At 47.6% G+C, this 72,089-nt stretch overlaps 2 protein-coding genes across 6 annotated transcripts; both read right to left on the reverse strand.

The window, feature by feature from the left end:
• Positions 1-1,732: 1,732 nt before the first annotated feature.
• fbxo30a (F-box protein 30a) lies at positions 1,733-35,284 on the reverse strand. Of its 5 annotated transcripts, none has more exons than XM_068020170.1 (3): positions 35,218-35,284; positions 12,747-14,883; positions 1,733-5,833 (listed from the first exon to the last, which is right to left on the reverse strand). In XM_068020170.1, exons 2-3 carry the CDS (start codon positions 14,865-14,867, stop codon positions 5,630-5,632), a joined length of 2,325 nt encoding a protein of 774 aa, XP_067876271.1. In that variant the 5' UTR covers positions 14,868-14,883; positions 35,218-35,284; the 3' UTR covers positions 1,733-5,629. The 5 variants fall into 5 exon arrangements, with proteins under 5 accessions (XP_067876271.1, XP_067876274.1, XP_067876273.1 ...); XM_068020173.1 differs by lacking the exon at positions 35,218-35,284 and adding an exon at positions 35,125-35,144; XM_068020172.1 differs by lacking the exon at positions 35,218-35,284 and adding an exon at positions 34,866-35,093.
• An 8,069-nt stretch (positions 35,285-43,353) lies between these two features.
• On the reverse strand, positions 43,354-54,790 carry si:dkeyp-110a12.4 (pancreatic secretory granule membrane major glycoprotein GP2). The gene is made up of 5 exons (XM_068028369.1): positions 54,636-54,790; positions 53,944-53,994; positions 53,248-53,416; positions 44,955-45,069; positions 43,354-43,700 (listed from the first exon to the last, which is right to left on the reverse strand). Exons 1-5 carry the CDS (start codon positions 54,788-54,790, stop codon positions 43,528-43,530), a joined length of 663 nt encoding a protein of 220 aa, XP_067884470.1. The 3' UTR covers positions 43,354-43,527.
• Between the last annotated feature and the right edge of the window lie 17,299 nt (positions 54,791-72,089).

Consider the following 72,089-nt stretch of genomic DNA (forward strand, 5'->3'; position numbering starts at 1 on the left):
GGAAGGGTCTTTTGAAAGTCAAGGCTATCCCCTCAAGCTGTTCAGACATACTTGGTGCAGTGGGGGGGGTGGGAAATTGGTTCTTGCAAAGTTAATGGGTGTCGATGGCTTTTGACGACCACGTTGATAAGGTTATCCCAAATAAGTGAATCAGAGAGCACCCCATTGTTCTGGCTAGGCTGAGATAATCACATCTGTCTCCAGCCTGATCCGTTGGGTTTTTCATATGCAAATTGTGTGTGACTGTCTTGGCCGCTAGCTGTTCTGTTCTAAAAGTTATTTGTAACAATTTCCAGGAAAAATCTCAGGCAAAGTTCCACACGATTAAATTAATATTTCCATTTGGCATGGTGAGGTTTTCGTCACTGTTTAATATCCTTATAAATGATCTGGAATCGCAAGCACAATAGCTAAATTTGCAGATGATATAAAGCTAGCATGATCTATTCACCTTTGGAATCTGATAAGCTATGGGAGGATTTAAATATACTTTGGAATTCTGCAGATAGGTGGCAGATGAAGTTCAATGCAGACAAATGCAAAGTCACATGGAGTCAAAAATCCAGGAATCAACTATTAGTTAAATGGAAGGAAAATATTGTACATGAAAATGAAAGAGATCTGGAAGTCATGACTGAGGCAGTGTGTAAAGCAACACAGACGCTGGGATGTTTTAAGAGCAATATTGAGTCAAAATAGGTAGCACACTTAGAATACTGGTTCTGGTTCTGGTCACTGTGGTACAAAAAGGATATTGCATCAATTGGAAAGATATAGAAGAAAGCAACCAGAATGATTGAAGGGATGGAAGAATTGGATTATGAAGAGCAACTATGTCAATTAGGCATGTTCTTACTGGAAAACAGAAGGTTAAGAAGTGATATGATTACTGTTTAGGATTCTAAAGCGACTGGATAATGTCGATCATGACAAACTATCTTCACTTTGTCCAGAGGTAGATAGATTCTTGGTAAGGGGGTAGGTGGTTATTGGGGGTAGACGGGAATGTGGAGTTCAGGTTACAATCAGATCAGCCATGATCTTATTGAAAGACGGAGTAGGCTCGAGGGGCCAAGTGGCCTACTCCTGCTCCTAATTCGTATGTTTGTATGCATGCACTTCAAGACGGGGGGGGGGGGGGAAAGGGAAGTATAAATTCAAACTAGTCTGTAGAAACAATATTTCTGTGAGCAAGTGGTCAATCTAAGGAACAGCCTCCCTAGAGAGCACTTAGTATTGATTCATTCATGTGCAAATTTAATAAGATTTCTTTCAGAAAGTAACATTTTGGGGTACAGTAATTTGAGACCTGAAATGTGGTAAACATACTGCAAATGGGAAGAACTTAGACCTTTGGTTTCCATACTCTCCACCACTGGGGGTTTCCCTCCCCTCATATCTGGGTCTGCTGTCGACAAATTGATGAGATTGGTAGAGATTATTTAGTCAACAAGTCCATTATTGCTGTATCAAGCGACTATGCCAGAGAAGAGAAACTAGATGAACCTTAATACTTTTTCATCCAGCAATTCCCATGTTTCTAAAGTATTCAATTGGAGAAAGGTGAATGTTGTGGGTAGATGAGCATATTTACATTGGAGGGATGGAAGTGGGGTGGAAGTAAAGAAAGGTTCAATTTATCAACATGCCCAAAAACCTGTAACCATCCAAATCTCATGTAATCTTTCTGTGGTACAAATATGCAGTCTTTCAATAGTTAATAAAAATGACAATTTTTTTTTATTAGAATTCTTGCAGTTTAAAATGAAATCAAACATTTAGTACAAAAGCTCAATATCGTGCATCATTGAAAGACCAGCAGACTGGGGAGAAGTCCTCTCAATGCAAACTCCTGCCTAACTAAACCTCAATGTAGAAAACAGAAGTCTACTTTGTACATTCATTTAGAGACTTCTTTCAATCTTCATCTTGGTTTCATCAGAGAATGTGACCCTTCATCATCTTTTATGTGAAAGCAGAAAAATACACGTTTTGGACAAGTGCGAGAATAAAAAGGTACAAAATATTAATGTGAATACATTACATATGAGCAGACCAGTGTAATATTTAACTGGATAATAATGGATACAAATACAGCATTAGTGAACTAAATGTTTCTGTTCCTGGAGGATGAATAAAAAGTCATGCTGCCAAAATTATAGAACTACTGGTGATTGAAGCAACTGCAGAAAAGGGTCAGAGATCAAATGATCTTCGATAAAAATGTGGTGTATGCTCCAAATTGCAACAAAACTTATTCACACACTGAATGGGGAAACTGAAGTAGAAATGAATGCAACAATTCATAAACTTGTAGATATCTTTACACAAAAATTAAAACACGCACGTGCACAACTTCAAACGCTGCATTCCTTTCCACTGCTTCTTAAATTTAATTTTTTTTTGCATGCTTAGGCTTTTTTTTTTTAAATATTCTTTAACTGGCAGGTTTTAGACACCCAGAACCAAGGACACCCGGCGGTAGACCCCCAGAATAGAGGACTGTCATCGGGTTTTGGACCCCCGGAACAGAGGACGCCCGGCGATTACAAACACCCGGAACCGAGGACACTCGTCGGGTTTTAGACCCCCGGAACAGAGGACACCCGTCGGGTTTTAGACACCCGGAATCGAGGACACCCGGAACTGAGAATGCCCTGCGATTACAGACAAGCGGAACCGAGGACGCCCGGAACTGAGAATGCCCTGCGATTAGAGACACGCGGAACCGAGGACGCCCGGAACTGAGAATGCCCTGCGATTACAACACGCGGAACCGAGGACGCCCGGAACTGAGAATGCCCTGCGATTACAACACGCGGAACCGAGGACGCCCTCCAGTTACAGACACTCAGAACCAAGGACGCCCTCTGGTTAAAGATCCCAGAACACCCATCCAGTTTTAGACATCCGGAACCGAGGACACCCGTCCGGTTTTAGACACCCGGAACCGAGGACACGCGTCGGGTTCTAGGCACCCGAAACCGAGGACACGCGTCGGGATTTAGGCACCCGAAACCGAGGACACACGTCGGGATTTAGGCACCCGGAACAGAGGACACGCGTCGGGATTTAGGCACCCGGAACAGAGGACAGGCGTCGGGTTTTAGGCACCCGGAACAGAGGGCACGCGTCGGGTTTTAGGCACCCGGAACAGAGGACACGCGTCGGGTTCTAGGCACCCTGAACCGAGGACACGCGTCAGGTTCTAGGCACCCTGAACCGAGGACACCCTCCTGTTATAGACACCCAGTACCAAGGACACCCTCCAGTTATAGACATCCAGAACCAAGGACACCCTCCTGTTATAGACACCCGGAACCAAGGACACCCTCCTGTTATAGACACCCGGAACCAAGGACACCCTCCTGTTATAGACATCCAGAACCAAGGACACCCTCCTGTTATAGACACCCGGAACCAAGGACACCCTCCTGTTATAGACACCCGGAACCAAGGACACCCTCCTGTTATAGACACCCGGAACTAAGGACGCCCTCCAGTTATAGACACTCAGAACCAAGCATGCTCTCCAGTTTTAGACATCCGGAACCAAAGACACCCATCAAGTTTAGACACCCAGAGCCAAGGGCACTCTCCAGTTATAGACACCCAGAACCAAGAACACTCTCCAGTTATAGACACCCAGAACACTCTCCAGTTATAGACACCCAAAACCAAGGACACTCTCCAGTTATAGACACCCAGAACCAAGGACACTCTCCAGTTATAGACACCCAGAACCAAGGACACCTGTCAGGATTTAGATACCCAGAACCAGTAACCGTCAGACTGACCCTGCCTCCTTACTGCTGGATTCCATGAGACTCCTGAAACACCTCTGTTCCACACTTTGCCATGGCTCAGATAACTAGGCTTCAAGCCTTTACCTGCCACACTGCATGTACTTCAGCAACAGTGAGTGCCACCATTTTGAAAATAATTTTCATTGGCTCTATTTTGCTGTGAAATATCTGTCTTGGCTCCTGCTGCAACAACATACTTCAGAATTCTACTCTTCGATCTCATACTACAAGCCAATTTAGTACCGGGTGTGTTTCAACAACGCTCAACAGGCTATTCAAAAGAAAATGGTAACGGTGTTCAGGCAACAGATGCTAATATTCAAAAGTTTCCTGTTTCTCCTCAGCCTACACACAAATTCAAAAAAAATAAAATATATTAAATAATTTTTTTTAAAGACCAGCTCAGAGTTTTCCCATCTGGTTGCCTTAAGATGTGTGAACTTGCGTTTTGGAACACAAATTCCATACAGTCCTGTAAACACGTTCGCACTGAGCTACACAGCATTTTCCTCAGAAAGTCTGTTTTGTTACAAGCTTTAAAACAGCAACATGTTAATGGGGACATAGTTAGACTCTGGTTTCTACACTTAGCAGCAGTATCCTGTGTACAGCACAAATGGAATCAATGAATACTCTGATGTACAAAGTCATTAAATCAATCAGATGAATTACCTTTCAACTCTTCATATCATTCCCTCAAGTGTTTTAAACTCAATAAAGTGCGGTGAAAAGGCATTACATTCGGTCATGAGGTCATCTCAACACATTACAGGATCAGAGTTTCAAATGCCAAGGCTGATGGGGAGGATATTCAAATCTATTTTTGGCGATATACGTGTAGACAAAAATGCACACACTCACTTCTTTAATAAAAAATTCCAACAGTGGAGGTACAAACTGTATTATAAAGTAAAACCATGTTGCTTTGGTAGCCGAGTGCTAGAGCTCCAAACTGACACTTGCTCCTCGAGTCATGGGATGAACTTAGGTTCAGTCACATAAGTGGATTCACAAAGCACAGCCTTTCATCTGGCAGACTGAAAACAGCCCTCATAGATTTAGTTTTGAAGCAAGCTGCTCATTTCCCCACTAACCACCAAGCATCACAGGTAACACTTAAAGGCAGAGAGTTAGGAAAGAGGACAGGGTAGAAATAATGAACAATGATGAATATCAAAGCATTAACCACTTGGTGATCTAGTTAATAAAATGAGACTGTAAAACTAAAGTGCTAAAAGTGGTAAATTGTAGTGTGAATCTACTGCACTGTGGCATTTTTGCTTTTGATCAGCGTGAGGTATAGTATTGCTTTGCAGCAGCTAGCTTACGGACGTAACTTAGAAGGATAATCCTTCTAACCTCAATGTGCTCGAGTTGTGACTCGAAAAGACACTAAGCATCGAGTTGTTAATTATTCCACATGGGTTGAGCATCTTTCTGATTTACCAAACGACGACAAGACATTGCCGTGTTTTGGTCAGGATTTAGTCACGACAATCAATATCCCCTTCACATGTACGACATTCACTATATGATTGCTCTGGGGGAAGGGGCAAAAAAAGCAAGACTTTTTTTTTTAAAGAGGGCAAGATCCATGCAAGAAAACCATATGTACAAATGGAAGACTCCAATAAGGGGAAGGTTTCACCCACAAAAATGTCCATCAGTTCAACGTTCCATTCATCAAGGCGCTTTTCATTGCCTTGAGCACATCTGCACTACAAAAATAAATCTCACATCAAAGCAAAATATATCATATACAAAGTGACGGACCACATTTAAGATTAGAATGTTTTGCAGCACGTTGTCAGCACCCAAAGATATTAAAGAACTGGTTTGAGGACGGAACGCAAAGGGCGGCCTCCTTTAGTAAGCTCCCGCGTCACACACATGCAGGGCAATGGGACAGCCTCCCCGGTCCTCTCCACTGTGTTGTACCGACAGTCCTTCAAGTGGTCAGCCATGCTGGCAATTTCCGCAAACTTCCACTCATTAACTGTGCCGAAGGCAGTGCTGAATCGCCAGGCCTGCATGAGAGAAACATCATATTGGTCACAAAGTGCTGCACATTTAACATGCCCAGTGGGGGGGTTTGTGTGAAGTTGCTGCACTTACCCACTTGTTACCCACCAGCAGCACGGGAAGTAGTCGTTAGGGCCAGTCTGGCAGCTGGATTGGCGGTGGGGGGAGTGCAGGCATTACAAAACGTTGTCCTTAATGTCCTTGTGCTCCCTGGAATATGTGCTGAGAGCCAGGCCTGCTCCCAGACTGGTTGGAAAGTTACAAAAATCAGGCAAGGCAGCAGCTTTTAAAGGAGTTGCTGCTCTTCCTTAAAGGGGAGTGGGCTGTTTTTGCTCACTGCAGAAGGATTTTGTAACTGTGAGGATGGGCAGATATTGTTAGGTTAGGAGATATGAGAACAATGAAGTGCGAGGCAATATATTTTGAAGGGAAAAGCAAGAAATGGGGGAATATGCACAAAGGAACGATGCTGAAAGGTGTGAATGAACAAAGAGGCCTAGAGGTTCAAATATATTGGCCGCAATCTTGCCAGAGTGGGCCATCGCGCAGCATGCCCTATTAGACTTTTTCCCTCACCCTTCAGATTGAAAATTTTCTTTGCACTGTAACTTGCTGGAAGTGTGAACTGATAACACTGCGACGAGGGCAACAGGGCATCTGGAACCTTACTGAACAGTGGGACTAACAGTCTATCTCCTAACCAATCAGATTTAAAGATTAAGAAAGAAACAGAGGAGTGACAGAGACGGAAACGGAATGAACTAAAGTCAAATCAGGTACAGAAAGAGGAATAGAGAGGGAAAGAAAGATTGGATTGAGAGGAAGAGAGAAAAAAAAGACAAAAGAAAATAATTAAGACATTTAATATTTCAAATTTTAAATCTCCACTTGCAGGAATGAGACTACAGCTTAAATTGTTCCCTTTCTGAGCTGGAAAGGTTGATGGAAGGCATTAACAACCATCACATTGTTATAAGGGTGCTTCGGCTATTAATTGTTAGTCCTTACTTGATGAGAATGGGCAATTAATGAGAAAATTCAGTTAGTTCTTAAAAATAACAACAGGGAGGCTAAGGACAAGATGCTATTTATGCAAAGCAAATTTGCTGGTAAATTTCAAAGGTATGCAACAAAAACAAGAGTAGCAATATTAGAAGACTTTAATTACCCTACTGTAGACTGGGAAAAGCATAATGCTCAGGGTAGGGAGAGAGAGGAATTTCTAATGTGTACAGGAAAACTCTCTCAACCAATATGTGTCTATTTCAACAAAAAAGGAAGCAGTGTTAGATCTGGTTTTGGGAAATGAAGTAGGGTGAGTGGAGTGTGTTACTGGTGATCATCATCTAGCTAATAGTGACCACAACATAACATATTTTACAGTAATTATGGAAAAGAACAGAAAATATCAAAAGCAAAAATGCTCGACTGGGGAAGAGCTAATTTCAGTGATTCAAGAAGGAGCCTAACACAGATAGATTGGAAAAGGCGATTGAAGGGTAAAGAAGTTACAAAGCAATGGAGGGCAATCGGGGAAGAGAAATTTCAGGTGCAAACTAAACAAATTACTTTGAAGAGAAAAAGTAGATCATTCAAAGCTAATGCACTCTGGATGACAAAGAAAATAACAGTTAAAATAAAACAGAAAAAGGCAGCTTACAACAAATGTCGAGAGCAAGATTCAGTCAACAACCAGGAAGATAATAGAAAGTACAGGAGGGAACTGAAAAAGTTAATGTGGGAAGTAAGCAGAGGTTATGAGAAAAGATTAGCAGACATTAAATTGAACCCTAAAACATTTTATAAACATATAAAGTGTAAGCAGTTAGCTCAAGTAAAAATTGGGCCTATTAAGGACCCAAAGGGAAATCTTCACATTCAGGCAGAGAACATGACAAAAAATGGCAACTGTCTTCACAAAGGATGCAGATGATGTGAAGGCTACACTAAAATAGAGGGAGGTTATGGACAGAATAGAGATGTACAAAAAAGATTAGCATTACTAAAAGTCAGTAAGTCACCTGCTGCAGATGGAATGCATCTTAGGTTGCTGAAAGAAGCAAAGACAGAAATAGCAGAGGCATTGGCTGCAATCTTTCAATCCTCACTGGATACAGGAGAAGTGCAAAAGGACTGGAAGGTTGATAATATTACACCACTATTAAAGAAAGAGGAGATGAATAAACCAGGAAATGACAGCCAAGTCAGCCTAACAGCGGTGGTAAGAAAACTATTGGAAACCATTATCAGGAACAAAAACTTTCATTTGGAAAGGCATGGGTTATTCAAGCATGGATTTGTTATGGGTAAATTGTGTCTGACTAACTTGACTGAATTCTTTGATGAGGTAACAGGGAAGTTTGATCAAATGCCTCTTTCTTTCGATCAGTTGGCTGATTTGCATATTAATAATGGCATGCATCATTAATACATGGTTACTTTTCCAGCAAGATCCAGCCCAATATTCCTTGACAGTGCAAGTGCAGTTGGATAAAGCCATAAAGGTGGCCAGTGGCATTTTGGTTTGAGAAAAGGAGCAGAGTGCAAAAAGTGAGCTGATAAAATGTATACAACAGTTAGGTTGACAGTGGTTCTGTTTTTGGGCATTCCATTACAGATAGGATATTAAAGCCATAGAAAGTACACATCATAGATTTAACAGGAAGATACCAAGTACAGGAAACCAGATTTAAAAGGAGAGACTGAAGGTACAGGGAATATTTGCACTGCAACAGATTAAGTGAAGGCGTAATAGACTTAAAATTCTAAAGGGTTTTAATATGAACAAAAAACAGCTAGCTATTTCCTCTGACTGAGGGAGTGAGTGTCCAGAATCATCAATTTAAAATGGTCAGAGTGAGGAGAGATGAGGACAATTTCTTTAAGTTAGAGCATGAAATGCTTTGCCACAGTGAGTGCTTGAGGCAAAGACCATTAGATTTTTTAAGGACAAATTGGATATATGTTGAAAGGAGAAAAAGACACAGAGCTTTAGACAGAGCGGGGCAGTGGGATTAGTTTTGGACTGCTCTAGTAAAGAGCCTGTAAAGACACAGTAGGCTGAATGGCCTCTTTCTTTCTATCAAACTTCTATTTAAACTGGATCTATTGAGAACGGTCCTGATATTCAATTTAAAAGCCAAATGCAACCATTTAAAAATAATGGGGCGGGTACAAACATTCACAAACAAACAGTCTGGCCATTTAACGAATAGGCCACATATAAACAGTTAACAAATAGAGGTCATGTATAAATAATTAATAGCCTAGCTAGAACATATTTTTGAACTGAGAGTCTTCTTTAAAAAAAAACACAGGGAATAAAACAATTGTGTTCTGATTTTAGTTTAGTCTCGATATAACATCCTCACACCAGTGGTTAGCACCGCAGCCTCACAGCTCCAGCGACCCGGGGTCAGTTCTGGGTACTGCCTGTGCAGAGTTTGCAAGTTCTCCCTGTGACCGCGTGGGTTTCCGCCAGGTGTTCTGGTTTCCTCCCACAGCCAAAGACTTGCAGGTTGATAGGTAAATTGGCCATTGTAAACTGCCCCTAGTGTAGGTAGGTGGTAGGAGAATTGAGGGAAGGTGGGGATGTGGTAGGGAATATGGGATTAATGTAGGATTAGTATAAATGGGTGGTTGATGGTCAGCACAGACTCAGTGGGCCGAAGGGCCTGTTTCAGTGCTGCATCACTCTGACTCTATGACCAATAGTCCTGGTATAAAGTCTACTGGAGACATATAACTGAAAACAGACCAGAATGAAAAAGTAATTAAAATATTCTTCACATAAGAATGATAGAAATCAATAAACTTAGAATATAAAATTAGGCAATTCAGCCCATTGTGCATGTGCTAGCCCACATCCCTACCTTTTGCCTATAATCCTGTTCCTTAAGTTCCTTATCCACAAGTACCTGTCCAACTCCTTTAAAAATTATTTATGGAATGAGCAACTACAGCAGATGGACCACCACGAAGACTAGTCAAACACAGACTATACTCGCAAGCCTGGGACCTCCCTTGGGTTATTCGTTTGAGTTGAATTTCTTGGCCATTTAACCATATTATCAAGGCACCTGCTATTTGTAGCCTCGTCACTTGTGGACCCTGTGCTTCATGTGGGGATTAGCAGGGGATTATTTCTTGAATTGAACATGGTGTTAACACCAAGAAACCATTGCAAAAGGAACAATCCCTAAAGTACAACTTGCCAATAATCTTCATTTTTGTCACACCACATTGTGAACTATAGCTTACTTGGGCTTCACTTCATTTACTCTTTAGCAAGAAATGCTATACGTTTTTTTCTGATGAGGCAACAGAGAGGGTTGATGATGGTAATGCAGTTGATGTGTACATGGACTTCCAAAAGGCACTTGATAAAATGCCACATAACAGGCTAGTCAACAAACCTAGAGCCCAAGGAATAAAACAGTAGCAACATGGATACGAAATTAACTGAGTGGCAGGAAACAGAGAGTAATGGTGAATGTTTTCTTTTTCAGACTGGACTAAGATATATTGTGGGGTTCCTCAGGGGTCAGTGTTAGGACCCCTACTTTTCTTGATATATATTGACATAGACCTGGGTGCACAGGGCACAATTTCAAAATTTGTGGATGACACAAAACTTGTAAGTATTGTGAACTGAGAGGAGGAGAGTGATAAACTTCAAGAGGACATAGACAGGCTGGTGGAACGGGCAGACAGGTGGCAGATGAAATTTAATGCAGAGAAGTATGAAGAGATTCATTCTGGTTGGAAGAATAAGGAGAGGCAAAATAAATTCAAGGATACAATTCTAAAGGGAGTGCAAGAGGAGAGGGACTTTGGGGCATATATGTATAAATCACTGAAAGTGACAGGGCAGGTTGAGAAAATGGTTAATAAAGCATACAGGATCCTGGACTTTATAAATAGGGACACAGCATACCAAAACAAGGAAGTTATAGTAAACCTGTATAAAACACTGGTTTGGCCTCAACTGGAACATTGTGAGCAGTTCCCGTCACCGCACTTTAGGAAGAAGGTTAAGGCATTAGAGAGGGTGCAAAATAAATTCACAAGGATGATTTTAGGGATGAGGAACTTCAGTTACGTGGATAGGTTGGGGAAGCTGGGTCTGTTCTCCTTGGAGAAGAGAAGATTCAAAGATTTGATGGAAATGTTCAAAATCGGGGTCTGAACAGAATAGATAAGGAGAAACTCTTCCCATGAGCGGAAGGATCCAGAACCAGAGAACACCGATTTAAGGTGACTGGCAAAAGAAGGCCATAAGGGGCCATAAGGAAAAACTTTTTATGCAGTGAGTGGTTCGGATCTGGAATACACTGCCTGTGAGTGTGATGGAGGCAGATTCAACCGAGGCTTTCTAAAGAGAATTGGATAATTATCTGAAGAGAAAGAATTCGTAGGGCTACGGGGAAAAGGCGGGATGAGTGGGTCTAGGTGAATCGTTCTTGCAGACAGCCAGCATCAACACGACTGGTCGAATGGCCTCTTTCTGTGCTAGAACCATTCTATGATTATTTGTTGTGTCACTGCTCCCTATTTATGTACCTCCTCCAAACCTCCAAGATCTTTATGCTCCTCAAATTTTGGGCTCTTGAGCATCCCCAATTTCTATTGCGCCGCCACTGACATTTGTGCCTTCAGTTGCCTAGACCCCAAGCTCTGGAATTCCCTCCCTAAACTTCACCGCCTCTCTCACCTCCTTTAAGTCACTTCTTAAAACCTAGCTCTTTATCCAAGCATTTGGTCACCTGCCCTAATATCTCCTTATGTGGCTCGGTGTCAAATGTTGTCTAATTCCAATCTCGTGAGGTGCCGCAGGCTGTTTTTACTACATTAGTGGCGCTATAGAAATACAAGTTACTGTAGGTGAAAAAAGTCACCAACACCAACGAGCATTGATAGGTGAACTTAATTACAGCTGGGTCAGTTTTGTACTGTCAGATCCTGATGAACAGATTGTTTCTTAACACTTCACTTATATAGGCATATAGATAGGTTAAGTGAGTGGGTAAAGATCTGGCAAATGGAATATAATGTGGGAAAATGTGAAATTGTCCATTTTGGCAGGAAGAATAAAAAAGCATACTATCTAAATGGTAAGAGATTGCAGAGCTCGGAGATGCAGAGGGATCTGGGTGTCCTAGCATATGAATTGCAAAAGGTTAGTATGCAGGTACAGCAAGTAATGAGGAAAGCTAATAGAATGTTATCATTTATTGCGAGGAAAATTGAATACAAAAGTAGGGAGGTTATGCTTCAGTTATACAGGGCATTGGTGAGACCACATCTGGAGTACAGTACTGGTTTCCTTATTTAAGGAAGGATGTAAATGCATTGGAAGCAGTTCAGAGAAGGTTTACTAGACTAATACCTGGAATGGGCAGGTTGTCTAATGAGGAAAGGTTGGACAGGCTAGGCTTGAATCTGCCGGAGTTTAGAAGAGTAAGAGGAGACTTGATTGAAACGAGGGGTTTTGACAGGGTGGATGTGGAAAGGATGCTAGCTCGAGAGAATCTGGAACTAGGGGTCACTGTTTAATAATAAGGGGTCACCCTTTTAAGACAGAGATGAGGATAAACTTTTTCTCTTCAAGGGTGATGAGTCTTTGGAACTCTCTTCCTCAAAACGCAGTGGAAGCAGAGTCTTTAAATATTTTTAAGGCAAAGGTTAATTGATATAATAAAAGATTCTTGATAAGTAAGGGGGGGGGGGGGGGGGGGTGAAAGGTTATTGGAAGTAGGTGGGAATATGGAGCTGAGGTTACAATCAGACCAGCCATGATCCTGTTGAATGGCGGAGCAGGCTCGAGGGGCCGAGCGGCCTACTCCTGTTCCTAATTCATATGTTCTTGTTATGTTCGTATAGACAGCAAATTGATTTTTTAAAAAACAAATTACAAACCTTGCCTTTTGTTTTCCAAGAGGTCTTTCCATGAAGGTCCTGCCTTTTTTCCCAAAGTAGGATAACCATTCCCCGAACTTGCAGCAGACTACTGCATACGTCCCTCATTAAGTGCGACACTTCTGAGAGCTGAGACAAACTGAACCCATCTAGAAATCCAGCAATATGTTGCAAAATCTCAAAAGGCAGCTTGCTCAGTTGGTCAACTGCCACTCCTATGCCAGGTATCCGACTCTCAAGGGTTCCCAGCAAAACAGACGGTATGCACGGTTGGATTCCAAAGGACTTCAGATGTCGATCGTGAATGACTTTTGAACCCTGAGTAGAAGGACAGAACCGTCTCTGGGAATAGGTACAGCCATAATAGGCCAAAGGGCATCGATGTTCCAACCAGCCATTGAGGCCAGCGTGAATGTCCCCATGCACATTCTTAAAGTGAGAAGCAAATTCATCTCTCCTGAAGAACTGGCCGCATACAAAAGTGAACATTGAGCGTTGCTTTGTTTGGTATCTGGTCACACACTCGAGGACTAGATCCAACCCAAGTGTGTGGAAAGGGCTCGGGTTTGAAAGCTGAGGGTTTGCATGGTCACAAGCGGATGCAGAAGCAATCTCTCCAACTGTGGTATTGGTAGCTAATATGGCTGCCGGGAACGAGAAAGTCTGCGTGCCCAAATCGACACGGCTTCCATCAACACTGCGGCTGTCTGAAATCCCTCTGCCACTGGGAGAGTCTCCTAAACAGAACAATAAAGCAGCTGTGATCAGATCGATTCCCTGTAATTCCAAAGGGTCATCATCTACCTCCAGGTCAGACGTATCAACTGCTTTGCTTTCCATTTTTTTCCGATACCAATTCAAATCCCCAAGATAGGGCCTACGCCCATTGTGCCCTTCCAGCAATTTGAAAGTGGCAAAGTTCTTAAGTGCTTGCCGCTCTGTGGGTTTATTGGCTAACTTTCTCACTCCACAAGGATCAGATGGCAAGGAGCCCTCCTGAAAACGGTCTGGGTGTAACAAACTTTCCACAGTGAGTAGCTGTGCAAACACGGGTAAGAAGTGACCAGGCTCTGACAAACTCCCATCGCAATCCATGTCATTTTCATGGCATGAGCCATTCATTGTCTCTTCTGCTTGCTGATCACAATGGTACGAATCCATGCCCTCCTGATCCAAAGTGTAAGTGTTCACATCCGCTTTGTGAAAACCATTACATAAGGCACTTGCCTTTAGCTGAATGCATCCATCAGTGCTTTCACTTGCTTCCGTCACCATTCCTGACAATCCATGAAACCCATTCTCCTCCACAAACAAGTTCCAATCCCTCCAAGGTTGATCATAGACGACAGAATCGCAATCTGCACCACCAACTGCTCCTCCCTCTGTCGTGCTTTTGCAAGGATCGTCGCTGACCTCTGTGAAGTATGGTCCTTTAGATGGATCCTCATCAACCTGGACACCTCCATTCTTTTCAGGTTGCTCATCAGGCATGCTTCCATTCACTAGCTCTGCATCTTTTGTGGCGTTATTCAAAAGGTCAAGGGCCACCGCTAAAGTTCTGGTCGTTTCAACTGTTGCTCTGTACAGTTCACTGTAGGCCTCTTCATTCACAGACAACAAACCGCTGGAAGAGGATTCATCAGATGCTTCCAAAGTCCCAGGAATTTGCTCTGCATTTCTGAACTGCTTGGGAGCCGTATTTGAAGCAGTGGTTACAACTTTGAGAGATTCAAGCAGCATCCGCTGGTCTTGAAGAGCTAAAGCCAAGTCCAACTGCTCCACCCCATCACCATCTTTGCTTAAGCTTTCATAGGATTTACGGTCCGCGTAGCTCACAGGCCAGCGATTCCATTCCATTGTGCAGCATACCACACTGGCAGGGCAAAGCTCCAGGTGTTCACCGATCTTGTTCCGCGCAATGATAAACGGGCACCCAAACTCGCTGTTGAGGCACGCCACTCTCTCGAGGGGGCATAGTAGGCGATGCTCACCCGCTTTACATGAGTGGAAGACAGCTCCACACACCAAGGGGCAGCCAATCAGGTCGCACGAGACATTCGGCTCCGGCCTGACCATGCAACGCCGGCTCACACAGTTTAAACAGTGCAGATGGTGATCCATTATGGCCTGTCCAGTCCTGTGTGTAGAAGTTCAATTAAACAAACATTAATAACATTACAGATCAATATTAGCATTATTAAAACTATTTTGACAGAAACAGACACTGCCCCTTGAGCCTATTACACAAGAACAGGAGACCTTTCAGTTCCCTTGAGCTTATTACACAGGAAGGAGGCCATTCTGCCCCTCGAGCCTATTACACAGGAACACAAGGAGGCCATTAAGCTCCTTCAGTCTGTTTTACAGGAACGTTCAGATGCTTGGGCCCCAAGCTCTGGAATTCACTCCCTAAACCTCTCTGCCTCGCCACCCTCCTTTAAGACACTCCTTAAAACCTACCTCTGAACAAGCATTTGGTCACCTGTGCTAATATCTCATGTGGCTCAGTGTCAAACTTTGTCTATGTTGTGACATTACCATACTAAAGGCGCTCTTATAAATGCAGACATTGCAACAGAAGACTGACCTGGAAAAAACTATTACTGATCCCAATAATGGAGCCTCAGCTCTAATGTTTAATGATTATCCGATCACATTTTCAACATGACTACTTCTACCACATAAACATCGGAAGGAAAATATCCTCACACATTGTAGTCGAGGCCAACGAGCTGCGTAGATGGTTTTGGGAGGGGAGAGGAGGAATTGGCAACATTTCACATTCAGTCAATATAAGTGTTGGCGGCTGCTCTGTAAAAATTCTGCCGGAATTTGTGTTGTTCCTCAACAGAAGGTTTCATTTCCCTTTTTCGCCAATGTATCATCTGTCACTCCGATTACGGTGAAATACGGACAGAAGCTTTCTCATTCTCCTCTGAAAAGAGGGTACAATTAAAAACTTTATCCTTCCAAATTTAGGTTGTGCCAAAAGGGAAGTATTTTGAGCAATATGAGGGTGAAGTACTCACACCCCCATATGATTATCATGTGTTACGACCAGGTGAGAAAGAGGTCTAGGGTTCCTTCTCAGCCTTCACCTGGTCTTACCGTAACAGGATTTAATTTTTAACACATTGTGTTTTTAGCTCCCCTTGGGTAAAGAGACAAGGAGAATTTTTTTCCCTCAGAGGGTTGAGAGACTTTGGAATTCTCTGCCTCAGAAGATGGTGGAGGGGGGGGTCATTGAATATTTTTAAGGCGGAGGTAGATTGATTCTTGTTAGGCAAGAGAATCAAAGAATATCGGGGATAGATGGGAGTGTGGAATTCGAGACAGAAACAGATCAGCCATGACCTTATTAAATGGCAGAGTAGGCTCAACAGGCTGAATGGCCTACTTCTGCTCCTAATTCGTATGGTCGTATTTATGGTCCATCCCTAATTGCCCCGAGAAGATGGTGGTGAGCGGTGTCCTGGGCCTGACCATCTTCAGCTGCTTCATCAATCAACTTTCCTCCATCATAAGGTCAGAAGTGGAGATATTCACTGATGATTGCACAACGTTCAGCACCATTTGCGACTCCTCACGTACTGAAGCAGTCTGTGCCCACATGCAGCAACACCAGGACAATATTGTGCTGATAAGTGGCAAGTAACATTTGCGCCACACAAGTGGCGGGCAAAGAACAACATCAGTGAGAGAGATTAACCACCTCCCTTGACATTCAACAGCATTACCATCATTGAATCCCCCACCACTAACATCCTGGGAGCCACCATTGACTGGAAATTTAATTGGACCAGCCACATAAATACTGAGGCAACAAGAGCAGTTCATAGGCTGGGTATTCTGCAGCAAGTAACTCACCTCCTGACTCCCCAAAGCACAAGTCAGGACTGTGATGGAATACTCTCCACTTGCCTGTATGAGAGAAGCTCCAACACTCAAGAAGCTCGACACCATCCAGGACAAAGGAGCCTACAGCACCTTAAACATTCACTCCCTCCACCACCAGCACAAGGTGGCAGCAGTGTGTACCAGCTACAAAATGCACTACAGCAAATGCCCCAAGGTTTCTCCTAAACCTGTAACCTTTACCACCCAGAAGGACAAGGGCAACCGACGCATGGGAATACCACCACCTGCAAGTTCCTCACATCATCCTGACTTGGAACTATATCATCACTCCTTCAATGTCTCTGCGTGAAAATCTGGAACTCCTTTCCTAACTGCACTGCACCGGTTCAAAGTGGCAGTGGCTCACCATCATCTTCTCAAGGACCATTTGGGATAAACATTAAATGTTGGTCTTATCAGTTACGCCCACATCCTGGGAATAATATAAAAACCATGCATCCACCATATAATACTCAAAACCTCATGTACCACTCACCTTCAAATAAGGCTCACAAAAGTTATACACACCCATATATAATACTCAGTCCTGTATAATATTCACTCACATATATTCACTTCCATATAGCCTTCATACAATGCTCACCTCTATAATAGTCACATCCTCATAATAATCAAGACACAACGTTCATTCCTCATAATATTCACTACCATATGCCCCTACCAGGTAACATCCCTATATAACCCTCCATACAATAATGACACCCACTATTTTGTATTTCAAGACAATAAATATACCCATTTAAAATTCTCTCCCAACTAACCCCTCAGAAAATACTCACATATATAATGCTCACTGCGGTACAGTATTCAAACTACATAGTACTCGGAGTCTCCATTGCATGTTCAACTGCCACATGATATTCACCTGCTAGATAATACTCCCCTTTCCTACCAGAGCCACCATCATAAACATACTCAATCTCAAAATGTTAGGAGTTATGTTTTAGGACAAAGTGAACTTGTACAAGTTTAGAAAGAAAAGTCACAGTTTGCATACACTGACTGTTGGAGGAGGCAGCATGGGGAATTTCATAACTCTTAGTCTATTTCAAACTGATATAAAGAGGCCCCATTCCTTCAGTCCAGGCCATTAAGGAGGGTGACCCAGGGACATTAAGCAATTCTTCACCTTGCGACCAATAAATATTCACACCTATTGTAGTGAGAATAATCCAATTCGTGGGAGATGTCTACAAAGAATATAATCCTGGCAAGTGGGTAGTCAACTGGTGAATCCAGCACGGAAAGGTGTCAGAGACATCACCATTTGCTTTTGGGGGCTCAGAATTAACAGCAAAGATAAAATTCCCTGGTATTGGGCAATCGAGTCGGGAACAAAGGATTAAAAGGCAGAGAGGTTAGGGCCTGAGCTGGAAGACAAACATTCATTTCGGGGAATCTAGTCAGAAGTTGCTTAGAAAGATTAGACCAAAAACAAGTAAACTAGCCCACAATAAAGAACATGACACTGGTTTATTATCTTTTCCTATGTTTCCAGGAAAGGAATGAGATTGAGTTAAGTGGAATTTGCTTTAAGTGCTACTCTGTATGTTCACTTGTTGGCTGTGTGAAATAAAGCAGCTTAATGCTTCACTTCTGGCCTTATCTTGCCAAGTGTTTCAATCCAGCTTCAAAAAGATTGGAGAAGTGAAAGACAAGTGCCAGTTACATCCAGAAGGTTCCTCTCAATCTCCCCCAACACTTTGGTGGATGCCTCAGAGATGCTAGAGCAGGACATCAGGAAGTTCTTACCCACAGCAGCCAGTTCAGATCACAAAGGAGCTGGTTTTACAACCCCCGGGTTATGCGACCATACGATTTAGTTATTGGGCAATCAGGGGCACACTCCCGAACACCAGACATTCAGACCACTTACGGGAATCACCACTGTACCAAGAGAATATCTAAGTAGACTGAAAGCTTGTAACACTCCCATATAACTCACTTCCCCACCCTCCTGCCACCTCAGCCCTCCTGTAATACTTACAGGCCCCTATACTTTTTCTGTTTGTTCTTGGGATATGAATGATACTGGCATTAGTACATTTATTGTCCATCCTTAAAGGTGGTGGTGATAAACCTTTCCCTTGAACCACTGCAATTGTAGCGATTGTGCACCAGGATTCCAGGATATTGACGGAATGACAATAAATGAGGAGTGATAATTGACCATGCCAGGATGAATCTCATAGGGAATGGTGTTCAAATATATCATGCATCTTGTTTTATACTCACACCACGTAAAATGGTACACCCTCATATAATTGGCTACATAATTTCATTCTTCTGTGCCACCCAAACCATATAACCTTTATAATACTTAACCTCAAATAATAATCCTCACAAAACCCCCAATATAATACACAATCTACAAAACGCTCATAACACCCATACCATACAAAAACAGAAATAGCAGGAGGCGATACGGCCCCTCTGAGTCTCATCCGCCAGTCAATAAGGTCATGGCTGACCTTCTACATCAAGTCCATTTTCCTGACGCATTCCCCACACCCACATAAACAACCACAACACAATTCCCCCACACACAATCCCCACCCCATCCAGAACCCCAACACACACAATCCGCACCCCATCCAAAAACCCCCACACACACACACAATCCCCACCCCATCCAAAAAAAAACTCCCACACACAAACCCCACCCATCCAAAAAACACCCCCACACAAAAAATCCCCCACACACAATCCCTACCCCATCCAAAAACACCCCCTCACACACAATCCCCACCCCATCCAAAAATAAACCCCACACACAATCCCCACCCCATCCAAAAACCCCTCCACACACACAATCCCCACCCCATCCAAAAACCCCTCCACACACACAATCCCCACCCCATCCAAAAAACCCCCACACACACAATCGCCACCACACCCAAAAAAAAACCCCACACACAATCCCCACCCCATCCAAAAAAAAACGCCACACACAATCCCCACCCCATCCAAACCCCCCCCCACACACAATCCCCACCCCATCCAAAAAACCCCCACACACACAATCCCCACCCCATCCAAAACCCCCCCCCACACACAATTCCCACCCCATCCAAAAACCCCTCCACACACACAATCCCCACCCCATCCAAAAACCCCTCCACACACACAATCCCCACCCCATCCAAAAAACCCCCACACACACAATCGCCACCACACCCAAAAAAAAACCCCACACACAATCCCCACCCCATCCAAAAAAAAACGCCACACACAATCCCCACCCCATCCAACCCCCCCCCCACACACAATCCCCACCCCATCCAAAAAACCCCCACACACACAATCCCCACCCCATCCAAAACCCCCCCCCACACACAATTCCCACCCCATCCAAAAAACCCCCACACACACAATCCTCACCCCATCCAAAAAAGAACCCCACACACAATCCCCACCCCATCCAAAAAAGAACCCCACACACAATCCCCACCCCATCCAAAAAAGAACCCCACACACAATCCCCACCCCATCCAAAAAAGAACCCCACACACAATCCCCACCCCATCCAAAAAACCCCCACACACACAATCCTCACCCCATCCAAAAAAGAACCCCACACACAATCCTCACCCCATCCAAAAAAGAACCCCACACACAATCCCCACCCCATCCAAAAAACCCCCACACACACAATCCCCACCCCATCCAAAAAAAAACGCCACACACAATCCCCACCCCATCCAAACCCCCCCCCACACACAATCCCCACCCCATCCAAAAAACCCCCACACACACAATCCTCACCCCATCCAAAAAAGAACCCCACACACAATCCCCACCCCATCCAAAAAAAAACGCCACACACACAATCCCCACCCCATCCAAAAAAAAACGCCACACACACAATCCCCACCCCATCCAAAAAAAACCCACACACAATCCCCACCCCATCCAAAAAAACCCACACACACAATCCCCACCCCATCCAAAAAACCCCCACACACACAATCGTCACCCCATCCAAAACAAAACGCCACACACACAATCCCCACCCCATCCAAAAAAAAAACCCACACAATCCCCACCCCATCCAAAAAAGAACCCCACACACAATCCCCACCCCATCCAAAAAAAACCCCACACACAATCCCCACCCCATCCAAAAAACCCCCACACACACAATCCCCACCCCATCCAAAAAAGAACCCCACACACAAACCCCACCCCATCCAAAAAAGAACCCCACACACAAACCCCACCCCATCCAAAAAAAAACCCACACACACAATCCCCACCCCATCCAAAAAAAAACCCCACACACAATCCCCACCCATCCAAAAAAAAACCCCACACACAATCCCCACCCCATCCAAAAAAAACCCCACACACAATCCCCACCCCATCCAAAAAACCCCCACACACACAAACCCCACCCCATCCAAAAAAAACCCACACACAATCCCCACCTCATCCAAAAAACCCCCCCACACCCAATCCTCACCCCATCCAATAAAAACCCACACACACAAATCCCACCCCATCCAAAAAAACCCACACACAAACCCCACCCCATCCAAAAAACCCCCGCACTTACAATCCCCACCCCATCCAAAAACCCCCACACAAACAATCCGCACCTCATCCAAAAAACCCACACACCCAATCCCCACCCCATCCAAAAACCAACACACACACAATCCCCACCCCATCCAAAAAACCCCCACACACACAATCCCCACCCCATCCAAAAAAAACCACCACACATACAATCCCCACCTCATCCAAAAAAACCCACACACAATCCCCACCCCATCCAAAAAACCCTCCCACACACAATCCCCACCCCATCCAAAAAAAACCCCCACACATACAATCCCCACCTCATCCAAAAAACCCCACACATACAATCCCCACCTCATCCAAAAACCCCCACACATACAATCCCCACCCCATCCAAAAAAAACCCCCACACACACAATCCCCACCCCATCCAAAAAAACCCCCACACACACAATCCCCACCCCATCCAAAAAAAAACCCCACACACAATCCCCACCCCATCCAAAAAAAAACCCCACACACACAATCCCCTCCCCATCCAAAAACCCCTCCACACACACAATCCCCACGCCATCCAAAAATCCCCCACACACACAATCGCCACCCCACCCAAACGAAACCCCACACACAATCCCCACCCCACCCAAAAAAAACCCCACACACAATCCCCACCCCATCCAAAAAAAACCCCACACACAATCCCCACCCCATCCAAAAAAAACCCCACACACAATCCCCACCCCATCCAAAAAAAACCCCACACACAATCCCCACCCCATCCAAAAAAAAACCCCACACACAATCCCCACCCCATCCAAAAAAAAACCCCACACACAATCCCCACCCCATCCAAAACACCCCCACACACAATCCCCACCCCATCCAAAAAAAACCCACACACACAATCCTCACCCCATCCAAAAAAAACCCACACACACAATCCCCACCCCATCCAAAAAACCCCCACACACACAATCGCCACCCCACCCAAAAGAAACCCCACACACAATCCCCACCCCACCCAAAAAAAACCCACACACAATCCCCACCCCATCCAAAAAAAAACGCCACACACAATCCCCACCTCATCCAAAAAAAACCCACACACACAATCCCCACCCCATCCAAAAAAACCCCATACACACAAACCCCACCCCATCCAAAAAAAACCCCACACACAATCCCCACCCCATCCGAAAAAAAACCCCACACACAATCCCCACCCCATCCGAAAAAGAACCCCACACACAAACCCCACCCCATCCAAAAAAAAACCCACACACACAATCCCCACCCCATCCAAAAAAAACCCACACACAATCCCCACCCCATCCAAAAAAAACCCCACACACAATCCCCACCCCATCCAAAAAACCCCCACACACACAAACCCCACCCCATCCAAATAAAACCCACACACAATCCCCACCCCATCCAAAAAACCCCCACACACACAATCCCCACCTCATCCAAAACCACCCCCCCCCACACAACCCTCACCCCATCCAATAAAAACCCACACACACAAACCCCACCCCATCCAAAAAAAACCCACACACACAATCCCCACCCCATCCAAAAAACCCCCGCTCTTACAATCCCCACCCCATCCAAAAACCCCCACACAAACAATCCGGACCTCATCCAAAAAACCCACACACACAATCCCCACCCCATCCAAAAACCAACACACACACAATCGCCACCCCACCCAAAAGAAACCCCACACACAATCCCCACCCCACCCAAAAAAAAAACCCCACACACAATCCCCACCCCATCTAAAACACCCCCACACACACAATCCCCACCCCATCCAAAAAACCCCCACACACACAATCGCCACCCCACCCAAAAAAAACCCCACACACACAATCCCCACCCCATCCAAAAAAAAAACCCACACACACAATCCCCACCCCATCCAAAAAAAAACCCCACACACACAATCCCCACCCCATCCAAAACACCCCCACACACACAATCCCCACCCCATCCAAAACACCCCCACACACACAATCCCCACCCCATCCAAAACACCCCCACACACACAATCCCCACCCCATCCAAAACACCCCCACACACACAATCCCCACCCCATCCAAAACACCCCCACACACACAATCCCCACCCCATCCAAAACACCCCCACACACACAATCCCCACCCCATCCAAAACACCCCCACACACACAATCTCCACCCCATCCAAAACACCCCCACACACACAATCCCCACCCCATCCAAAACACCCCCACACACACAATCCCCACCTCATCCAAAAACTCACACGCGCACAAACCAAACACTCACACGCGCACAAACCAAACACTCACACGCGCACAAACCAAACACTCACACGCGCACAAACCAAACACTCACACGCGCACAAACCAAACACTCACACGCGCACAAACCAAACACTCACACGCGCACAAACCAAACACTCACACGCGCACAAACCAAACACTCACACGCGCACAAACCAAACACTCACACGCGCACAAACCAAACACTCACACGCGCACAAACCAAACACTCACACGCGCACAAACCAAACACTCACACGCGCACAAACCAAACACTCACACGCGCACAAACCAAACACTCACACGCGCACAAACCAAACACTCACACACGCACAAACCAAACACTGACACACGCACAAACCAAACACTCACACACGCACAAACCAAACACTCACACACACACAATCCCCACCTCATCCAAAAACTCACACACAAACCAAAAACTCTCACACACAAAATCCCCACCCCATCCAAAAAATTCACACACACACACACACACAATTCCCACCCCATCCAAAAAATTCACTCACAAAATCCCCACCACATCCAAAAACTCCCACAAACACACAAGCCCCACCCCATCCAAAAACCCCCAAACACACACAATCCCCACCCCATCCAAAAAACACCCACACACACAATCCCCACCCCATCGAAAAAAACCAACACACACACAATCCCCACCCCATCCAAAAACACACACACAACCCCCACCCCATCCCAATAAACCCGACACACACAATCCCCACCTCATCCAAAAAATAGCCACACAAACCCCACCCCATCCAAAAAATAGCCACACACAATCCCCACCCCATCCAAAAACGCCCCACACACAATCCCCACCCCATCCAAAAAAGCCCCACACACAATCCCCACCCCATCCAAACCCCTCAGACACAAAATCCCCACCCCCTCCAAACCCCCCACACACAAAATCCCCAGCCCCCAAACCCCTCACACACAAAATCCCCACCCCTCCAAACCCCTCACACACAAAATCTCCAGCCCCCAAACCCCTCACACACAAAATCCCCACCCCTCCAAACCCCTCACACACAAAATCCCCAACCCTCCAAACCCCACCAAAATCCCAATCCCCTTCCAAACCCCCCGAAAATTAAATCCCCACCCCCTCCAAGCCCGCCGCACACTAAATCCCCACCCCCTCCAAACCCGCCGCACACTAAATCCCCACCCCCCCAAACCCGCCGCACACTAAATCCCCACCCCCTCCAAACCCGCCGCACACTAAATCCCCACCCCCCCAAACCTGCCGCACACAAAATCCCCACCCCCTCCAAACCCGCCGCACACAAAATCCCCACCCCTTCCAAACCCGCTGCACACAAAATCCCCACCCCCTCCAAACACGCCGCACACAAAATCCCCACCCCCTCCAAACCCGCCCCCACACACACACAAAATTCCCATCCCCTCCAAACCCCCGGCACACAAAATCCCCACCCCCTCCAAAACCCCCGCACACAAAATCCCCACCCTCTCCAAACCCCCCGCACACAAAATCCCCACCCCCTCCAAACCCCCCCCAAACAAAGTCCCCACCCCCTCCACACAAAATGCGCACCCCCTCCAAACCCCCCACACACAAAATCCCCACCCCCTCCAAAACCCCCCGCACACAAAATCCCCACCCCATCCAAACCCCCCGCACACAAAATCCCCACCCCCTCCAAACCCCCCACGCACAAAATCTCAAACCCCTTCCAAACCCACCGCACACAAAATCCCCAACCCCTCCAAACCTACCGCACACAAAATCCCTAACCCCTTCCAAACCCGCCTCACACCAAATCCCTAACCCCTTCCAAACCCGCCGCACAACCAAATCCCCACCGCCACTGAAGCCCCCGCGCACAAAATCCCCAACCCCTCCAAACACCCTGCACACAAAATCCCTAACCCCTTACAAACCCACTGCACACAAAATCCCCACCCCCTCCAAACCCCCCACACACAAAATCCCCACCCCCTCCAAACCCCCCACACACAAAATCCCCACCCCCTCCAAACCCCCCACACACAAAATCCCCATCCCCTCCAAACCCCCCACACACAAAATCCCCACCCCCACCAAACCCCCCGCACACAAAATCCCTAACCCCTTCCAAACCCCCACATACCAGATCCCAAACCCCTTCCAAACCCACCGCACACAAAATCCCAACCCCTTCCAAACCCACCGCACACAAAATCCCTAACCCCTCCAAACCCCCCCCACACACAAAATCCCTAACCCCCTCCAAACCCACCCAAACACACAAAATCCCTAACCCCTTCCAAACCCACCGCACACAAAATATTCAGCCCCCAAACCCCTCACACACAAAATCCCCACCCCTCCAAACCCCCCACACACAAAATCCCCACCACCCTCACAAAATCCACACCCCCTCCAAACCCCCCGCTCACAAAATCCCCCCCCTCCAAACCCCCCCGCACACAAAATCTCTAACCCCTTCCAAACCCGCTGCACACCAGATCCCCACCCCCTCCAAACCCCCCACACACAAAATCCCCAACCCCTTCCAAACCCACCGCACACAAAATCCCCCCCCTCCAAACCCCCCTGCACACAAAATCTCTAACCCTTTCCAAACCCGCCGCACACCAAATCCCCCACACACAAAATCCCCACCCCCTCCAAACCTCCCCACACACAAAATCCCTAACCCCTTCCAAACCCACCGCACACAAAATCCCTAACCCCTTCCAAACCCACCGCACACAAAATCCCTTACCCCTTCCAAACCCGCCGCACACAAAATCCCTAACCCCTTCCAAACCCGCCGCACACAAAATCCCCACCCCCTCCAAACCCGCCGCACACAAAATCCCCACCCCCTCCAAAACCCCCCCGCACACAAAATCCCCACCCCGTCCAAACCCCCCACACACAAAATCCCCCACTCACAAAATCCGCACCCCCTCCAAACCCCCCGCACACAAAATCCCCAACCCCTCCAAACACCCTGCACACAAAATCCCTAACCCCTTTCAAACCCACTGCACACAAAATCCCCACCCCCTCCAAACCCCCCACACACAAAATCCCCACCCCCTCCAAACCCCCCACACACAAAATCCCCACCCCCTCCAAACCCCCCGCACACAAAATCCCTAACCCCTTCCAAACCCCCACACACAAAATCCCTAACCCCTTCCAAACCCCCACACACAAAATCCCAAACCCCTTCCAAACCCACCGCACACAAAATCCCTAACCCCTCCAAACCCCCCCCACAACACACAAAATCCCTAACCCCCTCCAAACCCACCCAAACACACAAAATCCCCACCCCTTCCAAACCCACCGCACACAAAATCCCTAACCCCTTCCAAACCCACCGCACACAAAATCCCCACCCCTCCAAACCCACCCAAACACACAAAATCCCCACCCCTTCGAAACCCACCGCACACAAAATCCCTAACCCCTTCCAAACCCACCGCACACAAAATCCCCAGCCCCCAAACCCCTCACACACAAAATCCCCACCCCTCCAAACCCCTCACACACAAAATCCCCACCCCTCCAAACCCCACCAAAATCCCAATCCCCTTCCAAACCCCCCGAAAACTAAATCCCCACCCCCTCCAAACCTGCCGCACACAAAATCCCCACCCCCTCCAAACCCGCCGCACACTAAATCCCCACCCCCTCCAAACCCGCCGCACACTAAATCCCCACCCCATCCAAACCCGCCCCCACACACACACAAAATCCCCACCCTCTCCAAACCCCTCGCACACAAAATTCCCATCCCCTCCAAACCCCCGGCACACAAAATCCCCACCCCCTCCAAAACCGCCGCACACAAAATCCCCACCCTCTCCAAACCCCCCGCACACAAAATCCCCACCCCCTCCAAACCCCCCCCACACAAAGTCCCCACCCCCTCCACACAAAATGCGCACCCCCTCCAAACCCCCCACACACAAAATCCCCACCCCCTCCAAAACCCCCCGCACACAAAATCCCCACCCCATCCAAACCCCCCGCACACAAAATCCCCACCCCCTCCAAACCCCCCACGCACAAAATCTCAAACCCCTTCCAAACCCACCGCACACAAAATCCCCAACCCCTCCAAACCTACCGCACACAAAATCCCCAACCCCTTCCAAACCCGCCTCACACCAAATCCCTAACCCCTTCCAAACCCGCCGCACAACCAAATCCCCACCGCCACTGAAGCCCCCGCGCACAAAATCCCCAACCCCTCCAAACACCCTGCACACAAAATCCCTAACCCCTTCCAAACCCACTGCACACAAAATCCCCACCCCCTCCAAACCCCCCACACACAAAATCCCCACCCCCTCCAAACCCCCCACACACAAAATCCCCACCCCCTCCAAACCCCCCACACACAAAATCCCCATCCCCTCCAAACCCCCCACACACAAAATCCCCACCCCCACCAAACCCCCCGCACACAAAATCCCTAACCCCTTCCAAACCCCCACATACCAGATCCCAAACCCCTTCCAAACCCACCGCACACAAAATCCCAACCCCTTCCAAACCCACCGCACACAAAATCCCTAACCCCTCCAAACCCCCCCCACACACAAAATCCCTAACCCCCTCCAAACCCACCCAAACACACAAAATCCCTAACCCCTTCCAAACCCACCGCACACAAAATATTCAGCCCCCAAACCCCTCACACACAAAATCCCCACCCCTCCAAACCCCCCACACACAAAATCCCCACCACCCTCACAAAATCCACACCCCCTCCAAACCCCCCGCTCACAAAATCCCCCCCCTCCAAACCCCCCCGCACACAAAATCTCTAACCCCTTCCAAACCCGCTGCACACCAGATCCCCACCCCCTCCAAACCCCCCACACACAAAATCCCCAACCCCTTCCAAACCCACCGCACACAAAATCCCCCCCCTCCAAACCCCCCCGCACACAAAATCTCTAACCCTTTCCAAACCCGCCGCACACCAAATCCCCCACACACAAAATCCCCACCCCCTCCAAACCTCCCCACACACAAAATCCCTAACCCCTTCCAAACCCACCGCACACAAAATCCCTAACCCCTTCCAAACCCACCGCACACAAAATCCCTAACCCCTTCCAAACCCGCCGCACACAAAATCCCCACCCCCTCCAAACCCGCCGCACACAAAATCCCCACCCCCTCCAAAACCCCCCGCACACAAAATCCCCACCCCGTCCAAACCCCCCACACACAAAATCCCCCACTCACAAAATCCGCACCCCCTCCAAACCCCCCGCACACAAAATCCCCAACCCCTCCAAACACCCTGCACACAAAATCCCTAACCCCATCCAAACCCACTGCACACAAAATCCCCACCCCCTCCAAACCCCCCACACACAAAATCCCCACCCCCTCCAAACCCCCCGCACACAAAATCCCTAACCCCTTCCAAACCCCCACACACAAAATCCCTAACCCCTTCCAAACCCCCACACACAAAATCCCAAACCCCTTCCAAACCCACCGCACACAAAATCCCTAACCCCTCCAAACCCCCCCCCACAACACACAAAATCCCTAACCCCCTCCAAACCCACCCAAACACACAAAATCCCCACCCCTTCCAAACCCACCGCACACAAAATCCCTAACCCCTTCCAAACCCACCGCACACAAAATCCCCACCCCTCCAAACCCACCCAAACACACAAAATCCCCACCCCTTCGAAACCCACCGCACACAAAATCCCTAACCCCTTCCAAACCCACCGCACACAAAATCCCCAGCCCCCAAACCCCTCACACACAAAATCCCCACCCCTCCAAACCCCTCACACACAAAATCCCCACCCCTCCAAACCCCACCAAAATCCCAATCCCCTTCCAAACCCCCCGAAAACTAAATCCCCACCCCCTCCAAACCTGCCGCACACAAAATCCCCACCCCCTCCAAACCCGCCGCACACTAAATCCCCACCCCCTCCAAACCCGCCGCACACTAAATCCCCACCCCATCCAAACCCCCCCCACTCACAGAATCCCCACCCCCCTCACAAAATCCGCACCCTCTCCAAACCCCCCGCACACAAAATCCCCAACCCCTCCAAACACCCTGCACACCAAATCCCTAACCCCTTCCAAACCCACTGCACACAAAATCCCCACCCCCTCCAAACCCCCCCACACACAAGAATCCCCACCCTCTCCAAACCCCCCACATACAAAATCCCCACCCCCTCCAAACCCCCCGCACACAAAATCCCTAACCCCTTCCAAACCCCCACACACCAGATCCCAAACCCCTTCCAAACCCACCGCACACAAAATCCCAACCCCTTCCAAACCCACCGCACACAAAATTCCTAACCCCTCCAAACCCCCCCACACACAAAATCCCTAACCCCCTCCAAACCCACCCAAACACACAAAATCCCCACCCCTTCCAAACCCACCGCACACAAAATCCCCAGCCCCCAAACCCCTCACACACAAAATCCCCACCCCTCCAAACCCCTCACACACAAAATCCCCACCCCTCCAAACCCCTCACACACAAAATCCCCACCCCTCCAAACCCCTCACACACAAAATCCCCAGCCCTCCAAACCCCACCAAAATCCCAATCCCCTTCCAAACCCCCCGAAAACTAAATCCCCACCCCCTCCAAACCCGCCGCACACAAAATCCCCACCCCCTCCAAACCCGCCGCACACAAAATCCCCACCCCCTCCAAACCCGCCGCACACAAAATCCCCACCCCCTCCAAACCCGCCGCACACAAAATCCCCACCCCCTCCAAACCCGCCGCACACAAAATCCCCACCCCCTCCAAACCCGCCGCACACAAAATCCCCACCCCCTCCAAAACCCCGCACACAAAATCCCCAACCCCTCCAAACCCCCCCGCACACAAAGTCCCCACCCCCTCCAAACCCCCCCCCACACAAAATGCGCACCCCCTCCAAACCCCCCACACACAAAATCCCCACCCCGTCCAAACCCCCCGCACACAAAATCCCCACCCCTCCAAACCCCCCACATAAAATCCCTAAACCCTTCCAAACCCGCCGCACACCAAACCCCCCACTCACAAAATCCCCACCCCCTCCAAACCCCCCACACACAAAATCCCAAACCCCTTCCAAACCCACCGCACACAAAATGCCCAAGCCCTCCAAACCCACCGCACACAAAATCCGCACCCCCTCCAAACCCCCAGCACACAAAATCCCCAACCCCTCCAAACACCCTGCACACAAAATCCCTAACCCCTTCCAAACCCACTGCACACAAAATCCCCACCCCCTCCAAACCCCCCACACACAAAATCCCCACCCCCTCCAAACCCCCCACACACAAAATCCCCACCCCCTCCAAACCCCCCACACAAAAAATCCCCACCCCCTCCAAACCCCCCACACAAAAAATCCCCACCCCCTCCAAACCCCCCACACACAAAATCCCCACCCCCACCAAACCCCCCGCACACAAAATCCCCACCCCCACCAAACCCCCCGCACACAAAATCCCTAACCCCTTCCAAACCCCCACACACCAGATCCCAAACCCCTTCCAAACCCACCGCACACAAAATCCCAACCCCTTCCAAACCCACCGCACACAAAATCCCTAACCCCTCCAAACCCCGCCCACACACAAAATCCCTAACCCCCTCCAAACCCACCCAAACACACAAAATCCCTAACCCCTTCCAAACCCACCGCACACAAAATCCCCAGCCCCCAAACCCCCCACACACAAAATCCCCACCCCCCTCACAAAATCCACACCCCCTCCAAACCCCCCGCACACAAAATCCCCCCCCTCCAAACCCCCCGCACACAAAATCTCTAACCCCTTCCAAACCCGCCGCACACCAGATCCCCACCCCCTCCAAACCCCCACACACCAGATCCCAAACCCCTTCCAAACCCACCGCACACAAAATCCCCAACCCCTTCCAAACCCACCGCACACAAAATCCCTAACCCCTTCCAAACCCACCGCACACAAAATCCCTTACCCCTTCCAAAACCACCGCACACAAAATCCCTAACCCCTTCCAAACCCACCGCACACAAAATCCCTAACCCCTTCCAAACCCGCCGCACACAAAATCCCTAACCCCTTCCAAACCTGCCGCACACAAAATCCCCACCCCCTCCAAACCCGCCGCACACAAAATCCCCACCCCCTCCAAAACCCCCCGCACACAAAATCCCCACCCCCTCCAAAACCCCCACACACAAAATCCCCCACTCACAAAATCCGCACCCCCTCCAAACCCCCCGCACACAAAATCCCCAACCCCTCCAAACACCCTGCACACAAAATCCCTAACCCCTTCCAAACCCACTGCACACAAAATCCCCACCCCCTCCAAACCCCCCACACACAAAATCCCCTCCCCCTCCAAACCCCCCACACACAAAATCCCCACCCTCTCCAAACCCCCCACACACAAAATCCCCACCCCCTCCAAACCCCCCGCACACAAAATCCCTAACTCCTTCCAAACCCACCGCACACAAAATCCCAACCCCTTCCAAACCCACCGCACACAAAATCCCTAACCCCTCCAAACCCCCCCCCAACACACAAAATCCCCACCCCTCCAAACCCCACCAAAATCCCAATCCCCTTCCAAACCCCCCGAAAACTAAATCCCCACCCCCTCCAAACCTGCCGCACACAAAATCCCCACCCCCTCCAAACCTGCCACACACAAAATCCCCACCCCATCCAAACCCCCCCACACACAGAATCCCCACCCCCCTCACAAAATCCACACCCTCTCCAAACCCCCCGCACACAAAATCCCCAACCCCTCCAAACACCCTGCACACAAAATCCCTAACCCCTTCCAAACCCACTGCACACAAAATCCCCACCCCCTCCAAACCCCCCGCACACAAAATCCCCACCCCCTCCAAACCCCCCACACACAAAATCCCAAACACCTTCCAAACCCACCGCACACAAAATACCTAACCCCTTCCAAACCCACCGCACACAAAATCGCTAACCCCTCCAAACCCCCCCACACACAAAATCCCTAACCCCCTCCAAACCCACCCAAACACACAAAATCCCCACCCCTTCCAAACTCACCGCACACAAAATCCCTAACCCCCTCCAAACCCACCCAAACACACAAAATCCCCACCCCTTCCAAACCCACCGCACACAAAATCCCTAACCCCTTCCAAACCCACCGCACACAAAATCCCCAGCTCCCAAACCCCTCACACACAAAATCCCCACCCCTCCAAACCCCTCACACACAAAATCCCCACTCCTCCAAACCCCACCAAAATCCCAATCCCCTTCCAAACCCCCCGAAAACTAAATCCCCACCCCCTCCAAACCCACCGCACACTAAATCCCCACCCCCTCCAAACCCGCCGCACACAAAATCCCCACCCCCTCCAAACCCGCCGCACACAAAATCCCCACCCCCTCCAAACCCGCCGCACACAAAATCCCCACCCCCTCCAAACCCGCCGCACACAAAATCCCCACCCCCTCCAAACCCGCCGCACACAAAATCCCCACCCCCTCCAAACCCGCCGCACACAAAATCCCCACCCCCTCCAAACCCGCCGCACACAAAATCCCCACCCCCTCCAAACCAGCCGCACACAAAATCCCCACCCCCTCCAAACCCGCCGCACACAAAATCCCCACCCCCTCCAAACCCGCCGCACACAAAATCCCCACCCCCTCCAAAACCCCGCACACATAATCCCCACCCCCTCCAAACCCCCCGCACACAAAATCCCCACCCCCTCCAAACCCCCCCCCACACAAAATGCGCACCCCCTCCAAACCCCCCACACACAAAATCCCCACCCCGTCCAAACCCCCCGCACACAAAATCCCCACCCCTCCAAACCCCCCACATAAAATCCCTAAACCCTTCCAAACCCGCCGCACACCAAACCCCCCACTCACAAAATCCCCACCCCCTCCAAACCCCCCACACACAAAATCCCAAACCCCTTCCAAACCCACCGCACACAAAATCCCCAACCCCTCCAAACCCACCGCACACAAAATCCCTAACCCCTTCCAAACCCGCCTCACACCAAATCCCTAACCCCTTCCAAACCCGCCGCACACCAACTCCCCACCACCACTAAACCCCCCGCACACAAAATCCCCACCCCCTCCAAACCCCCCACACACAAAATCCCAAACCCACCGCACACAAAATCCCTACCCCATCCAAACCCCCCCACCCACAAAATCCCCACCCCCCCCTCACAAAATCCCCACCCCATCCAAACCCCCCCACCCACAAAATCCCCACCCCCTCACAAAATCCCCACACACAAAATCCCTAACCCCTTCCAAACCCACCGCACACAAAATCCCCAGCCCCCAAACCCCTCACACACAAAATCCCCACCCCTCCAAACCCCTCACACACAAAATCCCCACCCCTCCAAACCCCACCAAAATCCCAATCCCCTTCCAAACCCCCCGAAAACTAAATCCCCACCCCCTCCAAACCCACCGCACACTAAATCCCCACCCCCTCCAAACCCGCCGCACACTAAATCCCCACCCCCTCCAAACCCGCCGCACACTAAATCCCCACCCCCTCCAAACCCGCCGCACACAAAATCCCCACCCCGTCCAAACCCGCCGCACACAAAATCCCCACCCCCTCCAAACCAGCCGCACACAAAATCCCCACCCCCTCCAAAACCCCGCACACAAAATCCCCACCCCCTCCAAACCCCCCGCACACAAAATCCCCACCCCCTCCAAACCCCCCCCCACACAAAATGCGCATCCCGTCCAAACCCCCCGCACACAAAATCCCCACCCCCTCCAAACCCCCCGCACACAAAATCCCCACCCCCTCCAAACCCCCCCCCACACAAAATCCCCACCCCTCCAAACCCCCCACATAAAATCCCTAAACCCTTCCAAACCCGCCGCACACCAAACCCCCCACTCACAAAATCCGAAACCCCTCCAAACCCCCCACACACAAAATCCCAAACCCCTTCCAAACCCACCGCACACAAAATCCCCAACCCCTCCAAACCCACCGCACACAAAATCCCTAACCCCTTCCAAACCCGCCGCACACCAACTCCCCACCACCACTAAACCCACCGCACACAAAATCCCCACCCCCTCCAAACCCCACCCACAAAATCCCCACCCCCCTCACAAAATCCACACACCCTCCAAACCCGCTGCACACAAAATCCCCAACCCCTCCAAACCCCCCCCCCCACCCCCCCACACACAGAAAATCCCCTCCAAACCCCCTCGGACAAACCCGCACTCTATAAAATTGCTGATACCACCCCGCCACCCCCCACCACATTTAATAATCATCTCCCAAAGAGAGTTTTTCCCTCAGATACCTCCCGGGATCGGTGCGGGGTTGATCCCCACATTCAAGGCCGCTTTCCCCGGTGTTTCACTGGCACAGATTCAGCCGCCAGCAGCCTAGGCCTTTGTATGGGGCCGAGGCCTAGACTCCCGGGCCAAATTGACCGCAACCTCAACTTCACCATCCGGACAGTCGGCGGCTTGGACTCGCGTAAAGAGCAGCGTCAGGCCATCGGGCACGACGCCAAGCCGGCCTGGGACCGCGGAAGATAGCACTAGGCGCCGACTCACGGTAACCCGGCCTCCAGGGTCACTGTCCGCAGACACGGGCAAGGCCGAAACGAGGCCGCGGCCTCTGATCCACTTACAACTGTTCCTACTTACCCAGGCCGCGGTCAGCACCTCTACATCCGCCGTCAACTGAAACTGAGCCCGACCCCCAGGAGCGGGGGTGGGGCCAAACACAAGGGGCGTGGCCTTGCCGATGGGCGGGGCCATGAGCAGAGGGCGGGCCAGGAGCAGGGGGCGTGGCCAGGGAGAGGGCGTGACCTTGTGCAGGGGGCGTGGCCAGCGTGGGCTGGACCTGGAGCAAGGGGCGTGGCCAGGGAGCGGGCTGGAACTGGAGCAGGGGGCGGGACCCGGGAGAGGGGTGGACCTGGAGCAGGGGGTGGGTCCAGGGAGAGGGGTGGGGCCAGGGAAGGAGTGGTGCTGGGGCGGTGCGGCGGAATTTGTGCGAGGGCGAGGAGGCGGGCCAGAACGAGGAGGCGGAGCCAGACTGAGGGGAGGTGCCCTGCTGGGGGCGGAACCAGGCTGAGGGGAGGTGCCCTGCCTGGGGACAGTGCCAGGCTGAGGGGTGGTTCCCTGCCTGGGGGTTGATGCCAGGCTGAAGTGAGGTGCCCAGCCTGGGGGCAGAGCCAGGCCGAGGGGAGGAGCCCTGCCAGGGGGCAGAGCCAGGTTGAGGGGAGGAGCCAGGCTGAGAGGAGGTGCCCTGCCTGGGGGCGGAGCCAGGCTGAGGGAGGTGCCCTGCCTGGGGACAGCGCCAGGCTGAGGGGTGGTGCCCTGTCTGGGGGGGTGGTGCCCTGTCAAAGGGGCAAGGGCATTCCAAAGAAGTGAGGTCTGGGCAAGCAGGTGGGTCAATCTGAAGTGCCGAGACTTGTCTCTGGGAGAATGCCTGAGTAAATGACCCCAGGGATTGTGGGAGCAAGAAATAAAAACAGAATAGGTGTAGACCATATGGCCCCTCGAGCCTGCTCTGCCATTCAACAAGATCATGGTTGATATTTTCACCTCAACCCCACATTTCCACCCAATCCCCATATCCTTGGAGTTCAAAAATCTATCTATTGTATATACTCAATGACTAAGCATCCACGACCCTCTGGATTAGAGAATTCCAAAGATTCGCACTCTGTGAAAAAATTTCTCCTCATCTCAGTTCTAAATGATTGACCCCTTATCCTGAGACTGTGCCCCCGTGTTCTAGCTTCCTCAGCCTGGGGAAACAATCTCTCAGTGTCTACCCTATCAAGCCTCTTCAGAATCTTGTACATTTCAATGATATATACATTAATTTTTCTAAACACCAGAGAATACAGACACAAGTTACTCAGCCTCTCATCATAGGACAACCCTCTCATTCCAGACCAATCTAGTAAACCTTCGCTATACCTTAGATAAGACCAAAACTATGCACAGTACACCCTATGTGGTCTCACCAAAATCCTGTACAGTTGTAGCAAGACTTCCTCACTCTTGTACTCCAACCCCTTGCAAGAAAGGCCAACATTTGCCTTCCTGATGGCTTGCTGTACCTGAATGCTAACTTTGTGTTTCTTGTATGAGGACACCCAAATATCTCTGAACCCCAACATTTAAAAGTTTCTCACCATTTAAAATTAGCCTGACTTTCTACCTACCAAAGTGAATAACATCACACTTCCCAGCATTACACTTAATCTGCCAATTTATTGGCCACTCACTTAACCTATCTATATCTTTTTGCAGCCTCTTTGTGTCTTCCTCACAGCTTACTGTCCCATCTAGCATTGTATCATGTACAAACTTGGATGCATTACTGTCAGTACCTTCATCTAAGTAATTAGTATAAATTATAAATAGCTGAGGCCAAGCACTGGTCCCTGTGGCACCCCACTAATTACATCCAGCCATCCTGAAAATTGGAGAAAGTAATCCATGGGCTGTGGGTATAATGGGAGAGAGTAATCCCTGAGGGGATTCTGAGTAGCAGGAGCCAGCATCAAGGAGAATGTGAGTAATAGAAGAGTGAGGGAAGTAACAAGTAACAGATGCATCACTGGAGCTGTGTGAGAGTAATAGGAAAGAATAACCTCCACGGGAAGACAGTGAGTAACACGAGTATCCCTGGGTTCATGAGTGGGTTATAGGAGAGTAACCCCTGGTAGAATTTTGAGTAACAAGATGAATAATGTGCAAGCAAGGGAAGTAACAGGTGGGGCAAGTGATAGGATGAGTGTGAACGAGTATTGGGGGAGTGAGAGAGTAAACCTGGGAGGTAAGATAGGGAAGAAAGAAAACAGTGAGCAACCAGGGAGGGGGTGGGGGAGGGTGTGGGTTGGGGGGAGTGAGTAAGTAATGGAGCAAGAAAGGAGTAACAGGAAGAGTGAGGTTGACTGGGAGGATTGAGTGAGGATCAGGCGGGTGGATCTCTGGAGAGTGTGTTCAGCTCCCCGGATAATGAAACCATCCATGTCAGCTTACAACACTTGGGCAACATCCAGACTTGGGTTGAGAAGTGGTAGGCAACATTCACCACACATAAGTGCCTGATAATGACGATTTCCAACAAGGAAAGGGCCAACACTCTCCCCCGACCTTCAATGGCAGCACCATCATGATTAACATTCTAAGGGCTCATTGTTAACCAGAAACTTCAATGCACCATCACCTTGGCCACAAAAGTAGGACAAAGGCCGGGTATTCTGTGATGAATATCTCACCTCCTGACCCTCAATGTCTCTACCATCTACAAGGCTCAAGTCAGGAATGTGATAATATTCACCACTCGGCTAGATAAATGCAGCCATACAAAGAACACCACCATCCAGTTCACTTGATTGGTTCTCTGCCACTGAAGTGAACACCCATCCCCTTCACCACAGGTAATATGGCGGCAGTATGTACTGTGCACCGGGTATACTGCAGCAGCTCACCAAGCTTGCTTTGCCAGCACCTCCCAGTCCCATGAACCCCTTACCACTGAGAAGGACAAGACCAGCAATGTGATGGAAACGCCAACACCTGCAAGTCCTCTGGCAAGTCACGAAAGCTGAATTGGATAGAGTGCCCATTCCTTCATCATCACTGGGACAAATCCTAGAATTCCTTACCTAACACTTTGTGGGAGCACCAATCACAAGAAGAAATGTCAAAGTTCAAGGAGAAGATGCCCATGGCTAACTCCAGAGCCCATGGTTGACAGCATTGCTGAGAACATTGAGGATGACGGCGTGTTCATGCTTTATGCCCCTTCTCAACACCCAGTTCATCCTGCCATCTAGAATAATGAGTAATTTGCAGATTGAGTCACCATGGATCTCTTGATTTCCACCCCATCCCATTTCCTTCACCTCAACCTTTCCCTTCTGATTTTCTGCTTTTAGATATGCAAGAACTGCTGCCTTGCCAACCACAGCAACCTTAGCAGGAGGAGGGAGAGCAATGATGAAAAGGCCCATGACTTGTTCTGACACTCACAGCCACCAGCTCAGATACTGGCACTGCATATACCTTAGAGGGTGGTACAGAGTTGGGGTGTACACATGGTGTGTCACTGAGTATAAGTGGGCTGCAGCCATGCCAGGGGTAAAGGATGGTTCATGTGCCAGTTCACCACAGGGCAAGGTCACAGATGAGTCAAATGAGGACCTCAATGGGAGGGCATACAGGAGAATGCTGATGGGCATGCACACCAAGATGCTGGGTGCATTGGCTTGGCCAGCCAAACAGCCTCCTGACACGGTCAAGGAGAATGGAGGGTCTAGCTCCAATTTGACAGAGGACATGGCGAGGAGCCTGCCCTCTCCGCAGTCTCTGCTCCATCTCTCTGTCATCCTGCAGAGCCAGAGGCATTGCCATTGCTGCCCCCATACCTGTTGCAGCCTTTGTGTGGACAGGTCACCTACTCCTCTGCCCTACCTGTGTGGATGCAGCAACACTCCCAGTCAAATTCTGGAACTCATCACACCACCTCCAAAAACATTCAACAGTACCTCCAGACACTTTGTAATATCAGAAGTTCTTTAAAATCACCTTAGCTGCAACTTGGATGCCTACCCCTTCGAGTAACACTTGTGCTGGACTCCTCTTGTAGCTGAACATTTGATCTTTTGTAAGTGCAAATTTGTTGAATGGACTTGCATTGTCTAAATCTGGTGAATGGGTGTCTACTGCAAACTGTCTTGGTAAACCCCTCTCCCCATCTCCTCCACCCTCACCTCCAACAATAAATGCGAGGAGCTCACGGATATAGAAATTCATAGAAACCATAGAAAGTTTAAGGCACAGAAAGAGGCCACTTGTCCCATCATGTCTGTGCCGGCTGAAAAATGATCCACCCATTCTAATCCCACCTTCCAGCATTTGGTCCGTAGCCCTGCAGATTACAGCACTTGAGGTGCATATCCAGACTCTTTCTGAATGAGCTGAGGGTTTCTGCCTCAACTACCCTTTCAGGCAATGAGTTCCTGACCCCCACCACCCTCTGGGTGAAAAGGTCTTTTCTCATCTCCCCTCTAATTTTTCTACCAATCACTTTAAATTTATGCCCCCTCATCACTGACCTCTCTGCTAAGGTGAATATATCCTTCACCTCCATGCTATGCCCCTCACAATTTTGTACATTTCAATCAGATCTCCCCTCAGCTTTCTCTGTTCCAAGGAGAACAACCCCAGACTATCCAATCTTTCCTCATAGCTGCATTTTCCCAGGCCTGGCAACATCCTCATAAATCTCCTCTGTACCCTCTCTGGTGCAATTACATCCTTTCTGTAATGAGGTGATCAGAACTGCACACAGTACTCAAGTTGTGGCCTAAGCAATGATTTATACAGTTCCAGCATAACCTCCCTGCTCTTATATTCTATACCTCGGCTAATAAAGGAAAGGATTCCATATGCCTTCTAACCACCATATCGACCTGTCCTGCTACCTTCAGGGATCTGTGGACATTCACTCCCAAGATCGAGGCCATCTGATCAGCAGCCTCTACTGTGTCCCTCCCTTCCACTAGCTCACGTAGCCAAACTTCCTCCAATACTCCCCCACCCCCAATCCCCACCCCCTGCCTGAGCCCTGAACTCATATCTTTCTCCAGTTTCTCTCCTATCTCCCTTCATGCCCTCTCTGAGTTCAACTTATTCCTGAGACCCACCTCCTGCTCCCTCGATCCCATTCCCACTAAACTGCTAACCGCTCAACTTCCCCTCCTGGTCGCCATATTAGCCCATATTGTTAACGGTTCTCTCTCTTCGGGTGTTGTCCCTCTCTCCTTTAAATCTGCTGTCAACATTTCTCTCCTTGACCTCTCCGTTCTTACAAATTACCACTCATCTCCAACCTCCCTCTCCAAAGTCCTTGAACCTGTTGTCATCTCCCTAATCCGTGCCCATCTTTCCCAGAACTCCATATTTGAATCACTCCAATCAGGTTTCTGCCCCTGCCACAGCACCGAAACTGCTCTATCAAAGTCACAAATGACATCCTATGTGACTGTGACAAAGGTAAACTTTCCCTCCTTATCCTTCTCAACCTGTCTGCAGCCTTTGCCATAGTTGACCGCTCCTTCCTCCTCCAATGCCTCTCAACTGGTGCCATCTGGGTGGGACTGCTCTCACCTAGTTCCCCTCTTATCTATCTAATCATAGCCAAGGTATCACTTTCAATGGCATCTACTCTAGCTCCCGCACGGTTACCTCTGGTGTCCCCCAAGGATCTATCCTTGGCCCCCTTCTATTTCTCATCTACATGTTGCCCCTCAATGTTATCATCCAAAAGCACAGCGTTAGTTTTCACCTGTATGCTGACAACACCCAGTTCTACCTCACCATCACCTCTCTCCATTCCTCTTCATTGTCTCTAAATTATCATACCACTTGTTCGACATCACTACCAGATGAACAGAAATTTTCTCCAATTAAGTAACGGGAAGACTGAAGCCATTGTTTTCATCCCTGCTCCAAACTCTGCTACCAACTCCATCACCCTCCCTGGCAACATTCTGAGATCAAACCAGTCTGTTCACAACCTCGGTGTCACACTTGATCCGAGATGTGCTTCTGATCACATATCCACACCATCACTAAAAGCACCTATTTCCACCTCTGTAACATTGCCCAACTTCGCCGCTGTCTCAGCTCATCTGCTGCTGAAACTCTCATTAATGCCTTCCTTACCTCCAGACTTGACTATTCCAACACGTTCCTGGCTGACCTCCCAGATTCCTTACTTGCACCGTCCTATTCACCTATCACCCCTGTGCTCGCTGACCTACATTGGCTCCCGTTTAAGCAATGAACCGATTTGAATATCCTCAATTTCAAATCCCTCCATGGCTTTACACCTCCCTATCTCTGCACAACCCTCCGAGATTTCTGCACTCCTAAAATTCTGGCCTCTCGAGCATCCCTGATTTTAATCACTCCACCACTGGCAGCTGTGCCTTCATTTTTCAGCCGGCACAGACCTCTGGAATACCCTCCCTTAACCTCCCGCCTCTCTCCTCCTTTAAGACCTTAAAACCTACCACTTTGACGAAGCTTTTAGCCATCAGCCCTAATATTGCCTCATGAGGCTCAGTGTCTAATCTTGCTGGGACGTGCCTTGGGCCATTTTATTCTGTTAAAGGTGTGATATAAATATAAGTTTTTGCTGTCACATCAGCCAGTTGGGCTGTGTGATATCATGATCACACCATTTCAGCTGCTTACGTAGAGGGTGCCCGCACAAGCGCCCTTCTCAAGATGGTATGCTGCATGGGCTGTGCCGCAAGTGGCTGATGGAGCAGCGTACACCCCAGGAGGGTGTTTGGGTGCTACTGATCCTAATTTTGCAGCCCTTGTGTTTTCAGAATCATGTCTCTTTATCAGATATCCCTATTATGCTAGATCATTTCCTATTCTATTGTCACTGTTTCAATATGAATGTTGATGTACTGTGCTTTTTTAAACCCCTTCATGTTTTTGCCTGATCAAATTTTATTTTGACTGTTAAGAAAACCATTAAACTAAAGGTTGAAGGTTTGCATTATTCAGACAAACAAAAAATGTAAATTCCACACTCCCAGTAATAAAGCCGTGCTGAAAAAAGACTGGAAAAAGACTTGCATGTCTTTCATAGCCTCTGGGGGTCCCGATGTGCTTTAATGTACAATCACAATCGTAATGTAGGAAACGTGGCAGCCAATTTGTGAACAGCAAGCTCCCACGACCAGCAATGTGACAATGACCAGATAATCTGTTTTAGCGTTGTTGGTTGAGGGATAAATACTGGCCGGGAGACCAGGGAGAACTCCCCTGTTCTTGTTTAAAATAGTTCTGTGGGATCTTTTAATTCCACCTCAGAGGGCAGACAGGGCCTCAGTTTATCATCTCAGTCAATAGAAGGCACCTCCAACATGACAGCACTCCCTCAGTACTGCACGAGACTGTCAGCCTTATTTTTGTGTTCAAGTCTTTGGAGTGGGACTTGAATACACAACCTTCTGACTTAGAGATGAGAGTGCTATCATTGAGCCATAGTGTGGAAGTGATGGGGAGAGAGGGGAAGAGTTGAAACATGTTCTCCCTTTGAGTCTAGGTCCTCAATTGAAGGAGGGGATCATTGAATTGAACCTGAAATATAAAGCTGGTGGCAAAAAATGTTGACATTTCTAGTGTGCTGTTTGTACACTTTGTTAATACAGTATCAAGTTTTGTTTCATTTCGGTTTTTTAAAGGCATGTGCACATACAAATAATTTGAAACCAGAGCTTTGGGAGTAATTAGAAAGTATTTTAATCTCAATAAACCTTCCATGCTCTTTTTACTCCAAAGACTCTCAGATAATATTCCATTCCACTTAATCTTCATAACAGTAATAAATGTGTGCTCCCCAATATTCCTCCCAGTAACGTCTGAGAAACATTCAATTCTCAGACATTGTGGAGAAGAAATGGAGCAGAGATTAGCCTCAACATTGGGATGACAGCACTGGAGTGTTCTGCCTGCCCAGGAACTGGGCAATAATGGGGCAGGGGTTGAGCAGAGCAATATTGTGGTTGTGTTCTATGACAACTTGCTTACAAAAAACAAATATTCAAGATGAGCTTTGGGTGCCCCATAGAAAAACTAAAGGAAATAAAATGTACAATATTTAGTATGTGAATAGCACACTGTGAAATGAGATGGCAATAAATAGAAGGATGTTTAATGATACTGAATAGAATAACAAGTGAGATGATACTGAATTGGGATGATGTGAAAGGTCATGGAGTCACACTTGCTGCACTGTCACATAAATGTGAGAAGAAATTAATATCATAAGGTCAGTTGTGGCTAAGGCATCACTGGACCATGCAGTATGATGCAGATGGCGGACAACTAGTAAATAAGGCAGGATCGTCTATTTTTCATCGAATCGTTGAAACCTTTGGTGGTGGCACTTGTGAGGAACAATGTTTAAGATGCTAGTTCGGAACGAAAGAAATTTGCCAGAGTTAGTTGTGCCCAAGCTGTAGTGTTTGATCCTTTCATCCGCAACCAGAGTTTGCACAGTACGGCCGATATTATCAGAAGGACCAGCAGCATTCCAGTCAAAATGAATGTTTCAATCGGGGGGAGATTTACTGATCCTGCAATGAGAGGGAGTATTTGGAATAATAAATGTTTAAATATCAAAAGGTAAATCAACTGGACCAGCTAGTCCATCAACCCTGCTCCTCTGGTGACAGCAGCATGATTAACCTCTTCCTACTGCACCCTCGCCCCTCCCTCCATCTCCTACTGGCCCTAACCCCTCCCCCCACCACCCCAACCCCACACCCCTCCACCCATTGAAACCTTGGAAGATGAAAAGAAACCCAGGGCCAATAAGGGGGAAACTAAATACTCTGGAAAGTTCTTCTCCAACCCTCTCAGGCGATCAAAACCAGTCCTGGAGATCACATTGGCTATGCATACTTTGTCTTTTAATCCATCAGATGATAAGGTCTCCTCCCAGCCAGGCACTGGCCCAACTCCTTCTCGAAGTAGTTTTTAAGTCAGCCTGTTCATTTAGGCTGATTAAAGACACACTGGGTGGAATTTTTACAGGCAAGGGGAGGCAAGTTTGGGATCAGGGAGGGTGGGAGACAGTTAAATTCCCCGAAATTGATATCAGGTTGGGATCCCGACATCATCCACCCTCTTCCAGGTTTCTGCTGGGTGGGATTGAAGGCAAGTATGGAACCCACTCAGATCTATCAGGTAAGTAATTTAGTTAATTAAAAAGCCAATTAAGAAGTGTTTTAACCCTAAATTCCGAATGAACAGGGCACGTGTCTCCTGATGTCAGCAACTCACCAGGGTCACCAAGTCAAGTACACAGGGGGAAGAGCTTATCAGTGAAACTGACAAGCTGGGATGCCTCTGATCAGTGAAACTGAAGAGTTCCAGCCATAGCCAGATGAAAGACTGCTGTTCAAAGCACTTCTTCTCTCAGAGAACGCTATCACTGCTTGGCAGGTGATTGCCAACTGCTTGAAAAGCACTTCACTCACCTTCAGTGGCACTTCCTTGCTGCCAGCCTTCACCATGGCATGGGAACAGTTTATCCAGCTCCACCTCACACCTCTGTGAGGGACAAGAGCAAAAGTGATCACTAGCAGCAGCACCAGCTGCTTTCTCCTCAGCTGCATGCCCCTCGACAGGGCAAAGTGAATGGACCAGCTGGAAGGAGACGAGTGAGGGATAAATATTGGCCAGAACACCAGGGAGAACTCCCCTGTACATTGGGTGAGGGTGTCTGGTTCCGGATTTGTTTGTATGTGGTGAGTGCCTGTGAATTCCTGTTTCCAGCAGGTGAGGCTGTGATGTCCTGAGATAAGGAGCCAGGTAGATGGATTTACCTGGAGTCGCTGATTTTGTCTTGGTTGATTTTCGACTGATTGGTCCATAAGAAACAATGTGTAATGAGGCAAGATCTCTCCGCGTCCTTGTCACCTCCTCTGAACTGCTACAATTCTGTTCAAATGTACAGAAATATAATTTATTTCATCTTTGGAACAAAGTTCACAACATTTTCAACATATATTCTAGCTACAAATTGGAATTAATTTGAAGACACGAACAATAAAGGAATATTTTACTTTCTGAGCGCTTATATCTTTCTCATGACTTTGGTACATTTGCAAATGAGGAACATGTCTTACGCAACTGTTAAATGCCAGGGAGCCCCAACATCCAGCCAGAAACAACCAGTAATTAATCAAAGAGCCACTCCTTGCATTACAACAACAACAACTTGCATTTATATGGCACCTTTAGTCAAGTAAAATGGCTCAAGGCACTTCACAACAGTGTTAACAATAGACTGGTCACAGAGGTAGGGTTCAAGGAGCCTCTTAAAGAGCGAAAGAGAGGTCGCAAGTTAAAGGTTTAGGGAGGAAATCCCAGAGCATAAGGCCCAAGCAGGAGAAGGCATGGCTGCCAGTGGTGCAGTGATAAAAATTGGGAATTCTCAAGAGACCAGAATTAGAGTTTACAGAGATCTCGGAGGATCGTAGGGCTGGAGAAAATTCAAGAGAGGGAAAGTTTTCAGGCTGGCGGAGGTTACAGAGATAGGGGAGGGTTGGTGGGCTGGAGAAGGTCACGGAGGTAGGGAAGGTTGTAGGGCTGGAGGAGGTTACAGAGAGAGGGAGGGTTGTAGTGATGGAGGAGGTTACATAGATAGGGAGGGTTGTAGGGCTGGAGGAGCTTACAGAAAGAGGTAGGATTGTAGGGCTGGAGGAGGTTACAGAGAGGGAGGGGTGTAGTGATGGAGGGGGTTACAGAGATAGGGAGGGTTGTAGAGTTGTGGGAGGTTACAGAGATAGGGAGGGTTGTAGGGCTGGAGGAGGTTACAGAGATAGCGAGAGTTGTAGTGATGGAGGAGGTTACAGAGAGAGAGGGTTGTAGTGATAGAGGAGGTTACAGAGAGAGGGAGGGATGTAGTAATGGAAGTTACAGAGATAGGGAAGATTGTGGGAATGGAGGAGGTTACAGAGATAGGGAGGCTTGTAGGGCTGGAGGAGGTTACAGTGAGAGGGAGGTGCGTAGTGATGGAGGAGGTTACAGAGATAGGCCTGATTCCCTCAGTGTAGCAGTCCAGAAGTGGCCCCTCATGGCAGGATGTGAGACCTGCTGAATCAGGAGGCTAAGCCTCAGTGCACTTGGTGCTGAGCTCCCAGTTCTGTGGGAGAAAATAAGTTTTTGTATCTTGGAGATCACACTAACACAGTGCACTGACCTAATTAGTTACTTAAAAAGTCTGTAAAACACATGATAATATTTCCACATGTTGTTCCACAATGCAGCGTTTGTTTCATTAAACAGTTGCTACCTTTTGAATCTAAGTCGCCATACTTATATAAAATTATGGCTTTGCAACAGGCCATTTGGCCCAACTGGTCAATGCCAGTGTTTATGCTCCACCTGAGTCTCCCATCACCTGTCAGCCTATCCTCCTATTCCTTTCTCATTCATATGTTTATCTACCTTAATTAAATGCATCTGTGCTAGTCACCTCAACCACTCCTTGTGGTAGTTGTGTTCTATTCTCTCCACTCTCTGGGTAAACCCTTCTTTTCTCCTAAATTCCCTATTTGATTTTTTTAAATTCATTCATGGGATGTGGGCGTCACTGGCCAGGCCAGCATTTATTGCCCATCCCTAATTGCTCTCGAAAAGGTGGTGGTGAGCTGCCTTCTTGAACCACTGCAGTCATTGGGGTGTAGGTACATCAACAGTGCTGTTAGGAAGGGAGTTCCAGGAGTTTGACCCAGTGACAGTGAAGGAACGGCAATATAGTTCCAAGTCAGGATGATGTGTGGCTTGGAGGGGAAATTGCAGGTGGTGGTGTTCCCATGCATCTGCTGCCCTTGTCCCTCTAGGTGGTAGAGGTCACGGGTTTGGAAGGTGCTGTCAAAGGAGCCTTGGCAAGTTGCTGCAGTGCATCTTGTAGATGGTACACACTGCTGCCACTGTCAGTCGGTGGTGGAGGGAGTGAATGGTGAAGGTGGTGGATGGGGTGCCAATCATGCGGGCTGCTTTGTCCTGGATGGTGTCGAGCTTCTTGAGTGTTTTTGGAGCTGCACCCAAGTGGAGAGTATTCCATCACACTCCTGACTTGTGCCTTGTAGATGGCAGACAGGCTTTGAGGAGACAGGAGGTGAGTTACTCGCCGCAGAACTCCCAGCCTCTGACCTGCTCTGTAGCCACCGTTTTTATGTGGCTGGTCCAGTTCAGTTCCTGGCCAATAGTAACCCCCAGAATGTTGACAGTGGGGGATTCAGTGATGGTAATGCCAGTGAACATCAAGGGGAGCTGGTTAGATTCTCTCTTGCTTGAGAAGGTCATCGCCTGGCACTAGTGTGGCATGAATGGTACTTGTCACTTATCAGCCCAAGCCTGGATGTTGTCCAGGTCTTGCTGAATCTGGACACAGTCTGCTTCAGTATCTGAGCAGTCGCGAATGGTGCTGAACATTATGCAATCATCAGCGAACATCCCCACTTCTGACCTTATGATGGAGGGAATGTCATTGATGAAGCAGCTGAAAATGGTTGGGCCTAGAATACTACCCTGAGGAACTTCTGCAGTGATGCTCTGGGACCTCCAACAACCACAATCATCTTCCTTTATGCTAGGTATGACTCCAACCAGTGGAGAGATTTCCCCGATTCCCACTGACTCCAGTTTTGCTAGGGCTCCTTGATGCCATACTCAGTCAAATGCTGCCTTGATGTCAGGGGCAGTCACTCTCACCTCACCTCACCTCTGGAGTTCAGCTCTTTTGTCCATGTTTAGACCAAGGCTGTAATGAGGTCAGGAGCTGAATGGCCCTGGATAAACCCAACCTGAGCATCACTGAGCAGGTTATTGCTGAGCAAGTGCTTCTTGATAGCATTGTCAACAACCCCTACCATCGCTTTGCTGATGATCGGGAGTAGACTGATGGGGCAGTAATTGGCCAGGTTGGATTTGTTCTGCTTTTTGCATACAGGACATACCTGGGCAATTTTCTGCATTGTCAGGTAGATACCAGTGTTATTGCTGTACTGGAACAGCTTGGCTATGGGTGCGGCTAGTTCTGGAACACAGGTCTTCAGTACTACAGCCGGGATGTTATCAGGGCCCATAGCCTTTGCAGTATCCAGTGCCTTCAGCTGTTTCTTCATATTATGTGGAGTGAATTGGATTGGCTGAAGACTGGCATCTGTGATGCTGGGGACCTCAGGAGGATGCCAAGATGGATCATCCACTCGGTGCTTTGGGCTGAAGATGGTTGCAAATGCTTCAGCCTCGTCTTTTGCACTGATGTGCTGGGCTCCCCCATCATTGAGGATGGGGATATTTGTGGAGCCTCCTCTTCCTGTCAATGGTTTAATTGTCCACCACCATTCACGACTGGATGTGGCAGGACTGCAGAGCTTAGATCTGATTCGTTGGTTGTGGGATCACTTAGCTCTGTCTATCACATGGTGCTTCTGCTGCTTGGCATGCAAGTAGTCCTGTGTTGTAGCTTCACCAGGCTGACACCTCATTTTTAGGTATGCCTGATGCTGCTCCTGGCATGCCCTCCTGCACTCTTCATTGAACCAGGGTTGTGGTTGAATACAATTCTGCTGCTGCTGATGGCCCACAGCGCTTCATGGATGCCCTGTTTTGAGTTGCTTGATCTGTTCGAAATCTATCCCATTTAGCACGGTGGTAGTGCCACACAATATGGGTATCCTCAATGTGAAGATGGGAATTCGTCCCCACAAGGACTATGAGGTGGTCATTCCTACCAATCCTGTCATGGACAGATGCATTTGCAGCAGGTAGACTGGTGAGGACAAGGTCAATTAGGCTTTTCCTTCTTGTTGGTTCCCTCACCACCTGCCGCAGACCCAGTCTAGCCATTATGTCCTTTAGGTCTCAGCCAGTAGTGGTGCTACCGAGCTACTCTTAGTGATGGACATTGAAGTCCCCCACCCAGAGTACATACTGAATTCCCTATTGGATTTATTAAAGACTATCTTTTATTGATGGCCCTAGTTTTGGTCTCCCCCACGTGGAAACATCTTCTCCATGTTTTCCCTAGTTGTGAGAGTTGCATTCGGACTTATGATGAATAATTGAAGTTTTGGTCTTGTACATTCCTATGTCCTGATGTACACACTTAAAGGTTTAAGTGATTGCCTATGGGGACAAATATTATTTCACCCTTTATCATTTGCCAGCCTTTTGCCAGGTTTTGAGAAGTACAGAGCACAAAAATGTGTGAGATAGCCAAAGGATAACTAGGAATGGGCAATAAGTGCCAGCCTTGCCAGTGACGTCCCTATCCCGAGCATGAATAAAACAAAAGAGGACTCAACGTCAGTACTTTGCTGCATCCCCTGATACCACAACAATCGCTTCCTCCTCCCTCAGGTTACCTAGGTATAGTTCTGGTGACACAGGATCAAGATAAGAAAAACTGTTTGAATTTGGAGACTTTTACATACTCTACATGGACTTGGAAAGATAATTAATATCTTCCAAACCAGTTCAAGCAAGACTGATTGGAAAGTAAAATTTAGACATCTAGTACTTCCCTAGATAAAGAATGGAGGGTAAACTTTAGCAAGTTCCTTGATGAGGAGTTGAGCTTGAGGTGTTAAGGATTCTCCAGTTCCTTTGGATTAATGTAAATTTACTGATTTCATTGCTCTAACAAAGGGAAACAACTAGGAATTGTGGTTCATATTGCAACCAATGTAATAGGAAGAAATAAATTGAGATTCTACTAAAGGGAGAAAGAGCTATTCGGTGATAGATTAAAAAGCAGGACCCTGAGAGCAGTAATCTCAGAATTATTCCTGGTATGACAGGATAAATCAGCATATGAATAGGATGAAAAGGAAGTAAATGTGTGGCTAGAGAGATGGTGTAGAAGGGGAGGGTTCAGAATCCTGGGACCAGTTGTGGGGTAGGATGGGTTAGTACTGGATGGATAGATGGGCTTCACCTCGACAGGGATGGGGCCCCAATGTCTTTGATGCAAGACTATGTTCTAGACTTCCCCCCCCCACCCCCGACAGTTTCTCCCCAACTACCCTATCAAATCCTTCATCATTTTAAACACCTTGATTAGATCATCCTCCGATCTTTGAAACTCAGTGGAATACAAGCCAAGTTCCTGCAACCTAGGGTAGGTGGTGGCGTAGTGGTATTATCACTGGACTAGTAACCCAGAGACCCAGGGTATTTCTCTGGGGACATGGGTTCGAATCCCACCACAGCAGAAGGTGGAATTTGAATTTAATTAATAAATCTGGAATTAAAAGCTAGTCAAATGATGGCCATGAAACCATTGTCGATTGTTGTAAAAACCCATCTGGTTCACTAATGTCCTTTAGGGAAGGAAATCTGCTGTCCTTACCTGGTCTGACCTACATGTGACTCCAGACCCACAGCAATGCCCTCTGAAATGGCCTAGCAAGCCACTCAGTTGTATCTACCCACTACAAAGTCTATAAAAAGGAATGAAACTGGACGGACCACCCGGCATCGACCTAGGCACCAGAAACGACAACAGCAAACCCAGCCCTGTCGACCCTGCAAAATCCTCTTTACTAACATCTGGGGGCTTGTGCCAAAGTTGGAAGAGCAACAGCCTGACATAGTCATACTCACGGAATCATACCTTACAGACAATGTCCCAGACACTGCAATCACTATCCCTGAGTATGTCCTGTCCCACCGGCAGGACAGACCCACCAGAGGTGGTGGCACAGTGGTATACAGTAGGGAGGAAGTTGCCCTGGGACTCCTCAACATCGACTCCAGACCCCATGAAGTCTCATGGCATCAGGTCAAACATGGGCAAGGTAACCTCCTACTGATTACCACCTACCGCCCTCCCTCAGCTGATGACTCAGCTCTCCATGTAGAACACCACTTGGAGGAAGCACTGAGGGTGGCAAGGGCACAAAACTCTACTCTGGGTGGGGGACTTCAATGTCCATCACCAAGAGTGGCTCGGTAGCACCACTACTGACCGAGCTGGCCGAGTCCTAAAGGACATAGCTGCTAGATTGGGTCTGCGGCAGGTGGTGGGAGAATCATCACGAGGGAAATACATATTTGACCTCATCCTCACCAATCTGCCTGCCGCAGATGCTTCTGTCCATGTCAGTATTGGTAGGAGTGACCACCGCACAGTACTTGTGGAGACGAAGTCCCGCCTTCACATTGAGGATACCGTCCATCGTGTTGTGTGGCACTATCACCGTGCTAAATGGGATAGATTTCGAACAGATCTAGCAATGCAAAACTGGGCATCCATGAGGCGCTGTGGGCCATCAGCAGCAGCAGAATAGTACTGAACCACAATCTGTAACCTCATGGCCAGGCATATCCCCCACTCTACCATTACCATCAAGCCAGGAGACCAACCCTGGTTCAATGAAGAGTGCAGGAAGGCATGCCAGGAGCAGCACCAGGCCTACCTCAAAATGAGGTGTCAACCTGATGAAGCGACAACCCAGGACTACTTGCATGCCAAACTGCGTAAACAGCATGCGATAGACAGAGCTAAGCGATCCCAAAACCAACGGATCAGATCTAAGCTCTGCAGTCCTGCCACATCCAGCCGTGAATGGTGGTAGACAATTAAACAACTAACTGGAGGAGGTGGCTCCACAAATATCCCCATCATCAATGATGGGGGAGCCCAGCACATCAGTGCGAAAGATAAGGCTGAAGCATTTGCAACATTCTTCAGCCAGAAGTGCCGAGTTGATGATCCATCTCGGCCTCCTCCTGAAGTCCCCAGCATCACTTATGCCAGACTTCAGCCAATTTGATTCACTCCGCATGATATCAAGAAACGACTGAAGGCACTGGATACTGCAAAAGCTATGGGCCCTGACAATATTCCAGTAATAGTACTGAAGACCTGTGCTCCAGAACTTGCCGCGCCCCTAGCCAAGCTGTTCCAGTACAGCTACAATACTGGCATCTACCCTGCAATGTGGAAAATTGCCCAGGTATGTCCTGCACACAAAAAGCAGGACAGGTCCAACCCAGCCAATTACCGCCCCATCAGCCTACTCTCAATCATCAGTAAAGTGATGGAAGGTGTCATCAACAGTGCCATCAAGCGGCACTTGCTTAGCAATAACCTGCTCAGTGACGCTCAGTTTGGGTTCCGCCAGGGCCACTCAGCTCCTGACCTCATCACAGCCTGGATGGGTGCAGCTCCAACAACACTCAAGAAGCTCGACACCATCCAGGACAAAGCAGCCCGCTTGATTGGCACACCATCTACAAACATTCACTCCCTCCACCACCGACGCACAGTAGCAGCAGTGTGTACCATCTACAAGATGCACTGCAGCAATGCACCAAGGCTCCCTAGACAGCACCTTCCAAACCCACGACCTCTACCAACTAGAAGGACAAGGGCAGCAAATACATGGGAACACCACCACCTGCAAGTTCCCCTCCAAGTCACACACCATCCTGACTTGGAACTATGTCGCCGTTCCTTCACTGTCGCTGGGTCAAAATCCTGGAACTCCTTCCTAACAGCACTGTGGGTCTACCTACCCCAAATGGACTGCAGCGGTTCAAGAAGGCAGCTCATCACCACCTTCTCAAGGGCAATTAGAGATGGGCAATAAATGCTGGCATAGCCAGTGACGCCTACATCCCATGAATGAATTTTTAAAAACCTGTCCACCTTATTGAACCTGTTAAGACCCAGTAAAGTTACGCTGCCCCCCTCCATGACTGATATATCCTCCCTGAGATACGATGCCCAGAAGGAACGCAATTACTTTAGATGGGATCTGTCCAAGGCTTTGAATAACCGAAACACAACTTCCTCCCCATTGTATTCAAAAGTGAGGAAATTATGATGCAGTTGCATGAGGCCTGAATATACTTAGCAAGTATTGAGCGAAATCACTAACGTTAATTTCATTATCCTCAGTGAACTATTAGACAGAGACCTAATTTGCCCCAGGATCGCAAACTAGTAATGTAACAAACAATGTAAATTAATATAGCAGGAGGTATGACCCAGTTGTTTTGAGTGAAGTGTTAGTGGAAACGACCTCAAGTATTCAAGTCATCACAGTGTAGACAAATAGTGAACACCCTTCAAATTTCAAGTCATTTTATACTTACAGGCTGGCACAGGACAGCTGTGCTGTGACATATTTGAACATGGCAGTGCAGGAAGATATCTTTGTAGGAGTCACCCACAAACTTAAACATCTGGATACGAAACATGGCCTCAGATCGTTGGCCATTTGTTTTCACGACAAGAGTGCGCTCAGTTGTAACCTCTGGGCAGCTGTTATCAGAACAATAACACAACAGTATCAGTTACACCTGATGTGAGGATGAGCAATTGTATGTAAGTCACAGGTTGCTGTTCTTGCTCTCATCTTCTACTGAACTAGTACTCGGAGTTGCTAACCCTCCAGGATTGCCCTGGAGTTTCCAGGAATTGAAGAAAAATCTCCAGGACACTGCTGGGAGCAAAACCCCAGGAGAAAAATCATAGATCAGGGCATTAAAAAAGAAATGCTTTCTTTCAACACTTCTGCTCATCAGTTATAAAAATGTTGTGAGTTGGAAAAGAAAAGACTGGTTGGCTGATAAGTCAATCTGGTAATGAAGAGTCTGGTCATTTTACAGTTGGCTGGAGGAAGGCAGTGCCCTGTGAAGCTGGACATGTTAGATGACCAATAGGTGAAGTGTGGGGGCAGGGTAGTTAATAGCAAGAGGTCATGTGATGCAACCGCCAGGATTACATTCAGCTAGAGTTGGCAACCCTGTTACAGGAACTGATGTGATGAATGACAAGATGGGACTTACACTTCCAATTCACTGACCTTATTGACATGAATATTGCATTCAATGACAGATCTGTTACAAACACAAATACACTATATGGGCATTAATCTGGGCACAAATGACATCCTCACTATCAAATTCTTTTGATTAGAAAATGTACAATCCTTCTTGTCAAACTCTGTCCAATCCTCTCTCAGCGGTTTCCTCCCCAGCCACTGTCTCCCGTTGAATCAGACTGTTGGCAACTTCAGCGTCCTAATTGACCCTGAGCTAAGTGCTCCATCCCATATCCTCTCCATCACCCAGACCACCTGCTTCCACCTCTATAATATCGCCTGTCTCCACCTGCGCCTCAGCCCATCTGTACCCCAAGATAATGCATTCCACTACAGCTAGCATGTTTGGGATGGGAGGAGGTTCATCACATTGTGGCCACACAGGCACCAGAGGTCCCATAAATCCAGTGTAAAACACCTGTCCCTGCAGTGACCAACAGTCAGTTGAAACCTGATCCAGGTCTGTTTCTCCTGCTGCAATACCTCAAATTAAATTGATCTGCCCTTGGTGCATTAAAGACCCATCAATTGAAACCACATGGGTGTGACCTGCTCTATTGCAGTAATTAGTACATTAAAGGCCATAGTGATCAACAGTGCCTTACCTCATTCTGAAGGGATTTTTTTTTTACCAACTTTCCTTTTCTATGATCTCACCCAACACCTTGAGACCCCACTGGCCCTGCAGCAGTCACAAGCCAATTACATTTGATGACACTGCTTGAATGCACAGATTCATGGATGATTTTATGCGCTAGCGCTAATGCTTCGCCATGGAAACTCAAGTATGAACTCCACCTCAGCAATACCATCGCATTCTGGGTGCTTCTTTCACTGATTGTGCCCCCAGCAGAGACTCCATGCCTACGCCCTCACGCACAACAGGGTTTCTGCAGAGACTGATCCTACAAAAGGTATTTGAGCACATTGCATCAAGTGGCAAGGTTGGGCACTTTATGTGTTGACAGAAAGATTTTAAGCGCTGGAGGCCAAGACATTTTTGTGAATGCACGAGACGAGGGCTGTTAATGCAGGAGACGCATATTCAAGAAGGCGTCCTGTGTGAAAGTGTCTCTCTCAGCCAGCATTGGGTTCTAGTCTACATCCTTTCAATGCTCCTCTTCATAGGCCCTTTGAAATGCTATATAGTCTCCTTCCTATGACGCCTTCGTGGGGAGTGAAATCATGCATTGTGCAGCACCCAAAGAACAACTCTTGAAACCGTCGCCCCTTGATGTGTACAGGGGGTACCTGCAGCTCAGCCTAAAGAATGCAATGGTGCGCTCAGTGAAGACTTTGGTGAATGCCAGCAGTTCCTTTCACCTGGGGTCAGCTACTGTCCTGGGATATTGTGGTGGAATCACAAGTAAGAAAGAGGGCTGAAGGGTCACAGAATGGGAAATAATAATAGTTGATAGAAGCATATAATAATTAAAAGGAAGTGAGACCATTTAGAGATGAGGTGGGTCATCGGGTACTAGAGAGTGAGGGACTATCGGAGGTCTGGTTGCTTTGTAAATATTTTGCTTCAGTTTTTACAGAGGAAGGTGGCAGTGGGACTGGGGAAGATGTGAAAGTACAACTAATAGCTATAAATTCTTAAAAGGCAGCTGTATCAAAAATGTAAATGGGAATGAGAGTAGAAAATTCACCAGATGGCAGGCATCCCAGGCAGTAGAGCAATAGACTGTACAGGAAAAGCAACAGAGCCACAGAAGTAGAGTGATAGGGAGAAGCAGAGGCACACGGAGACTGTGGGACTGGAGTCATGAAATTGGACATGGATGGGGACATGGAAGTTACAGAATGATTATACTGCCTGCAAGTCAAAGGGCTGAATTTTATTCTTGGCAATGGGGATCCCGGCAGCAAGCCAGAAGGTGGGGGAAGACCCCACCCTGGCCCTCCGTTGGATCCCTCTTGCAATTCCATGGCGGGCAGGCAATTAACTTCCCGTCGTCAGGAACGGCGTGCCTTTAAGAGACGCGCTCCTGCCTCCAAGGGCTGCCGGCTAATCGAAAGGCCTGGAGCGGTGGCCACAGCCAGTACTGCAGGAGCTCCTGCAGCATCAAGGAGGTAAGTGGGGTTGGGGTCACTGGGGCCATTTAGACATGCCCCAGCGACAGGGCAGGGGTGGTCTTACTGGGGGCCCTGGATTGCCTGGGCACCGGGTTTATACTGGATGAGTGGAGGTGGATCTCACCTGGGCACCGGGTTTATACTGGATGATTGGAGATGGATCTCACCTGGGCACCGGGTTTATACTGGATGATTGGAGATGGATCTCACCTGGGCACCGGGTTTATACTGGATGATTGGAGGTGGATCTCACCTGGGCACCGGGTTCATACTGGATGATTGGAGATGGATCTCACCTGGGCACCGGGTTTATACTGGATGATTGGAGGTGGATCTCACCTGGGCACTGGGTTTATACTGGATGAGTGGAGATGGATCTCACCTGGGCACCGGGTTTATACTGGATGAGTGGAGATGGATCTCACCTGGGCACCGGGTTTATACTGGATGATTGGAGGTGGATCTCACCTGGGCACTGGGTTTATACTGGATGAGTGGAGATGGATCTCACCTGGACACCGGGTTTATACTGGATGAGTGGAGGTGGATCTTACCTGGGCACCGGGTTTATACTGGATGAGTGGAGGTCGATCTCACCTGGGCACCGGGTTTATACTGGATGAGTGGAGGTCGATCTCACCTGGGCACCGGGTTTATACTGGATGAGTGGAGATGGATCTCACCTGGGCACCGGGTTTATACTGGATGAGTGGAGGTCGATCTCACCTGGGCACCGGGTTTATACTGGATGAGTGGAGATGGATCTCACCTGGGCACCGGGTTTATACTGGATGATTGGAGGTGGATCTCACCTGGGCACCGGGTTTATACTGGATGATTGGAGGTGGATCTCACCTGGGCACCGGGTTTATACTGGATGATTGGAGGTGGAACTCACCTGGGCACCGGGTTTATACTGGATGATTGGAGATGGATCTCACCTGGGCACCGGGTTTATACTGGATGATTGGAGGTGGATCTCACCTGGGCACCGGGTTTATACTGGATGAGTGGAGATGGATCTCACCTGGGCACCGGGTTTATACTGGATGATTGGAGGTGGATCTCACCTGGGCACCGGGTTCATACTGGATGATTGGAGGTGGATCTCACCTGGGCACTGGGTTTATACTGGATGATTGGAGATGGATCTCACCTGGGCACTGGGTTTATACTGGATGATTGGAGGTGGATCTCACCTGGGCACTGGGTTTATACTGGATGATTGGAGGTGGATCTCACCTGGGCACCGGGTTTATACTGGATGATTGGAGGTCGATCTCACCTGGGCACCGGGTTTATACTGGATGATTGGAGGTCGATCTCACCTGGGCACCGGGTTTATACTGGATGAGTGGAGATGGATCTCACCTGGGCACTGGGTTTATACTGGATGATTGGAGATGGATCTCACCTGGGCACCGGGTTTATACTGGATGAGTGGAGGTCGATCTCACCTGGGCACCGGGTTTATACTGGATGATTGGAGGTCGATCTCACCTGGGCACCGGGTTTATACTGGATGATTGGAGGTGGATCTCACCTGGGCACCGGGTTCATACTGGATGATTGGAGGTCGATCTCACCTGGGCACCGGGTTTATACTGGATGAGTGGAGGTGGATCTCACCTGGGCACTGGGTTTATACTGGATGATTGGAGATGGATCTCACCTGGGCACTGGGTTTATACTGGATGAGTGGAGGTGGATCTCACCTGGGCACTGGGTTTATACTGGATGATTGGAGATGGATCTCACCTGGGCACCGGGTTTATACTGGATGATTGGAGATGGATCTCACCTGGGCACCGGGTTTATACTGGATGATTGGAGATGGATCTCACCTGGGCACTGGGTTTATACTGGATGATTGGAGATGGATCTCACCTGGGCACCGGGTTTATACTGGATGATTGGAGATGGATCTCACCTGGGCACTGGGTTTATACTGGATGATTGGAGGTGGATCTCACCTGGGCACTGGGTTTATACTGGATGAGTGGAGGTCGATCTCACCTGGGCACTGGGTTTATACTGGATGAGTGGAGGTCGATCTCACCTGGGCACTGGGTTTATACTGGATGAGTGGAGGTCGATCTCACCTGGGCACTGGGTTTATACTGGATGATTGGAGATGGATCTCACCTGGGCACTGGGTTTATACTGGATGATTGGAGATGGATCTCACCTGGGCACCGGGTTTATACTGGATGATTGGAGATGGATCTCACCTGGGCACCGGGTTTATACTGGATGATTGGAGGTGGATCTCACCTGGGCACTGGGTTTATACTGGATGAGTGGAGGTCGATCTCACCTGGGCACTGGGTTTATACTGGATGAGTGGAGGTGGATCTCACCTGGGCACTGGGTTTATACTGGATGATTGGAGGTGGATCTCACCTGGGCACTGGGTTTATACTGGATGAGTGGAGGTGGATCTCACCTGGGCACCGGGTTTATACTGGATGATTGGAGGTCGATCTCACCTGGGCACCGGGTTTATACTGGATGATTGGAGGTGGATCTCACCTGGGCACCGGGTTTATACTGGATGAGTGGAGATGGATCTCACCTGGGCACCGGGTTTATACTGGATGATTGGAGGTGGATCTCACCTGGGCACCGGGTTTATACTGGATGATTGGAGATGGATCTCACCTGGGCACCGGGTTTATACTGGATGAGTGGAGATGGATCTCACCTGGGCACCGGGTTTATACTGGATGAGTGGAGGTGGATCTCACCTGGGCACCGGGTTTATACTGGATGAGTGGAGATGGATCTCACCTGGGCACTGGGTTTATACTGGATGCTTGGAGGTGGATCTTACCTGGGCACCGGGTTTATACTGGATGATTGGAGATGGATCTCACCTGGGCACCGGGTTTATACTGGATGAGTGGAGGTGGAACTCACCTGGGCACCGGGTTTATACTGGATGATTGGAGGTGGATCTCACCTGGGCACCGGGTTTATACTGGATGAGTGGAGATGGATCTCACCTGGGCACTGGGTTTATACTGGATGATTGGAGGTGGATCTCACCTGGGCACCGGGTTTATACTGGATGATTGGAGATGGATCTCACCTGGGCACCGGGTTTATACTGGATGAGTGGAGGTGGATCTCACCTGGGCACCGGGTTTATACTGGATGATTGGAGATGGATCTCACCTGGGCACCGGGTTTATACTGGATGAGTGGAGGTGGATCTCACCTGGGCACCGGGTTTATACTGGATGATTGGAGATGGATCTCACCTGGGCACCGGGTTTATACTGGATGAGTGGAGATGGACCTCACCTGGGCACCGGGTTTATACTGGATGATTGGAGGTGGATCTCACCTGGGCACCGGGTTTATACTGGATGATTGGAGGTGGATCTCACCTGGGCACCGGGTTTATACTGGATGAGTGGAGATGGATCTCACCTGGGCAACGGGTTTATACTGGATGATTGGAGGTGGATCTCACCTGGGCACTGGGTTTATACTGGATGAGTGGAGGTGGATCTCACCTGGGCACTAGGTTTATACTGGATGAGTGGAGGTGGATCTCACCTGGGCACCGGGTTTAAACTATATAGTGGGGGGTCTCTCCTGAGATTTCTATGAATGTGAACCTCACCACCAGGCTATTCCATTGTGCTGAAACTAACATGTACTTGTTAAAACTCTTTTCGTTTATACAGCTCTGACTCTGACTCTAAGCATTTGTCTTGTTCCACCACTAACCCGGCAGCAGATGATCGTATGAACAATGGGCCAAACACCAACCTGTCTTTAATGAAGATGTACTGAATGTTATGATGGGGTTCATTGGTTGGTGTTGCCCAGCACTTTTCTAGACGCACCAGTAAATTAGTTGGTATCTATAAAACAACCACAAAGAACATTGTGTCGGGGGAGCCCCCGAGTGTCTTTTAACCGATGAGAAAAATACTATGGGAAATAAATTGTAACAATACAGCGATCTGGAAAATAAAAAAGATTACATTTAAATGCATTCACATACAATCATTTATTAACTAGTGACTTTCAATTATTAACTAATTAGCTAATAAACCTATTAGCTAATTTCAGATGAGCCATTTAACCGAGGCTCCATCTGCCCATTCAGGTGGATATAAAAGATCACACAGCACTATTTGAAGAACAGCAGGGAAGTTCTCCCCAGTGTTTCAGCCAATATTTATCCCACGGCCAATATCACTAGAGACAGATTAACCAGTCATTTATCTCATTGCTGTTTATGGGAGTTTGCTGTGCGTGAATTGTCTGTCACATTTCCTACCTTACAACAGTGACTACATTTCAAAAGTACTTCATTGGCTGTAAAGTGCTTTGGGACTCCTGAGATTGTGAAGGAAGCTATATACATGCACATTTTTTTCTTTAACCAGTGATCAACATTTGTTAACTAGTGAGTTACATCTTGATGGAATTTCCTCCAGTGAGAAATTGTGTCATCGCGGGTAACAATTGGAATTTATGGAAATGGTCTCTCCAGTGTTGATTCTATGAGTTGGCTGCAGAAGCCAGCTCTGTTCTGAAGTCACTGGTCCTACTCCAGGTACATACCACTTCCCAGCTTGTGTATCCCACCAGAACTCAGACTCTATACAAAATGTATGACGACCTCACCGTGCTTAACAATGGTAAAGGAGGAATTGATATTCAGCTCTCAATTTTCCAAGTTTTGGGGGAGAAGGTGTCACCTAATATCAAGTCTGCCCACCGAGGTGACATCAAAGTCTCACTTTCACGTGAACCAGACTTATCTCCAGGCCCTTGCTCATTTATCTGGCAATAACATAGAACAACAACAACTTGCATCTAAAGAGCACCTTTAACAAAGAAAGACATCCCAAGGTGCTATGCAGGAGGCAGAAACAGACAAAACTGGATGCAGAGACAAAGGAGGAAGGAGACATTAGAAGGGGTGATGAAGAGCTTGATAAAAGAGTCTTAAGGGTTATCAGACAAAAATTTGGACAGGTGACCAAAAGTGTGGTCAAAGGGGTAGGTTTTAAAGGTACGTCTTAATTGAGGAGAAGAAAGTGGAGAGGACGAGGAGTTTACTGCAGGAATTCCAGAGTATGAGACTTAGACAGCTGAAGGCCGGGGATACATTGTAGGGCTGGGGGAGGTCACAGAGACAAGGAGGGCCAAGGACAAGAAGGGATCAAGATATAGCCCCATTGCACTGATCTGCTATCAACACCACATTGGGATAAGTATCAATGCAAAGCCTTTATAAAGGTTCTCCTCACTCAAAGCACTCTACTTCTGCCAATGGACTGGAACAAACTGCTTATTTTATCCTTTGCTTGCCTGCCTCTCCCCATCCCCCCAATTTGTTCAGCTCCTAGATCAAATTTCAGAATTGGTGCAGCAATAGTACGAATCTTGGATCAAAGCAGGAGGGGACAATATTCATACCATGTTGACCTTGACATAGATGTTATCTTCTAGATTCAGAAAAGGAACAGTCGTCCATTTCTCCTTATAACTTTCATCTTTGAAAAGTATCATTGAAACAGAAAAGTTCCCATCTTCAGTGTTCAATGTAATGGTTCTAGAGCAAGCAGACTGAATTAGCACTGAAAAAACATCTTTGCATGTAAGGGGAAAAAGATCATGGAATATTGCATACATGGAGCAGTTACCTAGTGTCAACACTTATCTTGTTTTCAGCATTGAGCTGCTGCACAATATAGTTCATTGGGTATCTGCAGGAAAAAGTGATGTTGATGTAGGTCCTGGTGATAATGGCGGAGCTGTTGCTCTGTATTGTATTACTGAACATGATGTACAGATCATCAGAGACCTGAAACAATACAGCAATATTTTTTTTAAAACACAATTTACAGCATTCATTTACAACAGGCAAATTAAGGAAGAAAGAGGTACACTTGGCTCATCTAACTCCAGCACCCTAACTCTCCCACCAAAGTGCAAAACTATCACATTCAAGGCCACTCCTCAAGCACATTAGCTGTCACTTAGTTTAGTAACAAGTCTGAAGCCCATTCCTCCAGCACATTAACTCCCATCAAAGTCCATTCCTCTTGTACATTCATTTTCCCCAAAGCCCATTCCTCTAGTACATTGAGGGGTAGAAATGGGTCTTGGGCAGTGGCACAAAAGGGGCAATAACAGATCAGCCACCCGTTATATGCTTGCATGATATTGCAGTCAATGGAACTGATATCAGGCGTGGAGCATAATGGGCAGCTGATCCACTATTGCCCGTTTTGTGTCACCAACAGAGATGAATTTCTACCCCCAGGTCTCCTATTAAAGCCCATTCCTCTAGTACATTAACTCTCCCATAGCCCATTCCTCGAGTACATTCACTCTCCCAAAGCCAATTCCTCCAGTACATTCACTCTCCCAAAGCCCATTCCTCCAGTACATTAATTCTCCCAAAGCCCATTCCTCGAGTACATTCACTCTCCCAAAGCCCATTCCTCGAGTACATTCACTCTCCCAAAGCCCATTCCTCCAGTACATTAACTCTCCCAAAGCCCATTCCTCGAGTACATTCACTCTCCCAAAGCCCATTCCTCGAGTACATTCACTCTCCCAAAGCCCATTCCTCCAGTACATTAATTCTCCCAAAGCCCATTCCTCGAGTACATTCACTCTCCCAAAGCCCATTCCTCTAGTACATTCACTCTCCCAAAGCCCATTCCTCCAGTACATTAATTCTCCCAAAGCCAATTCCTCCAGTAGATTAACTCTCCCAAAGCCCATTCCTCTAGTACGTTAACTTTCCCAAAGCCCATTCCTCTAGTACATGAACTTTCCCAAAGCCCATTCCTCTAGTACATTAACTCTCCCAAAGCCAATTCCTCTAGAACAAGAACTTTCCCAAAGCCAATTCCTCTAGTACATTAACTTTCCCAAAGCCCATTCCTCTAGTACATGAACTTTCCCAAAGCCCATTCCTCTAGTACATGAACTTTCCCAAAGCCCATTCCTCCAGTACATTAACTCTCCCAAAGCCAATTCCTCCAGTAGATTAACTCTCCCAAAGCCAATTCCTCTAGCACATTAACCTTCCCAAAGCCAATTCCTCTAGCACATTAACCTTCCCAAAGCCAATTCCTCTAGTACATTAACTCTCCCAAAGCCAATTCCTCTAGTACATTAACCTTCCCAAGCCCATTCCTCTAGTACATTAACTCTCCCAAAGCCAATTCCTCTAGTACATTAACTCTCACAAAGCCCATTCCTCTAGAACATTAACTCTCCCAAAGCCCATTCTTCTAGTACATTAACTCTCCCAAAGCCCATTCTTCTAGTACATTAACTCTCACAAAGCCCATTCCTCTAGAACATTAACTCTCCCAAAGCCCATTCTTCTAGAACATTAACTCTCGCAAAGCCCATTTCTCTAGTACGTTCACTCTCCCAAAGCCCATTCCTCCAGTACATTAACTCTCCCAAAGGCCATTCCTCTAGAACATTCACTCTTCCAAAGCCCATTCCTCTAGTACGTTCACTCTCCCAAAGCCCATTCCTCTAGTACATTAACTCTCCCAAAGGCCATTCCTCTAGAACATTCACTCTTCCAAAGCCCATTCCTCTAGTACATTCACTCTCCCAAAGCCCATTCCTCTAGTACATTAACTTTCCCAAAGCCCATTCCTCTCGTACATTCACTCTCCCAAAGGCCATTCCTCTAGTACATTCACTCTCCCAAAGCCCATTCCTCTAGTACATTAACTTTCCCAAAGCCCATTCCTCTCGTACATTCACTCTCCCAAAGGCCATTCCTCTAGTACATTAACTCTCCCAAAGCCCATTCCTCTATAACATTAACTCTCCCAAAGCCCATTCCTCTATAACATTAACTCTCCCAAAGCCAATTCCTCTAGTACATTAACTCTCCCAAAGCCCATTCCTCTACAACATTAACTCTCCCAAAGCCAATTCCTCTAGTACATTAACTCTCCCACAGCCCATTCCTCTAGTACATTAACTCTCCCAAAGCCCATTCCTCTAGTACATTAACTCTCCCAAAGCCCATTCCTCTAGTACATTAACTCTCCCACAGCCCACTCCTCTAGAACATTAAGTCTCCCAAAGCCCATTCCTCTAGAACATTAACTCTCCCAAAGCCCATTCCTCTAGAACATTAAGTCTCCCAAAGCCCATTCCTCTAGTACATTAACTTTCCCAAAGCCCATTCCTCTACAACATTAACTCTCCCAAAGCCAATTCCTCTAGTACATTAACTCTCCCACAGCCCATTCCTCTATAACATTAACTCTCCCAAAGCCAATTCCTCTAGTACATTAACTCTCCCAAAGCCCATTCCTCTAGTACATTAACTCTCACAAAGCCCATTCCTCTAGAACATTAACTCTCACAAAGCCCATTCCTCTAGAACATTAACTCTCCCACAGCCCATTCCTCTATAACATTAACTCTCCCAAAGCCAATTCCTCTAGTACATTAACTCTCCCAAAGCCCATTCCTCTAGTACATTAACTCTCACAAAGCCCATTCCTCTAGAACATTAACTCTCACAAAGCCCATTCCTCTAGAACATTAACTCTCCCAAAGCCCATTCCTCTGGTACATTAACTCTCCCAAAGCCCATTCCTCTAGTACATTAACTCTCACAAAGCCCATTCCTCTAGAACATTAACTCTCCCAAAGCCCATTCTTCTAGTACATTAACTCTCCCAAAGCCCATTCTTCTAGTACATTAACTCTCACAAAGCCCATTCCTCTAGAACATTAACTCTCCCAAAGCCCATTCTTCTAGAACATTAACTCTCGCAAAGCCCATTTCTCTAGTACGTTCACTCTCCCAAAGCCCATTCCTCCAGTACATTAACTCTCCCAAAGGCCATTCCTCTAGAACATTCACTCTTCCAAAGCCCATTCCTCTAGTACGTTCACTCTCCCAAAGCCCATTCCTCTAGTACATTAACTCTCCCAAAGGCCATTCCTCTAGAACATTCACTCTTCCAAAGCCCATTCCTCTAGTACATTCACTCTCCCAAAGCCCATTCCTCTAGTACATTAACTTTCCCAAAGCCCATTCCTCTCGTACATTCACTCTCCCAAAGGCCATTCCTCTAGTACATTCACTCTCCCAAAGCCCATTCCTCTAGTACATTAACTTTCCCAAAGCCCATTCCTCTCGTACATTCACTCTCCCAAAGGCCATTCCTCTAGTACATTAACTCTCCCAAAGCCCATTCCTCTATAACATTAACTCTCCCAAAGCCCATTCCTCTATAACATTAACTCTCCCAAAGCCAATTCCTCTAGTACATTAACTCTCCCAAAGCCCATTCCTCTACAACATTAACTCTCCCAAAGCCAATTCCTCTAGTACATTAACTCTCCCACAGCCCATTCCTCTAGTACATTAACTCTCCCAAAGCCCATTCCTCTAGTACATTAACTCTCCCAAAGCCCATTCCTCTAGTACATTAACTCTCCCACAGCCCATTCCTCTAGAACATTAAGTCTCCCAAAGCCCATTCCTCTAGAACATTAACTCTCCCAAAGCCCATTCCTCTAGAACATTAAGTCTCCCAAAGCCCATTCCTCTAGTACATTAACTTTCCCAAAGCCCATTCCTCTACAACATTAACTCTCCCAAAGCCAATTCCTCTAGTACATTAACTCTCCCACAGCCCATTCCTCTATAACATTAACTCTCCCAAAGCCAATTCCTCTAGTACATTAACTCTCCCACAGCCCATTCCTCTATAACATTAACTCTCCCAAAGCCCATTCCTCTAGTACATTAACTCTCACAAAGCCCATTCCTCTAGAACATTAACTCTCACAAAGCCCATTCCTCTAGAACATTAACTCTCCCACAGCCCATTCCTCTATAACATTAACTCTCCCAAAGCCAATTCCTCTAGTACATTAACTCTCCCAAAGCCCATTCCTCTAGTACATTAACTCTCACAAAGCCCATTCCTCTAGAACATTAACTCTCACAAAGCCCATTCCTCTAGAACATTAACTCTCCCAAAGCCCATTCCTCTGGTACATTAACTCTCCCAAAGCCCATTCCTCTAGTACATTAACTCTCCCACAGCCCATTCCTCTAGTACATTAACTCTCGCAAAGCCCATTTCTCTAGTACGTTCACTCTCCCAAAGCCCATTCCTCTAGTACATTAACTCTCCCAAAGGCCATTCCTCTAGAACATTCACTCTTCCAAAGCCCATTCCTCTAGTACATTCACTCTCCCAAAGCCCATTCCTCTAGTACATTAACTCTCCCAAAGCCCATTCCTCTAGTACATTCACTCTCCCAAAGCCCATTCCTCTAGTACATTAACTTTCCCAAAGCCCATTCCTCTCGTACATTCACTCTCCCAAAGCCCATTCCTCTCGTACATTCACTCTCCCAAAGGCCATTCCTCTAGAACATTCACTCTTCCAAAGCCCATTCCTCTAGTACATTAACTCTCCCAAAGCCCATTCCTCTAGTACATTAACTTTCCCAAAGCCCATTCCTCTCGTACATTCACTCTCCCAAAGCCCATTCCTCTAGTACATTAACTCTCCCAAAGCCCATTCCTCTCGTACATTCACTCTCCCAAAGGCCATTCCTCTAGTACATTAACTCTCCCAAAGCCCATTCCTCTCGTACATTCACTCTCCCAAAGGCCATTCCTCTAGTACATTAACTTTCCCAAAGCCCATTCCTCTATAACATTAACTCTCCCAAAGCCAATTCCTCTAGTACATTAACTCTCCCAAAGCCCATTCCTCTACAACATTAACTCTCCCAAAGCCAATTCCTCTAGTACATTAACTCTCCCACAGCCCATTCCTCTACAACATTAACTCTCCCAAAGCCAATTCCTCTCGTACATTCACTCTCCCAAAGGCCATTCCTCTAGTACATTAACTCTCCCAAAGCCCATTCCTCTACAACATTAACTCTCCCAAAGCCAATTCCTCTCGTACATTCACTCTCCCAAAGGCAATTCCTCTAGTACATTAACTCTCCCAAAGCCCATTCCTCTCGTACATTCACTCTCCCAAAGGCCATTCCTCTAGTACATTAACTTTCCCAAAGCCCATTCCTCTATAACATTAACTCTCCCAAAGCCAATTCCTCTAGTACATTAACTCTCCCAAAGCCCATTCCTCTACAACATTAACTCTCCCAAAGCCAATTCCTCTAGAACATTAACTCTCCCAAAGCCCATTCCTGTAGTACATTAACTTTCCCAAAGCCCATTCCTGTAGTACATTAAGTCTCCCAAAGCCCATTCCTCTAGTACATTAAGTCTCCCAAAGCCAATTCCTCTAGTACATTAACTCTCCCAAAGCCCATTCCTCTAGTACATTAACTCTCCCAAAGCCCATTCCTCTAGTACATTAAGTCTCCCAAAGCCCATTCCTCTAGTACATTAAGTCTCCCAAAGCCAATTCCTCTAGTACATTAACTCTCCCAAAGCCCATTCCTGTAGTACATTAACTCTCCCAAAGCCCATTCCTCTAGTACATTAACTCTCCCAAAGCCCATTCCTGTAGTACATTAAGTCTCCCAAAGCCCATTCCTCTAGTACATTAACTCTCCCAAAGCCCATTCCTGTAGTACATTAACTCTCCCAAAGCCCATTCCTCTAGTACATTAACTCTCCCAAAGCCCATTCCTCTAGTACATTAACTCTCCCAAAGCCCATTCCTGTAGTACATTAAGTCTCCCAAAGCCAATTCCTCTAGTACATTAACTCTCCCAAAGCCCATTCCTGTAGTACATTAACTCTCCCAAAGCCAATTCCTCTAGTACATTAAGTCTCCCAAAGCCCATTCCTCTAGTACATTAACTCTCCCAAAGCCCATTCCTCTAGTACATTAACTCTCCCAAAGCCCATTCCTGTAGTACATTAAGTCTCCCAAAGCCAATTCCTCTAGTACATTAACTCTCCCAAAGCCCATTCCTGTAGTACATTAACTCTCCCAAAGCCAATTCCTCTAGTACATTAACTCTCCCAAAGCCAATTCCTCTAGTACATTAAGTCTCCCAAAGCCAATTCCTCTAGTACATTAACTCTCCCAAAGCCCATTCCTGTAGTACATTAACTCTCCCAAAGCCAATTCCTCTAGTACATTAAGTCTCCCAAAGCCCATTCCTCTAGTACATTAACTCTCCCAAAGCCCATTCCTGTAGTACATTAACTCTCCCAAAGCCAATTCCTCTAGAACATTAACTCTCCCAAAGCCCATTCCTCTAGTACATTAACTCTCCCAAAGCCAATTCCTCTAGAACATTAACTCTCCCAAAGCCCATTCCTCTAGTACATTAACTCTCCCAAAGCCAATTCCTCTAGTACATTAAGTCTCCCAAAGCCCATTCCTCTAGTACATTAAGTCTCCCAAAGCCCATTCCTCTAGTACATTAACTCTCCCAAAGCCCATTCCTGTAGTACATTAACTCTCCCAAAGCCAATTCCTCTAGAACATTAACTCTCCCAAAGCCCATTCCTCTAGTACATTAACACTCCCAAAGCCCATTCCTGTAGTACATTAACTCTCCCAAAGCCAATTCCTCTAGTACATTAACTCTCCCAAAGCCAATTCCTCTAGAACATTAAGTCTCCCAAAGCCCATTCCTCTAGTACATTAACTCTCCCAAAGCCCATTCCTGTAGTACATTAACTCTCCCAAAGCCAATTCCTCTAGTACATTAAGTCTCCCAAAGCCCATTCCTCTAGTACATTAACTCTCCCAAAGCCCATTCCTCTAGTACATTAACTCTCCCAAAGCCCATTCCTGTAGTACATTAACTCTCCCAAAGCCCATTCCTCTAGTACATTAACTCTCCCAAAGCCCATTCCTGTAGTACATTAACTCTCCCAAAGCCAATTCCTCTAGTACATTAACTCTCCCAAAGCCCATTCCTGTAGTACATTAACTCTCCCAAAGCCCATTCCTCTAGTACATTAACTCTCCCAAAGCCCATTCCTGTAGTACATTAACTCTCCCAAAGCCCATTCCTCTAGTACATTCACTCTCCCAAAGCCCATTCCACTAGAACATTAACTCTCCCAAAGCCCATTCCTGTAGTACATTCACTCTCCCAAAGCCCATTCCTCTAGTACATTAACTCTCCCAAAGCCCATTCCTCTAGTACATTAACTCTCCCAAAGCCCATTCCACTAGAACATTAACTCTCCCAAAGCCCATTCCTCTAGTACATTAACTCTCCCAAAGCCCATTCCACTAGAACATTAACTCTCCCAAAGCCCATTCCTCTAGTACATTCACTCTCCCAAAGCCCATTCCTCTGGAACATTAAGTCTCCCAAAGCCAATTCCTCTAGTACATTAACTCTCCCAAAGCCCATTCCTGTAGTACATTAACTCTCCCAAAGCCCATTCCTCTAGTACATTAACTCTCCCAAAGCCCATTCCTGTAGTACATTAACTCTCCCAAAGCCAATTCCTCTAGTACATTAACTCTCCCAAAGCCCATTCCTGTAGTACATTAACTCTCCCAAAGCCCATTCCTCTAGTACATTAACTCTCCCAAAGCCCATTCCACTAGAACATTAACTCTCCCAAAGCCCATTCCTGTAGTACATTAAGTCTCCCAAAGCCAATTCCTCTAGTACATTAACTCTCCCAAAGCCCATTCCACTAGAACATTAACTCTCCCAAAGCCCATTCCTCTAGTACATTAACTCTCCCAAAGCCCATTCCTCTGGAACATTAAGTCTCCCAAAGCCAATTCCTCTAGTACATTAACTCTCCCAAAGCCCATTCCTCTAGTACATTAACTCTCCCAAAGCCCATTCCACTAGAACATTAACTCTCCCAAAGCCCATTCCTCTAGTACATTAACTCTCCCAAAGCCCATTCCTCTAGAACATTAACTCTCCCAAAGCCCATTCCTCTAGTACATTAACTCTCCCAAAGCCCATTCCTCTAGAACATTAACTCTCCCAAAGCCCATTCCTCTAGTACATTAACTCTCCCAAAGCCCATTCCTCTAGTACATTAACTCTCCCAAAGCCCATTCCTCTAGAACATTAACTCTCCCAAAGCCCATTCCTCTAGTACATTAACTCTCCCAAAGCCCATTCCTCTAGAACATTAACTCTCCCAAAGCCCATTCCTCTAGTACATTAACTCTCCCAAAGCCCATTCCTCTAGTACATTAACTCTCCCAAAGCCCATTCCTCTAGAACATTAACTCTCCCAAAGCCCATTCCTCTAGTACATTAACTCTCCCAAAGCCCATTCCTCTAGTACATTAAGTCTCCCAAAGCCAATTCCTCTAGTACATTAACTCTCCCAAAGCCCATTCCTCTAGTACATTAACTCTCCCAAAGCCCATTCCTCTAGTACATTAAGTCTCCCAAAGCCAATTCCTCTAGTACATTAACTCTCCCAAAGCCCATTCCTCTAGAACATTAACTCTCCCAAAGCCCATTCCTCTAGTACATTAACTCTCCCAAAGCCCATTCCTCTAGTACATTAACTCTCCCAAAGCCCATTCCTCTAGTACATTAACTCTCCCAAAGCCCATTCCACTAGAACATTAACTCTCCCAAAGCCCATTCCTCTGGAACATTAACTCTCCCAAAGCCCATTCCTCTAGTACATTAACTCTCCCAAAGCCCATTCCTCTAGTACATTAAGTCTCCCAAAGCCAATTCCTCTAGTACATTAACTCTCCCAAAGCCCATTCCTCTAGAACATTAACTCTCCCAAAGCCCATTCCTCTAGTACATTAACTCTCCCAAAGCCCATTCCTCTAGTACATTAAGTCTCCCAAAGCCAATTCCTCTAGTACATTAAGTCTCCCAAAGCCAATTCCTCTAGTACATTAACTCTCCCAAAGCCCATTCCTCTAGTACATTAACTCTCCCAAAGCCCATTCCACTAGAACATTAACTCTCCCAAAGCCCATTCCTCTAGTACATTAACTCTCCCAAAGCCCATTCCTCTAGAACATTAACTCTCCCAAAGCCCATTCCTCTAGTACATTAACTCTCCCAAAGCCCATTCCTCTAGAACATTAACTCTCCCAAAGCCCATTCCTCTAGTACATTAACTCTCCCAAAGCCCATTCCTCTAGTACATTAACTCTCCCAAAGCCCATTCCTCTAGAACATTAACTCTCCCAAAGCCCATTCCTCTAGTACATTAACTCTCCCAAAGCCCATTCCTCTAGAACATTAACTCTCCCAAAGCCAATTCCTCTAGTACATTAACTCTCCCAAAGCCCATTCCTCTAGTACATTAACTCTCCCAAAGCCCATTCCTCTAGTACATTAACTCTCCCAAAGCCCATTCCTCTAGTACATTAACTCTCCCAAAGCCAATTCCTCTAGTACATTAACTCTCCCAAAGCCAATTCCTCTAGTACATTAACTCTCCCAAAGCCCATTCCTCTGGAACATTAAGTCTCCCAAAGCCAATTCCTCTAGTACATTAACTCTCCCAAAGCCCATTCCTCTAGTACATTAACTCTCCCAAAGCCCATTCCTCTAGAACATTAACTCTCCCAAAGCCCATTCCTGTAGTACATTAAGTCTCCCAAAGCCAATTCCTCTAGTACATTAACTCTCCCAAAGCCCATTCCTCTAGTACATTAACTCTCCCAAAGCCCATTCCACTAGAACATTAACTCTCCCAAAGCCCATTCCTCTAGTACATTAACTCTCCCAAAGCCCATTCCTCTACAACATTAACTCTCCCAAAGCCCATTCCTCTAGAACATTAACTCTCCCAAAGCCCATTCCTCTAGTACATTAACTCTCCCAAAGCCCATTCCTCTAGAACATTAACTCTCCCAAAGCCCATTCCTCTAGTACATTAACTCTCCCAAAGCCCATTCCTCTAGTACATTAACTCTCCCAAAGCCAATTCCTCTAGTACATTAACTCTCCCAAAGCCCATTCCTCTAGTACATTAACTCTCCCAAAGCCCATTCCTCTAGTACATTAACTCTCCCAAAGCCAATTCCTCTAGTACATTAACTCTCCCAAAGCCCATTCCTCTAGTACATTAACTCTCCC

This window comes from Heterodontus francisci, chromosome 3 (assembly GCF_036365525.1).
Source record: "Heterodontus francisci isolate sHetFra1 chromosome 3, sHetFra1.hap1, whole genome shotgun sequence".
Classification (NCBI taxonomy): domain Eukaryota; kingdom Metazoa; phylum Chordata; class Chondrichthyes; order Heterodontiformes; family Heterodontidae; genus Heterodontus; species Heterodontus francisci.

Excerpts from the sequence above, each read along its gene's own strand:
- fbxo30a (XM_068020170.1), bottom strand. The coding sequence starts at position 14,867 with ATGGATCACCATCTGCACTGTTTAAACTGTGTGAGCCGGCGTTGCATG. Across the intron at positions 5,834-12,746 it reads CTTGGAAAACAAAAGGCAAG|GCCTGGCGATTCAGCACTGC; the intron begins GTTTGTAATTTG and ends TCTCTCATGCAG.
- si:dkeyp-110a12.4 (XM_068028369.1), bottom strand. The coding sequence starts at position 54,790 with ATGGTATTGCTGAGGTGGAGTTCATACTTGAGTTTCCATGGCGAAGCA. Across the intron at positions 53,995-54,635 it reads GTGGGGTCTCAAGGTGTTGG|ATCTGTCATTGAATGCAATA; the intron begins GTGAGATCATAG and ends TGTTTGTAACAG. Across the intron at positions 43,701-44,954 it reads GACAAAATCAGCGACTCCAG|GATCAGTAAATCTCCCCCCG; the intron begins GTAAATCCATCT and ends CTCTCATTGCAG.